Genomic DNA, 69,531 nt, shown 5'->3' on the forward strand with positions numbered 1-69,531 from the left:
CGCGAGTTGTATGGGCGGCGTCGTAAAAAGTAAGTTTGTTTTTAAACACTACTAAAGCAAGTAATTTAAGGGTCAGTTGCTGAAAAATCTGAAGGCAAATCTTTAAACTTGAGCCAAGTCCTCTTGTTTTTTCTGATACATGTCTGGCATATGCCAAAGGGTATCAAGTCAAGCTGACAAGTGGCCAGTTTAGAACAAAGGAGTAGGACTCTAAAAATACGGTGCTTCTTGTTCTGCAATGCCGTGGATTCTGAAGGCTGGTGTGGAAGGCAGGGTTCAAGGAGAAGATTCACTGAGCTACTGAGTACATTTAAATCCTGTTCAGATCTCCAAACTGTGAAGTATACAGATGGATATTATTTGGGAGAAGTTGCTTTATGCTGCTTCTGTTTTATTCTCTTCTAAATGTCTTTGCTCATGGCCTTTCTTAGATGCAGGCTGCCTGGCCAATGGGGCATTTTTGCAGCACCAGATTGGCAGCTTTCAGCATAATGTGCAGTCAAGCATATCTGTAGATTATACTCAGGAGCCAACTTTATTTGCATTCAGCTGTTAATGGTGGAATGTTGTAGCCTGTTTTCATTTCTTACTGTTTTTACCAGCCAGTCACTGTATGGGGCTCCCTTTTAGCTTCACAGTGTGTCCTTTCTTGATAGGAATTCCCAGTAGGAGGAGAAGTAATTTTGCTTAATAGTGTAAAAAAAAAAAAAATATATATATATATATATATAAATACATTTTATTATATATTAAATTATTCATTTAGTGAGGTACCTTGCAGAAAGGCTTTTGACACTGCTGTTCCTATGATGGTTCATTTAGAACTGGATTCAGTCTGCTTGCATTTAAGACCTTGCTGTTTGGGATAGGCATATAAAAATTTTGATCTTGCTTTTATATATAGTATGATTTTTGTAGATTTCTGTCAATTACAGAAGGAGCCTGGGACTGTGAATGTGTTTTTCCTATAAACATTTCTAATTGGCAATGCTTCAGAATCTGAGAATGAATTTAACTTTGAAAAACAGATTGTGTTGCTTAGCCGTATGTATTTGTGGCTAAGTAAATTTTTTCAGATACTTGAATGCTTTATGAAAAAGACCAAGTATGTTTTTTATATTAACCTTTTGGTCACTGTTACAAATCTGGAACTCTCAGATTCAGTAAAGCTGATTGATAGTAGCTGTGATAGTGGTATGTTCTGGGTGGTTTTAGCTCCCTTCCTGAATTTATCAACCTAAGAGGCAGGGAAGATGCTTTGCCAGTGCTGATGTCCTGGGGGGCTGGAAATCATGTAGAGGGAACAACAACAGAGAATTGGATTGTAATTGCTAATTAATGCAATTGATTTAATATGAGTGGACTTAGAAGCTGCTGTAATCTTTTTGATGTGTGTTGCTAAGAGCTGTTCCTGCCTGCCAAAGCAGGTGTCCCCTTCTCCTGCTTTAAATAACGGCAGTGTAGCCATGCCTTTCCTTAGGGTTTGCATATCCATTGGCACAGGTGACTGCAGGGAGCAGCCAACTCTTATACCTGGTTGTGCTGACTCCCAGTATGAAATTTAAACAGTTTATAAATACATGTAAATACATTTAAGTGCCAATTAACCAGTTCTTCTAATGACACGCTGCCTTTCTTCTCCCTCATCACTCCCATTCTCAATTATGTGTTCTGTGTGGTACTGCAAGTAAATTGCTGCCTAGGATGAAACAATAAAATGTCCAGACTTTCTCTGAAGGCATAGATCTCCTGCTTTACATAACAGCAGTGTAGCCGTGCCTTTCCTTAGGGTTTGCACATCCATTGGAACAGGTGACTGCAGGGAAGAGCCAGCTCTTGTACCTGTTTGCTCAAATTTCATATGGGGAGTCAGCACAGTTTGTAAATACATTTAAGTGCCAATTAACCAACCCTTCTAATTACAAACTGCCTTTCTTCTCCCTCATCCCTCCCATTCTCAATTACGCGTTCTGCTGTGTGGTAGAACTTTTACTTTACTGCAAGTGGTAGAAATTTACTTTACTGCCAGTAAATTTCTGCCCGGGGATGAACCAATAAGATGTCCAACGTTTGTTTTCAGGCATAGATCCCCAGGTCGCTTTTCCCTCCTCCCTCCCATTCTCAATTACGCATTCTGCTGTGTGATACTGCAAGTAAATTTCTGCCTGGGGATGAGCCAGTAAGATGTCCAACGTTTGTTTTCAGGCATAGATCCAGGTCGAGGTCCCGCGAGCGCCGGTCTAGATCCAGAGACCGTGGCCGTGGCGGAGGAGGAGGCGGCGGCCGCGAGCGCGACAGGAGGCGGTCACGGGACCGCGAACGGTCCGGTCGATTCTGAGCCATGCCATTTTTACTGTATGTCTGCTAGAAAGTGTTGTAGTTTGACCAAACAAGTTCATAATGACAATTTTTTTTAAAAAAGATGGGCTTCTGAATAAAAAATTTGTAGTGATACAGTATTCTTTGTGTAACTTGTTTCTTGTGGGGGGGGAAGTCTTTTTAACTGTCATTCCTCTATCTTGACAAATAGACGTGGGTTAAGTCTGCCTGAGGGAAAGGTGGTAAATGTATTGGAGGAGCGCCAGTTTTGGTTTGGGGTTTTTTTTTTAAAAGTTTTATTTTATTCGGGTATAATTTGAACTGTTGATGAAAAATGTGTGTGTATATAATATAAAATATTATATACATAGTAAAAATAATATACTGCTTAAGAAACAGTTACATAAGTTTCCCTTTTCTGCTATGCTGTCTGCTTATTTAGGTTAGTTTAGGCACATTTAAGAGGAAGGCTGTGCGAAATGCATTTATTTACTGAGTAGAAACGCTTAGTTACAAAAATGTATGTTTGTTTGTTACCAGAAGTCTGTGCTCTGTCTATCAATGTGACTGTGGCATTTACAATAAATCCAATTTCTTGGTGTAAAATTGAAGGCCTATTTTCTAAGCACTCCGGAGTAGTGTTGAGTTGCTACTCCTGGCTGCCTATTTTCTAAGCACTCTGGCATAGCTGAGTGGCTGCTCCTGGCTGTGCCAGAGTTCGTAGTTCAGCTTTTTATAATTCTTGACTAAATTCCTTTCTTTAGATGGAAAGAAAGTTGCCTAGTGCAGTGTGGAAAAAAACTATTTTTATTCAATGATTCACAATAGGCAGGTGAGAGTTTTGTGGAAAAAAAAACCCACCAAAATTAATGCTTCATGCAACATGATAGAGAAGTGCTTTTGCAGGAAATGCAAGGTCCTGAATGCAAGGATCAAATTTCTTAACAGATTTTTTTTTTTCTAATCTATGCTCTCACCTGCCATTTAATGAAAAGCATTTCCTTAGTGTTCAAGGTCATAGAAAACTAGTTGGATGCTAGTGGAAAATCAGTCTTTTTTCCACCTTTCTCATGGTCTGCAGTGTGATGAAAGCTAATGGACAGATGGCAGTTCCTTCACAAATATTTTTTTCCTTTATTATTTTTGAGCTTGAATTGCGCAATTGCTGAACATCATAGGTTGTGTCCCAAAGTGTTAAAGCTTCAGTGGAAATGTTGGAATTCTGAGGGACAGTTTGTACAGTGGTTGACTTGCAGTTTCACCTCATTCATGTCTTCTTTTATCCAGAGTTTAATGTAGCAAGAAGTTTTGGTCATTGATCATATTTGTGCAAAACAAAACTTGATGTGCACAAAACTACGCAATAAAACACAGCTTTCCAGTTGGGGAGAGAATTTGCTAGAGCTTCCTTAGTTCTGAGCCAGATAACTTGCTATATAAATGATAAGTCTGCTCCTTGGTGATTCTTACCAAAAAAATGGAAATAAGATATGGATGCATCACATAGTCAGATGATTAACAAACCAGCTTCTTTCTGCCTCTTAAGTATAAAACCATTTTTCTCACTGGAACTTGGAAAACAATATTGAAAATTGAGTTTTTCTAAATTAATCTGCTTTGCTTCTTAAACTAAATCCCTGCACCAGTTCAATTGGAATTTTTTTTGTTCCCACTGGATGGTTTGGCCAACCAGACTTTGGAACTTGGTGTGCCAGGACCCTTTTTGAAGAAATATCACTCAAGCAGTGAAGCCCATCTCCACATGGTGTTTTGTTGTAAGTACATAAATCAAATGATGCTTTACTGGAAGAAATTGAGCGGTGTCTGGCATTAAATGACTGAGCTGAAATGTATTTCTTCTGGGCATTAGGAATTTCACATTGATAATTAAGTTCTTAGAGTTTACAGGATATTAATCTAGTTCCATATTTCTCTTAAGTGAGATTCAGGATTATTTGTGATCTAATTTAAATCTCAAACTACAAAAGGTGAGGATAGTTTTTGTATTTTAAACGGTATCTAATACAGTGTGGATACTATTTAAAAGGTTTAAGATTTGCTCTGTAAAGCTAGTTGAAAAGTTAGTTGTTCTATAAAGTTAGTTAAAAAAAAAAGTAAAAATGTGTCCCTGTAATGGCTTTAATCTGTTTTATCTAAATCCTGTTTCACTGCAGGTATATTTTTGCATGAACAGATAGTGGACGGTTGATTTTTCTCTCTTCTCCCAGTACAATTTTACGTGAGAAAGCATTCTAAAATTCTACCAAATGTGTAATTTTATGATCTGATTGCACAGCTGCCCAAAAATTCCCCATGTAACTGGAATATTTTGGAATGGGCACTGAAAGCAGCAGATTTTACTGGATTCTCTAATGGGTGCCTAGTGACAGCATTCAGCAGATAAACTGAGTGCATGACATATCTTCTTAGGTTCACCTCCTGAGACTGTGCTACCAGTAAAATTCATCAAATTTGAAATTTAAACTGCACCAATTTGGTTAAACATTTACACCTGATAGACCCAAGTGTTGGTTCCCCAATACAAACCAAGTGGAAATCCTACCTCCCCCTTCTCTTGTTGCCCGTAATGTCTTTTAAGATTTGTTTTTTCCTCCCCAATGTTCCTACTTCTCAACCATTTCATCTTTTACTCTTCTGTCGAACAGTGGATCTTAATTTATGGAATTCCTTTACCTCAAATAAGTGACAGCATACAGGATTTTCTGAAGCCTGAGTCAATTAGGTTAAAACGGTTAATCCCCAGTGGCTTTTTCTTCTTTGTATTTGGCTCTTATTCTGTGAAAACGCTGCTTGTCCATGAATATGATGTATGTTGAGACTGTAAAACCAAATGGAGAAAACTTGTTCAAAATAAAGCCTTTTTTTATAAGAATCTGACAAAAATTATCCCTTTCCTTTAGATTGGATGCCGCTCTCTAAATACCTAATGAGGACATAGAGTAAAGCTTCAACTTCTTAGATCTTAAGCTATTGTTTGAGCAATTCTTTGCCTTCTGTTTTTCAGAGCAGGTGAAGCATGTCATCAGCTAAAATAACCTCAGACTCTCCATATTTGTGACCAAGTTGAATTTTAAGAGTGCAACTTGGTTAGGAGTTGGGGGGAGGGTTGATTTGGGTTCTTTTAATTGATAAGGCTTTTGGTTAGGCTGTTAAGGTAGGTTTGTAGGAAGAACCTGCAAATTTCTGTTGTGGGGTCTGCAGAGGACAAGAAAGCTCACTTTTACAAAAGGAATGTGTTTAATTAAAAAAAATAATCAGAAGGGGTCATGACTTTTAAAAGATGATTCCTCCTGGTTTTGCACCATCCAGGCTGCAGAATTTTGGGTGTTAATGATTGTACATCAGCACCTTAAACTGCATCTGCTGTCTTTAATACATTTGAAGTGAAACTGTTTTCATAGCATCTGGGGAGGGTGTGGGTAAATCATTTCATTCTCCAGACACTGCTGCACTGAAGATTCCCTAAAAACAGTCCTGGTCAGGAAAAGTTCTTGCTGAAAAACACAACTGAGCTGGTGTTTCTTTTTAGCTGCTAAGGAAGTAATGGCAAGGCTGACACAGGAGAGAATGTTTGCACTTACTGCAAGGCTGAAGCTGAGCTGTGTTACTGTACACTCTTACCCTGGAGCAAATGGATTTCAATTAAAAAAAACAACAACACACCAAAATTATGTACAGATGGCTGTAGAGTAAGTTAATGTATCTTCACATTGGATCAATCCATGGTGCTTTCTAAAGCCATCCACAAGTTATTTCTGAATCCATCCAATTAGCTGGTTTTTTACAAATCACTGAATAATTTGAGTTGGAAGGGGCCTTAATGGCCATCATGTCCCATCATGTGGGCAGGGACCTTTTGCACTGGACCAAGTTACTCAGAGCCCCTTCCAGCTTGTTCTTGAACACTTCCAGGGCTGGGGAGTGCACAACTTTCCTGGGCAATCCGTGTTGCACTTGTCAGTGGTGAGAGTCTCCAACTCTGTTTTTAGTGATTTTCACTGTGTTAAATGCACTTGTATGGAAAATCCAGTGTAGCTCCTCAGCTGTGTAGTCAGTCCCTCCTTGTCAGCAATGTGCTCATCAGTGAAAAACCTCTGATCCCCTGTTAACCTTTCATGTTTTATTCTTTACAAAATTAGAACCTTAGCTAGGAGAGCCACGAGCCAGAGGACAGCACAGCCTCACTCTGCAGCCCTGTGGTCCTTCAGCAGCAGAACTGCTTTAGAAGATCCCTGTTTCCCTGCTGGTGCTTTCTGCCAGGAGTGGCGTTTATTCAATTGATCTCAAGTTTCAACTGTAAATTGGATGTGTGGGATCGGGTGGAAGGGTGGTAGCCAAGAGCTCGGGGCAGGGAGCCAGCGGCTCGTTTGAGGTATCAAAGGCGGGAGGGGGCAGGGTGTGCTTATCTCTGACTGTTCAGCTGCAAGGGCCGAATTCTTGGTGCTCTGATAAGCATCGGTCCCGGCCTTTTGCATAATTTGTGTTGTTTGGGTGTTTGCTTTCCAACAGGATGGTTTTTACAAAACAACTGATGCAGTGGTGGAGATGTGAGTGAGGGGTGGGCAGCAGCCTGTGTGTGTGGCTGCCCCTTTGATCCAAGTGCCTTAACAGCGTTCTTCCAGCTGTTCTCACTAGGGAGACAATTACTGTGATCCAGGTGTTCCTTGGGAAAAACCCGTGTGTTAGTGACAATGCTCTGCAGAACACTGTTTTCCCAAGCCTCTTGCAGCTCTGCACTTCCGTGACTGCACGTGTGTAGTGCAGGAAGAAAGAAAAATAGTTTCTGCTCTGCTTGAGCAGCGAGACAAAGTGGGGAGAAAGTCAGCAGGGAGTAAAAGGAGTCTGACCCTGCCTCCTTGTTTTTCAGGGAAAAGCCTTTATTCTGCCAGGCTGAGGCCTGCTGTGCTTTTGCCAGCACTTGGCTTCATTTCAAGTCTTGCTACCTATTCAGCTGAATATTGGATGTGTTTCAGATCCTTCTCACTGTCTTCCTGGAGCTGTCTGGGATTCTGGCCAGGCAGAGGGAGGGAGGAAGCTGCTCCCACTGCAGGCTCTGCACCAGCCTGCTCCTGGGCCTGGGAGCTGTGGGAAGAGCCAAGGGGAGCCACTGCTCTTCCCTTCTCTATCACCCATTTTCCTTGAGAGCTAATACTGCTCCTGTCCCAGAGAGAAATGAGAGAAGACCTCACTGATCAAAACAGTCCTGCATCGTCCATCATCCTTTTTCCTTCTTCAATGAACGTGCAAAATGTTTGCGCTTGTGTTGTAGGAAAAAAGTCCTGGAGAGAGGAGTTGATAAAGGGACTGTAGGCAGGACATGAAGAACTGATTTCTGGACAAAGCACCAGTGGAGGGCGAGCAGCCAGTCCTTTAATTGCAACATTAATTATTGCAGTGCTGGACTGGAGATGGGCGAGTCTAACAGACCAAAATCTAACCGAGTAACAGTCTCCTTAATGTCTGAGCCATTTTTTCATTCTGCAAGGCTTTGACTCGTTATTTTTTACCCTTTCATGTGACCACAACAAAGACGCATTTCATTGCCTTCCTTGCTCAGTCTCCAAGGAGGCCAGCCTCAGCTGTTACTCCTCACCAAAAAGCACCTCCAGCAAAGGGAACCAGACCTGCAGTGCAGAGCAAACAGCAAATTATTTCTCCTTGTAGTACTTGTAGCTGATTTGAGCAAGGTTTCTGTCTGTTTTCTCTGATGACTTCACTTCTTCCAGTCTCTACTCCTGGCCTGTATTTCTCTGTACACCTCCTTGTGTTGGCCAGGCCATGTCGCACATGGGCCACGTCATTCCAGGTGGGACAAGGCACCTCCCCACAGCACACAGCTGCTGGGAGTGCCATGTGTCCTTGTTTGCTTAACCCTGTATGATGTTTGCTTCTTACACAACAGCAGGGCCTTGTTGAGTCACACTGAGCCTGCCTGGCACTCTAGTCATCCCTTCCACTGCAATTATTGTTCAGCTAATGGCCACTCAAGCAGATTATTCCTCCTTCTGCAATTTGGTTGCAAAATTTTGCACTTGCCCTTATCAGCCACCTTCCTATTTTACTTTCTCTTCTGATTTCTTCTGTCTATCAAAGACCATTTTGAAACATGATTCTGTCCAAATTGTGGGTTATCCCATGCAGTTAAAATAAGGAGTGATTCTCTTTGGGCTGTGTTTCCCTCCTTTGGTATGAAAACATTGCCATGCATTTGTGCCATAGGCTTATGCTGTCCCTTCCCAAAAGGGCTCTGGGTACCACCAAAGCTCCATTGGTCACTTTAGTTGCAGCTCACAAAAAGCCTCCTCCACTTGATCTCCTCCTTCACTGATCTCACCACAACAGCTTCACCTTTTTCTCCTCCTCTCTTTGATCACTGACTGTGCTTCTCCAAGGGGTTCTTCTCTTTGACAGTCCAGTCTTCAGCATGTCTACTCATCACTGACACAAGGAATATCACTCTCTGCTTGCCATTCCTAAACAAGCTGTTTATTTCCATGTTAATGCTCCAGCTGGTGTCACTTCACTGCTAGGCTGCTCAGACCATAATTCTGCTTTTATACCAACCCTCACTGCAGCTTCTCTTGTCCCTTGTGAGAGAAAGAAACCAAATCATTGCCAGATCTCAGGAAATGGATTAAGTGTCTCTTCTTATTAAATGGGTGCTGATGTATGGGAATTATTCTCAAGGCTGGGATGAGGAGCAATGTGTCCCACTGATTGGGCTAAACTCTAATGGAACTAATTAGTGGTGTGTATTCATTCCCAGCCACCATGATTGATTTTAATGGCTTTAATGCCAATGGCACAGTGTGGGTTGATGTTGCTGTGGAGATCTTTTAAATCAGTTTATTATTCATACCAAAACTCCCTTGGAATGGAGAGGGACTTTCCAGAAGGGCATGTAGTGACAGGACAATGGGGAATGGCCTGAAGCTGGAAGAGGGCAAGGTTAGATTGGATATTAGGAAGAAATTGTTCCCTGTCAGGGTGGTGAGGCCCTGGCACAGGCTGCCCAGAGAAGCTGTGGCTGCCCCATCCCTGGAAGTGTCCAAGGCCGTTTGGGGCTCTGAGCAGCCTGGGAGAGTGGAAGGTGTCCCTGCATGTGGAAGGGAGGTTGGAACTAAGACGTTCATTAAGGTCCCTTCCAATCCAAAACCATCCTTCACCTGGCTGCTGTCTCGGCGAAGGAAATTGAATCTTGAGTGCAGAGCTGTGCTGCAAATACAAAACCTCTCTAATTTGCCTCACACATTATGTTCAGACAGTTTCCAACACACTTGGCGCTGTCACTTGGTCTTACAAGTTTCCTCTGAGGTGTCTGTCTCACATCTCTCGGATCTGGCACATCCATCTGTGCTGACTCCACACCTCGACACCCATCTGCCTGAAGCTGCAGAGGCTGCTGCAAGGCTGGCACTTCTTCAGACAGAGCAGCTGACTCAGGGCCTCTTCCCCAATCCCTCCTGAAAGGCATGAAAGGTGTGGATATCCTCCTTGGCCACGACTGCAGTTTGTCAGTGCTTGCACTCCTGCTCTTCCAAATATTCATGGAATTGCATAGCTTTGCCTTGCCTGTGCCCTGGCATCTTGTGGATTTCTGAGACTCAAATCAAGGGCCAGGCCTTCTTCATGCTCCATTTTCACACTCTCCTGCCATCCCATAATTTAGCTGCACCAGATGCAAGCCACAATCTTATTCCACATGTTTTTCCAACTGATGTTTTTACCTTTGTGGCTAATGTTTGCTTGTGCAAATGTCACGTTATAGCATATTTCAGATGTAATTAACTAAGCAAACTATGAATTAGAGTAAATAATTTTTCTGCTTAAGAACACAATTTTCTAGTAAACTCTTTTGTAGTAAAATTAGAATATGGAGGGTAAGGAAAAAACAGTGTCATTTCAATTAGAAATTGTATTTTGATGATCCTTGTGGGTCCCTTCCAACTCAGAATTTTCTATGACTCTGTGATTCTGTGATTTGTCATTGATGTGGATGTTTCTCTGCAAGTTGTGAATTTTTAACAATGTCATGAGACAGCTGTTGAGTGTCTCTATGTATGGAAAATGTAAAATATCTGCCTCTTCTCTTGATTTGTTTTTAGTTGCTCAGTGTTTTTCCTGCATTTTCTTTTTCATATATTTCACCTCACATTCTAGTCATGGTCCATTTTCTTACCAGAGAGACAGACCTTTAACTTTTTAATGCTGAAACTGGTCCCTCAGCTTTAGACCAGTCACATCCAGTTGGAAAGTATTTTTTGTCACTTTTACAACTTGATTAAAACGTCCTATTTCTTATTTTTCGTATTTCTACAGCATGCAATACTCTCTGAATAGCTCTATAAATTATATAGCACATAATTATATACTATATGGGCAGATGGAGACATACAGCTGTCTCAACTCCTTCAATGGCCTGAAACACTTCAGGATGAATCTCATATCCTAAAATAAACTACCTTGAACTGCTTTTCTCTGTATTGGTACTTTTTATAGATGCAGAGGGAATTGCTGCTTAGACATTCCAGAGCTACAGGCTGTGTTCTTGAGGAACTTCTCTCTGGTAAGGCCTTTCATGATCTTCAGCTTTCATGCAAGGATTTCTGTTGTTTCTGGGTTTTTTTTTTTTTAACTTCCTGATAATCTAGAGCAACTTTTTAAGAATACTGTGAGATAATTTGCACGGAGTGTATTAAATGCACCTGCACCCTGTGTTCTACATCATCAAGCCATGTTCACAACAGTGAGGATGCAGCTGTTGTGACACTGAGCTGTTTCCCAGGTGCATAACTCATTGTCACATTCTCAAACACCATCAGAAGGGCCTCAGGCTGAAGGAGGGTAAGGTTTGAATACCTATCAGGAGGAAATTCTTTACTGTGAGGGTGGTGAGGATCTGGCACAGGTTTCCTGAAGGTGTGGCTGCCCCATCCCTGGAAGTGTTTAAGACCAGGTTGGATGTGTTTCTGATCAACCTGGTCTAGTGGAAGGTGTCCCTGCCCATGGAAGGGGTTGGAACATGATGGTCATTAAGGTCCCTTCCAACCCAAACCATCCCATGACTGCCAGGCTCCCTGCCCTGAGATGGGCATTTCTCGGGCTGTCTGCACCTCTCTGCCTTGTTCCTGCCATGGACAATGCCTGCACAACCCCAAGGCCCTTTTAGGAGGAGCATCTGACTGCTGCCCCTCACAGACCCCTCAGATGCAGTGGGTATTTTACCCCCAAACCAGACAATCAGCCACTACCACAGCCTGTGCTGGGAGCCACAGGCAGCCACATGTGTCCCCACTATGGCCACTGTCCTCGGGGACATGAATAAAACATCTTCAAAGGTCCTCAGCAGAGCCCTTTCTCCAGGGTCACAGGATCAATTAGGTTAGAAAACACGTCTGAGATTGAGTCCAACCTTTGACTGATCTCCACCATGTCAACTAGACTATGGCACTGAGCGACACATCCAGTCTCTTCAGGGATAGTGACTCCACCATGCCCCTTGGCAGCCCATTGCAATGTCTAATCACCTGTTCTGTGAACAGCTTCTTCCTAATGCCCAACCTAAACCTCCCCTGGTGCAGCTTGAGGCCATTTTCTCTTGTCCTGTTGCTGTTAGACTGGCTGACTCCCAGTGGCTACAATCTGCCATGGAGCTGTAGGGAATGATAAGGTCATCCCAGAGCCTCCTTTTCTCCAGGCTAAACACCCCCATCTCCTTCAGTCGCTCCTTACAGGACTGTCCTGGTTTAGGGCAAACTTGGGAGAAAAGCCACCCTAGGACAAGGACTCATGCCCCAGACTCTTCACCAGCTCCACTGGCCCTCTCTGGACACGCTCCATCACCTGAATGTCCTCTCTGAATCGAGGCCATCAGAACTGGACAGTCTCTGGAGGCCCTGTGGGCAATCCCTGGGTGTTTCCCCCCGGGTTTCCCTCAGGGATCCGGCCGGACATTCCCGAACACCGTCGGACATTCCCGAACACCGCCGGACATTCCCGAACATCGCCGAACATCCCCGGACACCGCCGAACATCCCCGGACACCGCCGAACATCTTCGGACATCCCCGGGAGCTCTGGCCCCGCGGCCGCGCACCGCGCTCCCATTGGCTGCCTCGGAGTCGCCAACGCCCCCGCGCTGACCAATCAGCGCTCGTGGCGCCGCTCCCGCCCCTCCCGGTGTGGCGGGGGCGGGGCCGGGGCGGGGCGCGCGGGGGGCGGGGCCGGCGGCTCGCGGGCTCCTCTTAAACCCCCGCGCATCCTCCGCACCTTCATCCTCCTCTTCATCATCATCGTCCTCTTCCTCCTCAGCCTCCTCACCCTCCCTCCTCACAGTCTCCATCCCCACAGCGGCCGTGTCCTGGGCAGCCTCCGGATCGCGCGGGTGAGGTGGCGACCGTAGCGGAGGGTTGGGCGGGCGCCGCCGCATCCCGGTGGCCGCAGGTTGCATCATCCGCGGCAGCGGGATGTGGTGGGGGGAGAGCTGCGGCCGTGCCGTGCCCCACATCCCAGGGGGGACGGAGGATGGAGGGCTCCGGGTTGCCCACAGAGGCTGTGGAGTTCTCCTTGGGTGAAGATATTCCAGAACCGTCGGGATGCGGTCCCGTGCCATGTGCTCCGGGATGGCTCCGCTTGCGCAGGGAGTTTGGACCAGATGCCGCGCTGCGGTCCCTTCCAACCTGAGCACATTTCCACACAGCTGGGCTTCTGCTGTGGTTTTGTGATGCCGGCAAGGGGCAGCTGCGGGTGAGGGGAGCCCCGGAGCCGCCCCCGGGCGCTGCTGCGGATGCCCAGGACAGGAGGAGGAGGATGATGCCTGGGAGCGCCTCCTCTGAGCCCGCGGCGGAGATGGGCTCTCTGCTTTTCCTACAGGTTCACAAGATGACTTTGTGCCCGTTTTGGGTTTCCCTCGGGGTTTCCCTCTCCAGCTGGTCTTGGCTCGTTGCCCATTGTTCTCCTCGTGGGTGCCATGAGGTTCTGCTGCAAGGTTTTTTTTGGCAAGTCTGGCTGATGCACCGGACCGTGAAGCTTATTTTTTTACATTTGATTTCATATATTATCCCTCCCCAGCTGAGAGGAACCTGAACTTGACTAGGACCTGAGGGAGCTGTTCAGCAGCAGCGTTAACAACTCTCCCGGTGTCTTGAGCCGACCGCAACTTGAAAGACGAGTGATTCTTCTGGTCGAGTGTCTCGCCTGCTGAGTGTGTCTCTGTAATCCTAAAGCCTTTGACCGTGGAGGTTTTGGAGTGCTGGGCCCCGTTCCAGCAGAGTTGCTCGCCCTGTTTGCCCTTGCCAGGAGTCTGTTTGCCCACTTGAGGCACGGGAGCTCCGTGTTCTGCAAACGCCTGCGCTGTGGAAAGGCGGAAAAACACAGCGCAGGGAGGCAGGGAAACGCGGGGATCTTATGTGAGGGAGAAAAGGTATTTCCTGGGAAACTGGGACGTGCCCAGAACCTTCTGTGGTTAGACCACCACTGATGAAGTGTGGTTTAGGTGGCAGTGCAGGCTCAGTACTGAGGCATTTGCGCTCAGCATCCTTTTTTCCCTGCTAGCTGGTGGCTCTTGGTATCCTGCCATAGCCTCTGCGAGTGATTTACCCGGCTTTGCTGAAGGCAGAGCGTGCTTCTAACGAGGGTGGTGACAGCCAGGGTCACGAGTGCCCCGTGTCCTGGAGGCCCAGGGACATCACTGAGCTGGCAGGGCAGGGCAGGGCAGGGCAGGCTGGCCTGCATGTGAGCACAGGAACCAGGCACACAGCTCCTGGGCATCCTGCTCAGAGCTCCACAGGTGCAGCCACACTGGTGGTGCAGCTGCTCTTTCCCACAAAACACACGTCAGGCAAAAAAGCTGCTTTCCTGCCCAGCCCTCTGGCAGCCTTCAGCACAGCTCCCTGCGCTAGCAGAAGTTGTGAAGCCTTGCAGGAGGCACCAGAATGCTGGGGAAGGGGTGATGTGCTTCTGCCTGGTCAAAAGCTGAGAGCAGCTCCCTGTTTTTGTCACGCTGGGCAACTTGTTTAATGTCTGAGCCTCTTTCACTTTACCTGGGATCCTCCTCTCCCTGTGCTGGGCGAGCTGGGCAGATCAAGAGCACTGCTGCAGTGTTGGTCCATCTCTGTGGGCTAAGGAGGAGGGGGAAAGAGAAGCAGGGAAAGAAATACTGAAAGCTTCTGACTACAGCAGGTAAAGACGCAGATGAAGCATTCTTAAGTCTTTTCTCTAATGCTGCTGTGCTCCTGGAGACATCAGTCTTCACACAGAAGACTTATCACATGAGTCCAGGCAGGGTTGGAGTGAACTCAGGGAATGGAGCAGTCACACACCTGTGTGAGGGCTGCAGGAACAGCTTCCCTTCTGCGGGGGCACAGCCAGCTGAACATTCTTCTCCCTGGCTGATCTCTAGAAGAACAACTGACTCAGCAGTGGAAGTTGCTTTGCTGCCAGGGTTTAATCTTTGCAATGTAACAGAGGTGAGGGCATGAAAGAACTGCCCCTTTCCTTTGAGAAAGTTGGGAGTGTGCCAGTCTGGCTTTTAAAGCGTGATCATCGAGAGGATGTGCATGTGCTCTCACCTGCTCTGTAGGAGAAAATGGAAATAAGCTTTTGGATTCTTGAAGGATCTCTTCCTAGAGCCAGGTGTTAATTCATTCCCCTGTTACTTCAGGTCACTCGATATCTCCTGACACAGGAGGGATGGCTGCTCCTGAGGAAGTAGCAAGGACACACACAGACTCTCACACACTCACAGAAAAACCACAGCAGCAAAACAATTCAAATGTTTCACTTTCTCCTCAATCTGTTTCAGCTGTGGTGTTTCCAAAGGCTGGATGGGAACTGCTGCATCTGGTTGTCTACAAAGATCCTACAGCCCTTTGAGACCCTGGGGTGCTCAGGCTGGGCAGAACAACTGTTCTGCAGTGCTTTATTTGTACCTGCTCAACATCATCCAGTTTCTCTCTCTCAGGCTGCAGCAAAATGGAATTCTGTGTCTCCTCCCTCCCTGAGCAGTCACCCCTGGGGCCATCTCCCTCTGATTCAACTCCTACACCTGCCTTTTACACGGCTTCATCTGTGCTCCAGGCCAGGCTCCAGTTAATTTGGTTGCTGCACACGGGGGTGTTTAAATAGTACAGTACCTTAGTGCTGATATCACAGAGAAACTGTAGCTCCTGACACATCTGTGCAGCGAGTTCAGCTCAGGCTGCTCGGGGATTAATTTCACTCACTGGCCTTCAGTCCTGCTCTCTAAGAGCTGAGGAATAATTTAGGTCTTGTGTTCCCTGTGGGGATGGATCCAGGGGTCTGAGCCTTGCCCATGAGACTTTCTGGATCTCCTACCTCTGAATCCCACTCCTCTTTGTGACTTAGGTTTAAGTGGCTTTTTAAATTGTATTTCTGATTTTTTTTTTTTTTTTTTTTTGCCTTGTGTGATCTGCAGATATAATGGCAGGAGCTAGTCAGGCTTTTCTAGTTAGACTCTACCCACACCTCCAATTAGTTTTAGGAGTGTTCCCCTTTACAAGAAAATTAAATTCAGGCTGACGGATTTTTTTTTCCCTAAAGATGGGCAGCTCTTCCTGCAGGTTATCTCCCTTGGCTTCTGCTGAGCAGTGTTCAGCTGCAGCTACAGGAGTGGAGTTGCCATCTTCCTGTCCTGCCTGCCCAGAAAAAAAGGCTATTAAAAAAAAAAGAGCTATTAAAAAAAAAAAAAAAAAAAGGCAATTTTGGGCCTGCAGGGAGGATCAGGGTGGGGATTTGGATGTCCTAGATCACCTCTGCCCCCCGTTTTGCTGAGACTGTGTCACCTAAGGGCTGTAAGTAATTAATTATGTTGCTTAAGGTCAGTATTTGGTGACAGGATTTTTGTTGGCACTGCTTGTGTTTAGCTTTTTGTCCCTCTCCTAATTTTTGTTCAGAGTTGAAGCTTTGATCAAACATCACATATTGCCATTCTAAAAATATGACAGAATCTCACAGCTTATTTGAGGGGAAAAAAATACAGCTTTTTTCTCTGTTTCTGCTGTTCAGGAAGTAAGGGGAGTTGCTGTTAGTAATTTTTTTTTTTTTTGCCTTACAGTAAAGGAAGTGAGATGCTATTGCCTTGCCCACTTCAGAGAGAATCCTCCAAAAGGCAACTTTTTGAGGGCCACATTAATCTGTTTCCTGCCATCAATACAAAGAACAAATACTGTAAACTTCTTAATTTTTTTTTTCTTTTTTTTTTTTTTACTGCAGTGATTTTCCGCCTCTTTCATCTCGGTGTTTGGACACTCTTGAAAGACACTGGGAGCTGGTGTTTTAAAGCTTTTAAAGGTTTTGTGCTCCTATTTTATGATAACTTGGAAGTAAAACAAAATTTGCAGCTTCCTGTCTCTAAACCCTTTTTGCTGCTTTTCTCCTGCATTTTGAAATTATTTGATCCTTTGGCAGCAAGGCCCCCTTTTTAGCTGGACTTTGTCAATATTGTCAGTGTTACCTGTGGCAGGGGCAGTTTTTGTCTGTGTCCAGTGTTTCATTGCAGCTCTCTGAGGGAGCCTCATAGGGAACCTTGAAACTCCTCCCCCAGTATTTACCAAAAAAACCCAAAAAAACAACCCCAAAACCCCATTGATACTCTGCGCTGTGACCCAGAGTATCCTAGAAAGAGAAATGAGGGCTGGGTTTTGCTCTGGAATTGGAAATAAGCTGATTTCTGGTAGCAAAGACAGGTTGGTGTTAGATGTAGTGTATTTATGGGATCTTTGCTTTTTTAGACTGGTGTCTCCTAACCCTGGTCAGTAGTCTGTGACAGGTTATAGTCCATCTTGGCTCTTGGGCACCTATTAACCTGATTAAATAGATTTTGGTAGCATGGAAATCCTTTTGTCTTGAAGGAGAATTATTTCAAATCTCAGGCTGGAAAGTTGACCTTTTCAGAGGGTTTTTAGTTGGGGTTTTTTGGTTGGTTTTGGTTTTTTTTTTTTCTAGAGGAGAGCAGTTTAGATGCTTTAGACATTTTCCTCAAACCAGCATGCAGGAAGGGCACTGGTGTGCCTGAGGCAGCAGCAGTGGTTAGTGACCCGTGTTAACTTGCAGGATCAAATACTAAAAGTCTAAAAGTCAAATACTAAATGCTGTGATCCAGATTTTTCCCCCCCAATTTTCTCACCAGACCATCAACTCTGTGAGATCTTAAATATGAGTTTTGTGTGCATCTGTCAGAAGAGGGCTGAGGCCAAGGATCCTTTCCTGCACAGTTCAGGAATGGAAAGAGCTGAACCTTGCTGCAAAACAATGATGAAGAAAATATTAGGGGGCAAAAAACCCCCTCATGCTTTCCAAGATTTCAGCCAGATCTTTTTTGTCTTTAATTGATAAGAAACAGCCAGGCTCTGAACAACTGGTAGGAGAAATTGACTTACTATTTTTTAGTATTTACTAATTTCTGGAGCAAAAAGCTGCTAGAAGCATGAACTATTTGCTGTGTGTGTGTTATATGCAGGATCACTGTGGCTGTGCATGCAACCCAAATTAATTTTGGGTGGGAACTTGTGAGATTTTGCTCTCCTGGAGGATGGAGAGGCCTCTGTTCCTGGATAAAGCCTTTTCCAAAGTTGTGTATAGGGTCTTTTGGGGACAGCACCGTGAACTCCTTTCACCCTTTGTGTCTCTTGACTGTATTTTCTGTGAACTGAAGGATTTCCTGTCGCTTTTTGTGGCTTTCAAGCTCCTAGAGTTGCATAAGGTCCGATAAAAGATGTTTGGTGCTTACTTTCTAGCTCTGAGCTGTGGAGGACAGGGCAGAGGAACAGGGTGAGGGGACCCTCCATCAATCTTGCGCAATACCTCTGCTGCATGATTTATTTTTAATCCTGTTTATAGAAGTCATCCTCACTTTGTTTTGCAGCTTCTTTTTTTTCTCCTGTGAATAAGATGTGCATGTTTTGCCCCATGAGAGTTTCCTGATTGTGTTTTTTTTTTTTTCCTAACTTGTATGGTCTGCAGCCTTGAAGAGGATTCCACCCTTGTGACCCACAGCAGTCGTTCTCTTGAAGAAAATCCAGTTTTCTGTGGCCCCACCCTCACCAAAAACCATGGAGAAGTTTGTATCAGAAAAGCCTGTTCCTGTGTCTAAGGTACTCACAGATCTTTAGGAAATACTGTTTGCCCATCTTCCCATCACCAGGATTTGGGAGAGCCCTGTCTGTGTCCAGGGAGATTTCTGGGTTGTTCTGCTGAAATTCTCCGGAGGCATTAAGGGATTAAGAAATAAAAATAAATTAAATAAACTGAAGGGATTAATGTTGGGAGTACTGGAGCGAAAGTGCAGGCTGAGCAGGGGGAGAAACTTCCAGCAGTATCAGCAGCTCTTTGGCTGGAGAACTTCTCAGAGAAGGGCCAAGACCAAGAGGTTTCAAGGCCAGGTTGGATGGGGCTCTGAGGAAGGTGCTGTTGAAACCTTTCTGGAGTTCTCTGTGACCACCAGCAGCAGTGCAGAATCTTCTGGCACAGTTTTCTAATTACTCACCAAGCAGTCTCGCTGTATTCCAGTCTGCTTGGAATGGGGAGGTTTTATCTCAGCTTTTTGGCGTGGGAGGAGTGTCTCCCATGAGAATAGTCCTGGGTTTTTTGTGTCTGTGGAGGCTTGCTACAGTAAGCACATGTGTGTTTAAATTATCTTGGTGTAGAGCACTGTGGTGAGCTCTTGCTCCCAAACTCGCAGGGCAAGATTCTTGTGTTGGTGATAAGGATTTGGCAAATCCAGATGATCCTGGAACACTTCCCCATCCTCACAGTACTATGGAAACATCAACTCCTATTTTTTTCTTCTCTTTGTTTTTTTTCTTCTTTTCTCTTCCTTCTCCCTCCCCCAAGAATGAAATCCCTACTCTTCCTTCCCAGAAGAAGCCAGATATGAACTCGTGCCCTCATGCTAAATATTCTGGCTCTGGTGGGGTGGACACTGAGAACTGCAAGGCTAATGAGAAGGAAAGGCAGTGGATCCGCCCTGATACACCCAGCAAATGCACCTGGAAGCTTGGGAAACCCATCTCTGCCTCCCCTCACCACCATGCTGCCCTGTAAGTGTTATTTGCTGATTTTCAGCACAAATCTAGGTCTGATTCATCCGTGGTTTTGGATCGAGGACTTGATGTCGTGAGTTTGTATCCAATGGATATTCCTTTGAACTAAAGTAGCTAAAATAACCAGCCTGGTAAAAGGAGAAGTAGGAAGCTGGTTGAAATAAAAAGCAAAAAGTGCTGTGTGGTTGTTGTGTGACCCTCCTGTGAATACTCTGACTTTGGTTGTTTGTGTTTGTCGCAGGCCAGAGCCTCAGAAGATCCTGCCAAACATCCTGAATAAAGTTGGCAACACACCTTTGGTGCGGATCAACAAGATTGGGAAGCACTTTGGGCTCAAGTGTGAACTCTGTGAGTTGCTGCAGGCAGAGAACAAATTAACAAACACTGTTCCAGAAACTTGGGTAGTTTGGGTCAGTAGTGTCATATAACCTGGCCACGGGAGTGCAGGTATTGGCAGGAGATGGTGAGGGAAAATTCCTGGTTTTCCTTGGGCAGATTTTCTGGGTTTTAGGATTTGGTCATCTAAAGCACCTTTCAGTTTGTACCTCCTGAGAACAATTCCTGCAGCTTTTCCATTTCTGTAGAAAACACAAAATTTTTTTTTCGTAGAAAATAATTTTTTTAAAAATTTAAAGAAGTTGCGTGAAGCTTTTGACTGCGCAGAGTATTTATCAGTGTGTGCAAAATGCAGCTCTGCAATTCTCACTAAAGATCCCTGAAAATGATTAGAGGGGTGAAACTGTCAGTGAATGGGCTTGGGTTTTTTTGGTGGGTTTTGTTTTGTTGGGTTTTTTGGGGGTTTTTTGGGGGGTTTTATTTTGTTGGTTGATTGGTAGGGTTTTTAAACCCAGCCATACTGTAGATATTAGGAAGTAAATGTATTTTTTTGTTTGTTTGGGTTTTTAAACTCAGCCATACTGTAGATATTAGGAAATAAATGTATTTTTTTGTTTATTTGGGTTTTTAAACCCAGCCATACTGTAGATATTAGGAAGTAAATGTATTTTTTTGTTTATTTGGGTTTTTAAACCCAGCCATACTGTAGATATTAGGAAGTAAATGTATTTTTTGTTTGGTTAGGTTTTTAAACCCAGCCACACTGTAGATACTAGGAGGCTCTGATCAGAGTCCTGGAAGGTTGTGAGGGGATTAATGCTGGGAATACTGGAGTGAAAGTGCAGGCTGAGCATGGGGAGAAACTTCACTTTGATCAGAACTTTTATTTTGGCTGGAGAACCAGGAAAAGGGCAGGACCAGCATTTTAAGGCCAGGTTGCAGGGGGCTTGGAGCAACCTGTTGTGATGGAAGGTGTCCCAGGACAGGGGGTGGAGCTGGCTGAGCTTTGCAATCCCTCTCAGCTCTGCTGGTTGTGTGTTGGCAGTGGCCAAATGTGAGTACTTCAACGCCGGGGGCAGCGTGAAGGACCGCATCAGCCTCAGGATGGTGGAGGATGCTGAGAGGGCTGGGATCCTCAAGCCTGGGGACACCATCATTGAGCCAACCTCTGGGAACACAGGTAAGGGATTCTGGGATGGGTTTGGCTTCTGTTCTTCCCTGCCAAGGTCGGGGTGGATAACATGGGAAATGAAGATGTTCGAGTTCGGACTTGGTGTGTTTATTGTATCTTATCTGTTTACAGTATTTACAGTTTAACTAGCAATTTAGAGAAATGAGGTGAAAATGGAGTGCTTCTAACTCTTTCCAAGGTGTTTTAAGCAATAAGTACCCAATACCAAAGTGACACCCATATTATTTATATTTCTGACCCAATAATGGCCAGTCAAGGCTGCAATGTGGACCTTTTCCACCCAATTACAGAAAAACACCCAAACCCATGAAGAAGAAGGGCAAAGACAACACCCAAAATCCTCCATCTTGACTCATATGTATTACTATACACTAAAACCTCAAATTCTAATTTTCTAGGATTCCAGCAGGGATGGAGAGACTGAGGGAAGCCTGGGGGAAATGCTGTGGTGGTTTCCCTGGAAAAGGCAGGTTTGAGATGGGCAGCCTGTGCAAGGAAGTAAGGGAATCTCTTCCTGGTGGTGCAGGGAGCAGTGCCTGTTCCATCTCACACAAGGAACAATTCTGCAGTGTCCTGTGCTGGCCAGAACAGATAAGGAAGGAGTTCTGCTAAATTGCAGAGCCCCTTTGCTTTAAAAGAAAAGAAGTGCTAGGCCAGACTCACAAGAGTCTTTAGGAATTCAAGTTTGACTGAAATCATTGTGGAAAAAAGCACCCATAAGACTGGTGTGGATCTGGATCTTCCCCTTCTTTCTGTTGGGGAAGTCCCATGGTCCCTCTGTCAGGTTTGAGGAACAGCCCTTTCCATGCTGATGCAGTTGAGATGGGAGATGAGCTGCATCCCTGCAGCACTGCCTGGCAGAGCCCCTGCATGCCTGGATTGCCAGGAGATCCAGCCTGAGTCCACATTTCCTCCTTGGAGGGCTGGAGGGAGGAGCAGTCCCCTTAAGTCAGGGGCCAGGGCAGAGCATCTGATGATCTGAGCAGTCTGGAGTTAACTCTGGGCTCCTGTGTCAAAGTTGTAATTGTGTTAAGCTGCTCTCCTCATGGAGAGTCAAACACACCTGGAATTATTTCTTAATATAAAACTTAACTATACTTAAAACTTAACTATATTACGTATTTTATATTTGACTCAAGTCCCCTTGAGTCAAATATAAAACACGTAATATAGTTAAATAAGAAGCAGTTAAATATCTAATGCACTGCCTCCTGTGAGGAGGTTCATGGGGTGAGCTACAAGCTGCCCCTCCTGCCTGATGTGCTCAGGAGAGGTGTCTGGTCTTGTTCCCAAACTCTTCTCAGGGCTTCCACCCACTGCTGCTCTGACAGACACAGAGCAGGCAGATCTTTATTCTGATGTTACTGGAGGGACTGGGGGATGAGCTGATCTCTGACCAGTTCCCCAGCCTGCAGCAGACAACTGGGAAGTCACATCTCTTGCTGTTTGCTCAGCAGCTGCTCTGGAGGGGATCAGGGGATTCTGGGGGGATTCAGGGGCAGCTGAAGCCTTTGTGAGTGTGGCTGTACCTTCTGCCTGAACAGTGGCATGGAGTGGAAAATATCCTTGTGTGTTGCACTCCTCCAGTATCCAAGGTCTTACCATGACATCCCTCTCTTCGGGTCAGTACCTGATGAATGATTCTCCTGGCTACAGAATCCAAAAAGGCAGAACTGAAGGAGATACAGGACAATTACTTCAGAAAGCTGGTGGTTTTTTCTTTTTTTTTTCTTTTTTTTTCTCTTTTTTTTTTTTTTTTTTTTTTTTTTTTTGTCTCATAAGAGCAAGGACCAGGGCACACAGTAACCTGAGAGAATTGGTTTTTGCTCTCTACTGCTCAAAGCTACTGAGTGTTGAATGTGAGCTAATGTGTTATAGTTTTATCCTCTCTGAATCTCACTTCTCCTTCAGCCAAAGTCCTGTTTTGATGTTTGCTGCATTTCCAGGTCAGTAGCAGAAAGTACAAAGTATAAGAGTTCAGGTCTCAAAATCCTTTCTTCATCACAGGCCATAAGGAAGATCTGGATTACTTCTCTTCAGCCTTTGGCCTTCATGGGGCTGCTGTTGTCTTATTTATTTGTGTATTTGGGCATCCATATTTATCTATAATACACTGAGAAAACTTTCCCTTCCCAATATATTAAACATTGCTTGAGTTGTTTGAGGTGTGAATTATGCATCTCTTACAGGAACAGTTCAAGGTTATTAGGGTGAGAGGTTTTTTTCTCCCCTATGCAAATCCACACAAAAACAGAACCAGCTTTGAACAAGCAAATCTCTGTGTGGGGTGAGCTGCATGTGTTGGTCCTGTGCTGGTGCCCAGAGGAGCAGGGGAGCTGCAGCCTGACCTCTCACACCTCTCAGCCAACCTGGTCAGCTCAGCCTGGCCAGCAGAGGTGATCTGATAGCAGGGGTCAGCTTCTCTTCCCCAGGGACAGCACTTCTGAGCTCAGCTCTTCAGGTGCAGGCAGTGACCAGGCAGGAGCCAGGCTGGAGGCAGAGGTTTTCAGAGTGGAAATGGGATGTCTGTCTCCAAGGTGCTTCACTGTGATAGCAAGCTGACACAGTGTATTAGAACTTCAATCTAAACAGCATCTAAATCATTTATTTTTGGACAGGACTTAGTTTCAGCACATTGCAAATAGGGATTTATGCAGAAGTGAGTCAATAGAGGCTCTATGGACCTTTTGGCAGAATCAAAGTGATTCCTCCAGTCTCCTCCAGCTTAAAGCACATTCCTTTCCCAAATTACTTCTGGAAAGGTGAAGTGGGTGAGACAGGAGGGAGGTGATGTGTGTATGGTAAAGCTAGCAGTTTGCACATGTCAAGTTTCCCCTCCTTTGGCTAAACTTTCTCCGGGCTGTGAACCTCAAACAAGTATCAGCAGCATCTGTAAACCCGATGGGCAGAAACTCCACCTTGCCACCCATCTAGAGACACTCCATCCAAGCCTCTGGTGAAAACCTGATGAAAGGCAGGGCGTGCCAGAGCTGGCAGTGTGGGTTTTGTGCTTTACTGCTGCTCACTGAGTGCTGTGCCTGCCTTTGCTTGCTTGCAGGGATCGGGCTGGCGCTGGCGGCGGCAGTGAAGGGTTACCGCTGCATCATCGTCATGCCAGAGAAAATGAGCATGGAGAAGGTCAGAGATGCCTCTCTTTTTCAAGGATTTAAAGATAAACGTGTTGGCACTCGCAGAGTTCCTGCTGCAGATGAGTGCTGGGGCTTCAGCAACAAAGGTGCAGGCTCTTGGCCAGGGAAAACCTTGCTGAGGCGTTGCTGGCAGTGCCCAGAGAAATCCAGGCTGGCGAGCCATGGATAGAAAATGTCTTTAAGACCCATCCCCACAGCACTGCCGCTTTGCAAACTCCCATAGTTGTTATAAATGCAGATGTCAGGACAACCTGAGGTTTGCCTGGCACACTGAAGTGGTTGTCTGTGCCCCAGGTTTGCTGTCCCTCGCTGAGCACAGGGTGAAGGAAGACAGTGCTGAAGCTTTGAATGTTCTGCAAATATTCTGGCCTCGGGGCTGAGTGGGAAAGGAGCCTGTTTTGGGGTGTTTTGGGGCGTTTGTGTTTTGGGGCTTTGTGACCACCTTTATTTGCTGCAGGTGGATGTCCTGAGAGCTCTGGGTGCTGAGATTGTGAGGACCCCAACTACAGCCAGATTTGATTCTCCTGAATCTCACGTGGGAGTGGCCTGGAGACTGAAGAATGAAATCCCCAATGCACACATCCTGGACCAGGTGAGAGCCAAGGTGTCAGAGCTGCAGGTGTCGCATGGAGGAGGCTCTGAAGTGTTCTGGGGTTGTCTGTTCAACACTCTCCATGTGTCTCTGGAGGAGAAGCCCTGGAGCTGGAGCTGAGCAGTCACCACATTGTAGGAAAGGAAGTTTTTACAGTCACTAGAGAGCAGCAATGAGCTGGGGTTTGCCAGAACTACAGCAGTTAATGCTGTCTATTTCCACTGAGTTGGCAATCCTGTGAGGAAGAATGGACGCAGGGATCATGTTTCTAAGAGTGCTGTCCCACAGACAGGACTGATTTTGGCATGGGAGGGTGCTGGCACCTTCGAACTGCCCTAAAATTAGGTCACTTAGGAGGCCTAGTTCCAGATAATACACAATGAAACATTCTGCAGATAGTATCTTTAGGCGTTGTGGGGCTTGGAGATTGTTTGAAATGTTTTTTGAACTCCCTCCAAATGTCATTTTTGTATATCTGATCTGTCTTTCCCTTTAGTACCGCAATGCCAGCAACCCCCTGACACACTACGACACCACGGCTGAGGAGATCCTGCAGCAGTGTGATGGTAGGTCTGCCCTGCTGCCAAACCCCTTTAAGAGCCCCTGGCAGTGCCCTGTTGTTATCTCCTTGGAGAATGACACCTCAGATGAGAAAAGCATGGATTTTGATAAAGCAAACCCCATTCGTGTGCTGTGTGTCGTTGGAGAGTTACCTTATTTCAGCAGTCAGAGCAATGATTTCTTTTTTTCCACATTAAAGAAGAATTCTTTGTTTTTTTAGACTTCTCTGCCTGTGAGCAGGTGGAGAAAGCAGTGGTGTTTAAATAACTTCAAAAAAAAAAAAAAAAAAAAAAACAACAACTATAGGTAGACTGGTATGGAATAGGGTCACAAATTCAGATCACAAAACACAAATAGACACTTGGATCACCAATACAGAAACAGGTGTTGTAACATTCCCAGAACAAATACTCCAATACACTGGAAGCAGTTTCAGTTAGGAGTCCTCAGGAGCACAAACTGCTCTGTGCCACAGCTGTCACCAGCAGGAGCCCCTGGCTCTCTGCAGTGTTGGCTTTGGGCAGCTGAGCAGCAGAAAGGGCTGAGCTGTGGCAGCAGAGCTTCAGCTGGGCTCATTCCTCAGCTTAGGGGTTGGTTTGGGAGCTGTTGGAGGCATTCCCTGTGATGCTGCAGCCACGTGGACATTTCCACAGGGGACAGAAGGGAGTCACAAGGTTCCAGACCTGCCTTATTAACCAGTGCAGCTTCTGATTGGACTCTCTGACAAGGAAATCAGCAATTAAATCCATTCACATTAAGGTGAAGACCAGGTGAAAGGTTCTCCTCCTTCCTAAAACTCTAGCTGTTCAGAGGATTTGGCTTGTCTTTCTGTGACAAACTTTGAGTTAAAGTGAGTACACTTTACAAGCTGCCATCCCCCAAACTTAAGAGTCCAGATGAGTTCCAGATTTAGGATTCTTGTTTCTATTTACTTCCCCTTGCCCCAGACACTGTTCAGATACTGCTGCTTGGTGGGGTGTTATTCTTTCGGCTGGTAAAAAGTTGATTTTGTGTGTGAATTGGTGACCTTGTGAAAATCCATTTATTTTTTTAATTAGCAAAGCTGTCTTGTGGATGCACCAGAGAAGCTGTAGGTGGTGGCACAGGGATGAACTGTCATATCCACACCCACTCTTACTGCTAGTGGCCAAAACAGTCTTTTTCACATGAAAATGGGGGAGTAGTTGTGTTAACATTTCTCTCCAGGGATTCTATCCCATGCTCTTGGCACTCACTCAGTTAATTAACAAACATAATGGGCTGCTCAGTTTAACCTAGAGAATGAATTATCTGTATCAGCAAATGCAGTAAGGGGAAAACTGCAGCTGTCAGCTCTGTGGGTCACCTCCAGCTGTGTCCAAAGTGCCACAGATGGGTGCCTGGCCAGGCCTCTGGTGGACATTTCAAAACCCTTGTTGGAGAAAATTATGGTTAAGCAGTGCAGTTTCAAGGCAGGTCTCAAAGCAGCTTCTGGGAAGCCAAGAGCCCTACCCTGCCCTTTTCAGCCACTTTGTGCATTTTGGTTGAAAAAAGTCCAGCTTTAGGTGTCAGTGAGCTTTCAATCCATCATTCTTTTGGAGATTTCACACTTCTCTCCCACACCCTTAAACAGGAAAGGTGGACATGGTGGTGGCCACGGCTGGCACAGGAGGTACCATCACTGGCATCTCCAGGAAGCTGAAGGAGAAGTGCCCAGGGTGCAAAGTAAGTGACAAACCCACTGCTTTTCTCTTTAGTGTCTCCTCAAACTGCTCCCCTTGGCACATCCACTCCCTGTTAGCCTGCCCTGGGTCTCTGTGAGCAGCTCTTGGGTGTTCTCAGTTAAAAGGTAGTTCTGGCTGCAGAGAGAGTTTCAGAGTGTCTGAAATCATCGTGCTCTGGTCCCACTGGTGACCAGAGTTGAGCTTTGGCTCAGCAGATGAACACTGACCCTCAGATCCCTCCGTGGAGTGCCTGGGATTCTCTGGTGTGTGCTCTGCAGCCTTGAGTTTCCTCTCTGGCTGTGCCTTCCCCAGCTGCTCTGGAGCTGCTGAGGTTTTCCCCAGTGGAATTGTCTCTGCACACACCAGCCTGTGTGTTTTCCTGTGTGATGTGTTAGTTTTCCTCACAGAACTCAGGATCCTGCTTCAAGCACGAGAATTTTCCTACACAGGCAGGAGGAGTGGTACAGAAAATAAAAGTGATCTGCTTGCACTTGGCACATAATGAATTGTCTGTGATGATGCCTGGCATGTGAACGAGGACAAGCTTTTCTCAGGGACTTGTCTTGGCTGTGTGACACCAGCAGCTGTGACAAGGCCAGTGCTCACAGGGGCTGTGCTCCCCAAAGCTGTGTGCCTCAGTGGCCTGAGAGGGAACTGTTCTCCAGATTATAGGTGTGGATCCTGAAGGCTCCATCCTTGCTGAACCAGAAGAGCTGAACAAGACTGACAAGACAATGTATGAAGTGGAAGGAATTGGATATGATTTTGTCCCCACAGTGTTGGATAGATCTGTAAGTCACACTGCTTGCTTTACTGTCCTTTGTCCTCTGCTGGGATGCAGGACTGAGGTTAAAGACAGAGGAAAACTTAGGGAAGTATTTATTTGAGCTGAAATAGAAAGGCTAACAGGCAGAACAATTCCTGTTCTTTCCATCAGCATGAACAGCCCTTGAAAGGCTTCTGAACTGGCCACATTAATTTTACAATGCCAGGTCAAAATGCTGTGAGTAGCTAACATCTTCCTACAACACACACTTGGGTTTTTTTATGCTTAAAAAAACTGCAAAACACATGCATAAAAACCAATCATGAAACATACACAACAAAAATAAAACAGACTCACAACGAAGAACACCAACTTACCAATTTAAAAAAACCCAACCAAACAAAAATCAACAAAATCAAAACCTTCCAGCAGATCATCCCAACCCCTCCTGGACAAAGTGGTGTGACTGTGTCCTGAGCAGAGCCTGTGTCCCTGGGAAACCCTCCAAGAGGGGAGGAAGCTGGTGCTGTTTGAGGTTAACACACAGAAAGGTTCCAATAAGGAGCCTTTTGTGCTGATGTGATCATCTTGCCTTGTGAAAAAAAACCCCACTTGGCATTTGGAGGAGGATGGAAACCCCGGGCTCAGTAGGGCGGCTGTTCCCTCAAAGAGCTGGGGCTGAGTTCACACTGTTTGTGCATTCCCCTGTCCCTCCTCGTTTAAACAGAGCCTTGTTTCTGTCTCCTGCCCCTCCCCAGGCAGTGGACCAGTGGTACAAGAGCAATGATGAGGAGTCATTTGCCTTGGCACGGATGATGATCCGCGAGGAGGGGCTGCTGTGTGGTAAGAGCTGCGAGATCCTCTGCCTTTCCCTGCGTGGGGCTGGAGCCTTGTGCAGATCACAGACACCTCCTTCCACTTCAGAGCTTGTCTTCCTCGCTCTGGGCTCCTCTCTCCTTTCTCCTCCTCTCTTTTGATGGCCTTCATCTCGTGGTTTGATGGTTGTGCCCCTGCTGTGTGTCGTGGCAGGTGGCAGCTCGGGCAGTGCCATGTCTGTGGCTGTGAAGGCAGCCAAGGAGCTGAAGGAGGGTCAACGCTGTGTTGTCATCTGCCCTGACTCCATCAGGAACTACATGTAAGGAGCCTGCTGGTTTTCTCTCTGGGAGAGGGGTGAGGGAGTCCCTCAGACCTTGTAACACCCAGTTATCCCAGCAAGGAATGTCTTTGGGGCACAAGTTCTGAGCTGTCTAAAGGGCATGGAGCAGGGAGGATCTTTTCCCCTTGAAAGCTGAGCTGTGATTTCAGTAGATAATCATCACTGGTTAGCATTTTTCACAACAAAGGCCTTGCATTCACTGTACTATTTGTTGGGGATCACTGGTTATCCCATTCCTGGGAGGGTTCCTGTGCCCACAGCAGGATCCAGCAGTCCTGGAGCAGCAGCAGCCACACTCAGGGTGGGTTTGCAGGTGGAAATGTCAGGGCTTTGAGCTGTGCTGAGAAGTTTTTCTCCAATTACATTCAAACATACCCCAAAGGATGCTATTTTTAGCTGAGTTTCCTGACCCATGTTGCATCCAGCTCAATATTAGACAAACAGAAGCTGCAGACAAGGCACCTCTCCATTCCAGGCTGTGTCTCCATGATATTGCAAGGGGCTGATGCCATTGGAGCTTTGTTTCCTGTGGGATTCCTTTCTCTCCCCATGAGTATTTCTTCTCCATGTCCCTGGCTGCTAAGCTTGGATGGCAAATGAGGGTCTATCTCTAATTACACTGTAGCTGTCGGTGACAGTGAGCTGTGAACACTTGCCTCTGTTTGCTGTCAGATGTTCAACCCCTGCTAATGAGCTTTTCTCTTCCTGGGGCTCTGCAGGTCCAAGTTCTTGAGTGACAAATGGATGATTCAGAAAGGGTTCATGAAAGAAGAAGACCTTGGCAACAAACCTTGGTAAGCCTGTCAGATCCATTTGGATTTCCATCAGTCTATTCAATCGAGTTTATGGCAGTTGCTAATTTAAAGCTCGTTTCAATTTACACTTCTCCTTTGATTTAGCTGATCTTCCATGTTATTGTCTTGATGTGTAATTGCAGCTATTAATCAAATCTGCTTTTATTAGTTGACATCCTTCCTTGAGTTGTATGGCAGCAGAAGAAAATTTGGTAGTTAATTATTGTTTTTTTAACTGAAAAGCGTTATATCTGGTGTTAAAAAAAAGGGAATATGCAAAGAATTGTTCCAAAATCAGAGTTCTTAAGTGCAAAGCACTGCAAGTCTACATAAGTAGAAGGAAATCTTCCCTAAATTGTTGCCTATAATGGCTGTAAATGCAGATAGGTCTTTGAGAAAGAGCACAGAATTTTCTGTGTGGGAGACAAATAATGAAATTGGGGAGATTAGTGCTCTCTACTGACTACCTGCAACCACAGAAAGCGGATGAAATGAGAAAAAGGGGTTTGATTTTCAAACCTTCTCACATTTCAGTGACTTTCTGATGTTAGGAATAACACCTGGGAGCCCTGAAGCTTTATTGACTCTGGCTGCATCCTGACTCTTCCTTGCAACCTTTTGTCATTCCGGGGGTGCTGGAGGCCACTGTGCATGAAGGACTGGTTCTGTGTTCTCCTTGCATGGGTTTGTTTTTCATTCCATCCCCAGGTGGTGGAACATCAGTATTCAGGAGCTGAGCCTCTCTGCCCCTCTGACTGTGCTTCCAACTGTTACCTGTGCAAAGACTGTGGAAATTCTCCGGGAGAAGGGATTCGACCAGGTACCAGTTGTTGATGAATCTGGGTATGTCCACGTATATCACTCGTCATCCATATGTATCACTTCCCTCACCAGCTCCTCAGGGATGGCTTTTTAAATGCTTGCTGGAAATACAGTGTCTTCTCACTCATCCTTTTTCATTTGTTAACGCAGTTCAGAAATGTTGCCTTGAACACATCAGTGCTGAACTTTGTGTTTTCGTGCCAGGATTGTCCTGCCCTTCACGTGATTCTAATCATTATTATGACATACTTACTCACTCTGTCTCTGCAGGATAATTTGATTTATTTTAATAATACCAGTTTAACTTTAGAAAAAGCAAAAATTCGTATTTAAAACAATCAACCCCAAATGTGCCCACCTTTTATCAGAGTTTTCAGAGTTTCTTCAGCACACTGTGTTACAGTGCAGTGCTGCAGTGACCCCTATAAACCAGGGTGTCCCCAGCAAACTGGAATATCACCCTGCAGGTCTCCTGCAGACAGGCTGAGCATTGAAGAGTTGCTCAGCTGTGCTGATCTGTGAGATGAATTGTTGTAGGTCCTCACAGGAAGAAAGGAAATGAGCCAAGCTGGGGTGAGCTTGTCTCTGGCTGTCACACTTTTCAAAAGGACAGATGAGATTGTGAAAAAAATGAAGTAGTTTCTGCTTTGCAAAAGCTCTCTGAGATTGCAGGTAACTCTCTCCAGTTGCAAGGAGCAGAGATGAAAAAGTCCTGGTGCTCAGAAGGACCCCCAGCACCAGCTGCCTTGTGTGTGAGCCTCCAGAACCTCTGAGAACTGCACTCTGTCTCCTGCAGACACACAGAATCCAAGTATACCATTGACAATGCTGCATTATTACCATGAAGTAGCTGAACTGACTCCTCCAGGCTGGCTGAGAGTGGATGCTTTTTTTTACAGGAGCACCTGAGGCTTTTTTGTGTTGTTTATCCCTGTCTTGTCTCTCCTTCCCCAGGGTGATTCTGGGCATGGTTACCCTGGGTAACATGCTTTCCTCCCTGCTTGCTGGAAAAGTCAAGCCTTCTGATGAAGTCAGAAAAGTAATCTACAAGCAATTTCAACAGGTAGGCAGGTATATTCTGCAGCTCCTGGTTCTCTGATTGCAAGTACTAGAGTAGGTGTGCTAACACTACCCAGGCAGGGTGAGGTTTACCTGGGACCATGCCAGCAGCTGTTATTGAGCACAGAATTTTCTCTTAGAAACATGGAAAGCTTGCCTTGGTTTTCACCAGGATTTAAGTTCCAACTCTTTCCCAAAGTGGATGAAGTGCTGTGTTCTGGAAGTGTGTTTAATGCCTCTGTTTCAACCCGTGAGCCACAACAAGGGTGCTGGTTCTTTATGGACAAATGTAAATGTATTTTTTCTTCCCCAGACAGATAATCCAGCATCATGGGGAAATGTGGTGCGTAACAAAACTGTTCAGTTCATGTTCTCCCTCACTGGGACACCTCAAGAGGTTCTGGGGCTGGTGGTGTGTGATGGTTTCTGTGGCTGCTCTGGTGTTGGCTGCATCAGCCAGTTCTCTGCACTTCTGAGGTTGTGGCTCTTTTCCATGGACAGCTTGAAGGCTTCTATAGTAAAGAACAGCTTAACCATTTATTTTCCCTTTATTTCTGATGTTTTCTTGGTGGAGGCTGGAAGGGGAGTGACACATGCTGTGGGACTGCTGACTGTTAACTAAAAATGGTTATTTTCCATTTGAATTGATGGGTGAATGGAGAAATGTGGTGGAATGCACATAACCTCAGAAGTATTGTGGATTTTGCTTCTGTTACCACTTTAGTCAAGCTGATTTGGCTTGTCTATGAGTGAAATTGGTAAAATGAATCATCTGTGTCACCAAAATCACTTCTGATATCCTACATGGGATCTCACAGCCTGCATCAAATAAGAGACTTAGCCTGTAAATCAGGGCAAAGGTACATTTTGGAAAGATGGATCTTTTTTAGGTTGTTCAGAGAGGTGGTGGATTTCCCATTCCTGGAAGTGTTCAAGGTCAGGTCAGATGGGGCTCTGAACAGCCTGAGATGGTGGAACTGGCAAAGGGGTTGGAACTAGGTGATCCTTGAGGTCCCTTCCACCCAACTCATTCTGTGATTTTAGAACATGGGCAGCTTGCTTTGGTAGGACCACCACAATTATTTTATGATAATCTCTTAAAATGGAAGGAGAATGGTTAGAGTTTTTTTGAGAGAGTCCCTGGTACAGTTGTGCCCTGGGGATTTCAAACACCAGTCACAGGATAATTTGCCAACCCAAACAAGTGCTTGTGGAGGGAAGAGCCATCCTTGTGGAGTCAGATGTTAGTTCCAGTGGTTTGGGTTCCCAGTCATGTGTAGTGCAGTACTCACTGCCTAGAGACCTGGTAAACTTAAAAACAAATTCTGCATGTGGGAAAACCCATGGGCAAAACGTTTAAGAAGCTTGAAGGAGCAATAGTGAGACAGGTGAAAACTCCCTGGGGGCTCTGTTAAATTCCCAATGAGATCTCTAGTACTGTTTATGTCTTCATGGTTGTCCCAGTGCTGCCAAGGGGCTGCTTGTCCTGATTATCTGTAGCCTGCCCAGTTCCCTGCAGACACAGTTGGGATTGATGGGTGACCCCATGTGGCAACAGATCCAGATTTCCCACCTCCTTCCTTTCCTGGACTCAAGTTTAAGGATTGGTTCTTCAGTCTGGACCAAAGCTGGTCCCTTAAACACAGGCAGCTGGGAATCCTCTGACTCCCAGGATGGAGACAGAGCTCCATGTTCCAGTGCAGCCCAACTGTTCATGGTGTGGCATTTATTTCTCACTGAGGGGCTTTTTGGGTCTGCAGTGCAAGACTCTTCTTTGCTGTGAGTCCCTTTAATAAAAGTATGTCAGATGGTGGGTGCTGGGGAGAGTCACCTGGTTAATGGAGTTGTGACTGCTGCTTCATCTGTTAACTCATGTTTGAAGAGTTTTAGGCATTTTTTAAAATTACTGCCACAGGTGATTGCTGAAGTGTTTTGGAAATATCTGTATTTTTTTCAGAGTTAACATGGGCTGCTTTCTTGTTCAGTCTTAGCAAAGTTGAACTTCACCAAAAAAAAAAAGAATTATTAAATTTCAGTTCCTTGATTTGCACCCAAATCTAGTGTTAGCTGAGCAATCCTTCACCCTTGGTTTTGTTTTTGGCTTGTTTGTTTGGGCTTTTCTGCCTTTGCAGATCCTGTTCACTTCCACAGTGATTTGCAGCCTGATTCGTTCATTTTTCAGTCTTTTTGGAATAAAATCACCAAATATAAAGACTTCTATGGTAACTTCTTTTGTTGAGACACAGAACACTTGACTTTCCTTGATTATTACCATTCTTCAGCTCTTCATTATATCCATTCTGTTTATAGAACCAGGAGGAATAACTTCATGTGGTGCTTCATTTTCTTGGAAATTAGAACAAAGAAAGAAAACTAGTCTTTTAAGTTGGCCTTGATTTTTTGGTGTTTTCTAGTGCTTCAGGTGGGAGCAGTACACAAATGCTGATGTATTTATTGATTTTAGTTCTGTATGAAGTGTACAGGGATTATTGACTACTAAACACAGAAAGGACAGTTCTGCTCAAGTTTTGTAACTCTCTCCTCAGATTAACCTGAAAGACAACCTGGGGAAACTGTCTCACATCCTGGAAATAGACCACTTTGCTCTGGTGGTTCATGAACAAATTCAATGTGAGTACAAAGTACTGAATATTGTATTTTGAGAGTAAATCTTTCAGTGGTAACAAGAAGGGAGTGTGAATGTGTAAAGTGAGCTCTGAAGAAGGAAAATCCTCATTCTGTGTCTAACTTTGTGCTACTAAGCCTAATTTTGTCCCTGGAAGGGTTCAAGGCCAGGCTGGACAGGGCTTGGAGCAAACTGGTCTAGTGGAAGGTGTGGCAGGGGTGGAACAAGATGAATTTAAGGTCCCTACCAACCCAAACCATTCTAGGATTGGTAAGACTAAATCAATCTTCAGATCTGGGCTGTATTACTCTATATGTGAATAATATTTTGTCCTGTTTAATCTTCCTAATAGCAGACAACTTTGCAAAGTTACAAACACTGAGAAATGAGAGTCAAAACAATATTAAGTCGTGCCAGATAAATTTAACTTTAGCTTCTCAATTACAACTGGAAGAAGAAGGGCCATCAAATGGGGGGTTGTTCCTGATAATCTCCATAAGGATGTGCTCTTGGCTCTGAGCTGTCCGTTTATAAACCTGGAATGTCACTGGAAGATTGCATTGAAACAGAGATAGAGTAAACAAAAGTCCAGCTGAGTGAAAAAAACCTGAGTATAAAAGTAGACTAAACATCTCAGTACAGGCAGACTTTAGGAACTGGAATTTAGAAAATTGATAAGGGGCCATGAGAGGTCATGTGGCCACTTGGTTCCCAGGTCAAGGCTTAGGCTCACAATGAGAAAATCACTTGAACCTGTCCTCTCAATGCAGCAAAGATTAAATTAAATTAAATTTTTGGATATAAATGGGGTATTGTGGGTTTTACACTGATTCTGTATTGGATAGGGATGCAGGAAGATGGTTGTGTCACATTTCCTCCTCCAAATGTGGTTCCATTGGGCCATTCAAGTGGCCCCTGCTTCCAGTGGGGTAATTCCACTTGCAGCCGTTTCAAGTAATTAATATTTGAGGAAAACACACTTTATAACAAGAGGGCCTGGCTTGAATTTTTGTGTCAAGAAAAACCAAATCCAGTGCATCCTTATCATTCCTTCCACAAAGTTACAGTTTCTTTTTTGACGAGGAGCTTTTCTGAGCTGAAAATCCCTGTCACCTGCTCCGTGACTCTTGGCCAAGGTGCCTTTTGTGTTTCCCCTCGCTGTGGATCACCAAACAGCTCCAGGCTCGGGAAGGGCTGGGATTGCTCAGCTCCTGGTTTTACAAAAACCAAGCAGGAAGAGGGTGTGTGTGTTGTGCCTCCTGGAGCCAGAACTCCTTTTTTTTTCCATGCAGATCACACGGATGGCTCCTCCAGCAAGAGGCAGATGGTGTTTGGCATCGTGACAGCCATCGACCTCCTCAACTTTGTGACGGCACGGGAGCGGGAGAGGAAATCCATCTAAAGCCAGGCAGCAACGAGGAGCCTCTTCAGCATTTTGCAAAGAATCAGGTTTATGTCTTAAATAAAATGTGGGTTTTTTTCTCTTTTTTCGTTTTCCCCCCCCCCCTTTTTTTTTTTTTTTTTAATTCTGAAAATAAGCAGTCATCTGTCCTGGTGTCAGCTGTCCAGCCAATGTGTCTTTGCCCAGCTTCTGGGATGTGTTTCTTAATCAGCTTAAGCAATATTTCATATCAAGACAATTTATTTTTTTACCTATATATATATATATATATATATGTATGTGTATGTGTGTGTGTAAAAAATATTGCCTAAATTAACTGGTTTGTTCCTTACTTGTTATGGCTAAAGGCTGGCTTTCCAAAATGGTTGTTTCAGAATTATAAAATGTGTTGAAATAAAGAGTTGCTGAAGCAGAGGCCCAAGAGAACTCTGGAAAGTTCTGAGGTTTTTTTTTTACCTTCATTTAAGGGTGTTAGGTTAGCTATTACCTGTGTGGAGACAAAATTGGGACTGGGGTATGGGGAGAGGAGAGGAGAGTTCCCCTTTTGGTGGTATCATTGTAAAACAAGAGAAAATCCTCAGGGCCGAAGCTGAGGCTTGCTCCAACCATCTGCTCTGAGGAAAAGCTGGTTGGAGTAGAAGCATGGCAGTGAAGTGGCAAACATAAACCAGTGACACTGTTTTACACAGTGCACCAGCTTTCCCTGCCATGACAGACCTGGGTTTTTTTTTTTTTTTTTCCAATGGTATCCTGATAAGTAAGCACAAGTGGAAGGATTTAAAAGGTAAAATCAAGCATCTTGCCTGAAGGTTTTTTAAAATCATGCTGCTTCATCTGTTATCTTCCTCTTCCCTCCCCACCCTGTTAATTATCTCAGAGTGCCTGTTACAGAAGAGCCAAAGATAATCTGTCAAGAGCTGTGAACATTTCCAAGCCCTGTTCAGTTACTCCTACCCTGTAAGTGCCTTATTCCAGGAGAAAAGCCCTGCATTGGCTGCCCCTTCAGATCAGGGCTATTGCAGAAGGAAAGTGACCCATCCTTACCTTAAACTGTGCTCTTCCATTAAATTCACACACTTCTTTAAGATTTAGGACAGCTTTTCCCAAGGCTCTGGAAAAAAAAAAAAACCCTACTCTAAATCTAAAAAATGTACAACTTCAATAGTAATTGAAAGGTTCTAAAGGGTGATTAATGTTAAGGGTAGATGTTACTGCTGCTAGATTTTGGCATTACTTTGAATATTTACTTTACTGGCTTTTATCTGATGGTTTTTTCCCCATTTTCCATCTGACCTTTGCTGACAGCAGCAGGGAGGGAGGTGCTTGAGTAGCTGAGGTTTGTCCTTTTCCCTTGTAAAAGCTCCATGTCCAGACCTGACTGAATTCAGGCAAGAAATACGAAAATGGTAGAAGGAGGTTCCCAAAGCTGCTTTTCAGAGCAGCACAAGAGAGGAGTCAAAGGTGGGCCAGCAAATTAGTCACTTATAGAGAAGTGTAAAGAGTTGAATGTGTTTTTCTAGTTCACTGTTCATGCATTAATCCCTATAGTGCCATGAAAACTGGCAGTATTGTGGACTGAGACATAGGGGGTGGTTGGAAATGGTGGGGAACATGAGATGGGAGTCTAAAGCATTCCAGGCAAACCAAAGGATCCAAAGAAACTCACCTGCTCCCCTGGGGTTTGCTAAGAGCAGGAGCTGTCTCCTGTTCTGCACTGGCACAGGGAGGAAAAGGCCTTTCTTATTCACAGCAGCAATTTGGTGAGGCCAGAGGAATTGGGTAAATAAATGGAGTCGCTGCACAACTGAAAAACTTTCCAGAGCTCTTTTCCATGGTACGGATGAGGGCAGCAAAGAGAAGGAATCCAGCAGGGCTGAAGTTCCTCTGCAAAAACTTGTAAATGTGATGCTTTTTTTTTGTATGTCTGAGAACCTCATTGCTGGCCTGGCCCTGGTTAGTTGTGGTAGGGCTGATTAAAACTGGGCTTACCTTTGTTTCAAATGCTCTGAAGACCAAGAAAGTTTGTTCAGTCTTCTGTCTGAAGTTGAAGGCCAGAGCCTGAACAGAACTGTGTATTTTTTTTTTATAAAGTGAGTGCCTGCATCTTCTGTTTACCTTTGCTGCTTATGCAAGCGCTGACTAAACCTGAAAAGTATTTTGCACATGGATATTTTTATCAACAATTAATGCTGTATTTGTTTATCACTGTAAGAGATTATCAGTCCTAATGTTGGCTCTGCAAAAAAGACGTTTTATTTTCTCACCTGAAGACAGCTATTCAGTAAAATCTGTACAGTATTTTGCAAGCAGTTACCAGGCACTGACTTAAGGTTCATTTTCACGTTGTCATGTCCAATATTGTTTCCCATTTCTTGTACAAGCTGTAGCCAGAACTCTGGCTAGCAGGGGCTCCTCTAAGCAGCCAGACCAATTTCATCTGCCCACCGAGCTCATTTCTGAAAATTTCTGCTTGCTGTTATAAATCTCACACAAAGCTCAACTGTCAGAAGTTTCCTGACATTGTCCCCATTATCCAACAGCTTTTCTTACTGTGTAGTGTCAACTAAGGGAAAGGAAAGACTTCTTAAGCTTCAAGGAGCTGGGAAAAATCAGCACTGTGAGCTGTATTTATTGCACAGATGTTCACAAATGTACAATGCAGAGTTCAATAAAAGCTGTTTGATTGCAGAACGGCTCTGGGTTGTTTTTTTAAATGCCATTTCAAGCTTGTAAGTGTGTTATACTGTAAGAAATTCGTGCAGAAGACCCCTGGCTGTCAGTGGGAGGCTCTGCAGTTCTTTCCATGTCTCCAGAGCAAGGCCAGTCCTGCCAGCATGAGCTCCTTGCTGGGTGTTCAGGAGCCTCCCCACACACACAGTGCTCTGTGCTCAGCTTCATCTCCTCACCCCTGATCTAGCAGCGTGGGGCGACTTCATCTTTGCACATCCTTCTCTTGTGATACCTGAAACGCAGCTGGCAGCAGGTGCAGATCCTCACCTTCCCCTTCCCTTTTGGCAGCCCCCTGTGAGGAGGGAAAGGGATCCTGGTGTCACAGCATCCCGTGCACCGAGGGACCATTCCAGCAAAAGGCCAAAGGCTGCCCAAGCACAGAGAGCTGCAGGAGGTGTGAGGGATCAAGTTCCACCTTCCAGCAGGCTGAGCACGGAGCTGGACAGGTTAAGAAATGCCCTGGTGAGGGGATCTCTAAACCAGCCCGTGCTTTAGGTCAGGGCTCCTCAGCCCCTTGTTAGCAGCAGACTGGGGGCTGGAGCTGGGAGCGGGGCACTGCCCAAACCCCAATTTTTGTAAGACCTTCTGAGTCACAGCTCTTTGGGACCGAGCTGTCCCCAGCTGTGGAGCTGCCCCTCCTTGTCACCAGCAGGAAAAGTACTGGGTACAATCAGTTGTGCTGGCTCTGCAGATAAAGGGAGGACTTCAGTCCAGGAAGCTGCCTTATGAAAGCAATAAATTCCCTTTGGGGGACAAAAAAAAAAAAAAAGTACAACCACCAACCCACACTCGTGTTGCCGATGGAAGTGCTGCTCTCTTCTGTCACGTGCTGCAGGGTGACATGGTGGGTGAGGGCAGAGCCCACAGGACCTGACTCGTGGAAGGCACTAAGAGCAGCCAGCTCACCTGCCACCACCCTGTCTATGGAAAAATCCACCTCTAGTTAGAGTAAAAGCCAAGTGCTGTTGGCACTGCAGGTTTTCGCTGCTCTCTCAGGAGCTAAGAACACCCCATGGCTTCTCTCACACTGCTGAATGCCAGGCTTGGGGAGGTCACTGCCTGCTCCAGTGGCAACCCAAGCTGGGCTTGTGTGCCCAAACCAACAGGGCAAGGGGCTTGTGGGCACCACCTGGCCCTGTGCTCCCTGTCACTGCATGTCCCTGGAGAGCAGGCAAAGTCCTGATTCACAGCCAGACCCTTCTGGAGGCAGCAGGACACGGGAGGGAGCTGATGTGCCCCAGGGGACAGGCAGAGCAGGTCTGGCTGTGAAGGGTGGGAAACACGCTGTTTGGAGCTGCTGATGCCTTGTGCTCCTTCCAGGAGAAGCCAGCAGCTCTGCTATTCCTTGGAGGGTCTGGAGCATCACTCTCCCCACTGCCTCCAGCGGCAGATGCAGCATCCAAGGAAGCTCCTCAAATGTGCTGAGTGCTCCGTGGGTTGTACTTATGCCTTTTTAGAGCTACCTAAAAACAGAGGCCAGACAAAATTAAGGTACAAAGCAGTTATATTTACTGAAGGGCCTTCAGGTACACACTTAGGGCAGATGAAGCTCCCCAGGGGCTACACCCAGAATGGACAATGTGTCACAGATTTTCACGCTTTTATTTTCACGCTGTTTGCACATTGGGGGTTATCTTCCAATTACAGCTTCAGGTAATGAAGTCATTTGCCCCAAGTTTGCTCCTCCCCAACTCACCTTTGTTTGCATTTGTCAAGGCCTGGGACAGTGAGGTGTGCTTGATTCCCAGGCCTGGAGAGGAATTGTGTTGTCTGACCAAAATGGGAACGGAGTATGGAATTTAGAGCTATACACTAAAGAATTACAGGATTTCAAATATATGAAAAATATAAAAGCTAAAATCTTAAGGCATCAGTACAAGCACACTGTGACCTCTCCTGGAACAGGTGGGTGTGAAGGTGTGTGGCAGTGACAAAAATGTAACTTTTCTGACCTATTCCTGCCTTGGCCTGTGGCAGCTGGAATCGTGTTTCAGCTGCCATCATTTTGCGCTACTGTAAGACTTCTACGCCAAGTGTGTTGAACAGGGAAAAAAAGTATTTTTAACAGCAAGTGACAGCCTCCTTTTTCCCCAGTTTACTCACATAATTCAGATAGCAGGCACCATCACCAGTACTCCAACTCACAGGCCAATTCAGCTCAACCAGAAGCAGTTTCAACCTTGCCCTCACAGCAAAATGTTTTTTTCTCTGCTGGCCAAAAATAAGCCAAGGAAAGCCTGTTATGCCCTGCATTATTTGGTAGGCCCTCCAAAAACATTGCTAACCCTCCTCCTGGCATCTTCTCAAGTCCTGATGTGGAGCTTCAACTGCTTTGATAAAGCCACTTGGAATATTAAATTTCAAGGGAGGGAAAACATGGATTCCTTCCCACTTGGTACAGCAGAATCAGGAACATTTTAAAACCAGGTTGTTTCTTCTAGGGAAAAAAACCAAAATCATTGGTGAAGGGTGACTGTGGTCATGAGAGGTCTTTCCTCCCAAGTGCCCAAAAGTAAAACCTGAGTGCTGCATCCCCACAGGGGTCACAGAATCACAGGTTGGTTTGGGTTGGAAGGGACATTAAAGATGATCTCATTCCAAACCCCTGCCATGGGCAGGGACACATTCCACTAGCCCAGCTTTACCAAAGCCCCATCCAGCCTGGCCTTGGACACTTCCAGGGATCCAGGGCAGCCACAGCTGCTCTGGGCTGTGCCAGGGCCTCCCCACCCTCACAGTAAAGATGAGGTGAGAACCATAAAACTCCCTCTGCCAGGAGTCTTTTTGATGATGCTTTAAAAGCAGAGTCCCTCTCCCTGGCATGGACATTTGTGTCACACCTTCTGGGGAAAGCCCAGAGTCATCCCAGTGCTCTCAGCCACCTCCTCCTCCTTTTCTTTTTTTTTTTTTTTTTTTTTTTTTTGGCTGGATGGTTGCTCTCTCCAGTTGTTGCTTTCCAGTCTGGGGATGCTGATGTTTAGCCAGTGGAATTGTGCAGCTTAAATGCTGCCAAGCAACTGTTCAGGTAGAGGATGGGACAGTGCAAAAGCCTGCTAAGGAATGAGCACCTGTGCCCTGTGCTGTCTTCTGTTTTGTCTGTTTTAAACTTAGTAACACCAGCAGTGCAGAGCAGCAAGGTAAAATTAGATTTTATGATGTGTACAGGCTGTGAAATACTTGACATTGCTGCGTGGGTGGAAGCAAGGAGAAGATTCCAGTGCAGACCCCAGCTCAGCTCCTCCTCTGCTCCTGACCCAGGCACAGGCAAAGTAGGGAAACCCATGTCAAAACATCTGCTGTCCTCAAAAAACCCAATTGTGTGTGTGACCGTGGGACTGTGATGCTGAAGAGGGATCAGCAGATCAGAGGGACAGCAGCTCTGGGGATGGTGGTGGTGGGAAAATACCATGGTTTAAACCCAGCCAGCAACTAAGCCTGAGCAGTCTGGACAGATGCAATGAACAGCTTTAACCTTGTCCCTCCCAAAGAGGGGACTTTTTTCTTTCAAAGTCCTCAAAGTTGCCATTTAGCCTTTTTTTTTTTTTTTTAAGAAAGTATTTAATTAAACAATTTGTTTCTCTAAAGGAAGCATTTTATTTCAAAATCGTCTTCTGTCCCTCCAATACATATTTAAATTCTGTTTCCTTTCAGATTGAAAAGATCCTCTTTTCTTGCAGTTTGGTCACTGAAGGGGAGAATCTTATTTTTAAAAAGGAGACAGCCAGGAAGGGGTGGCTGGGTTATTCTGTAACTGCAGTGCCCAGAAAACACAATTCTTGTTGGGGTTGGGTTTATTTGCAGCCTCTTCATAGGAGAGCTGCATGTTCTCTGTCACATCAGATAGCCCACAGGAGTTTTCTGTGATGGATTACCTCTGGCAATGTTTTCCAGAGAGTCCATTTATTGCAAGAAGACCAAAGGTAAAGTCATCCCTGTGCTGACACCTACACCAGCCTTGTCTTCAAAAGTTTAGTTCCAAAATAAGCATTCTGACAAACCTTACTATGGCCTGATCATGTCGCAGTGTTGAAATTTCCTTCACTGCTTTGTTTTGGAGGAGCATGGCCCCAGCAGGGACCAGGCAGCTCTGTGTGCTGCCCTGGCTCTGGGGAGGAGTGAGGAAAACAGGACTGAAATTCTCATGGGCTATCCCTCTTCGAGCAAAGTCTACATCCATGTGAATTCCTGATCCCTGGCTGGTGGTTGGGAATCACCGTGGAGCAGAAGCTGTTCAGCGCTCGCAGCTGATTTAATGGTAAAGCAGTTGCATGAGGAGACAGAGGTTTATGGCTGCAGGTGGTGCAAAGACTAACCCATGGATCCCAGAGGACACAGAGAGTCCCCACCAGACAGCACCTAACACAATATGTCATTTCTGTCACCACTTTATGCCTGATTCAGCAAGGCTGATGCGGGTGAGCTGGGTTTAACTTCCAGCGCAGGACACGAAACCAAAACAGCAACGAAATCCTACAAACCGTGGGGGAAGGGTTCAGAGCACTCCTGAAGATAAGGACGTATTAAAACAAACAATAAATTGCTTATCTTTTATACACCCCAGTGACCTCCCCTCGCAGAGCAATCAGGTGCTGGGCACAGCGAGGTGTGGGGCAGGACCCAATCGTGTCCCTCCCGCAGCTCGTGGCTGTCCCCTGCCACCAGCACATATTAACTGGGGCTGAGGCTCAGCTCACACACTTGGCTGACAGGCTGCAGGGGTGAGTACTGCCTCATCTCCTATCTCCCCGGGGAACTGGGGGCCCTCAGTGTCGTGGGGAGGCTCGGAATTTGTGCAAAGGCTGGTTCTCACCTGGGAAGTGGCTGCGCTTTCAGTAAGTCCTGAATAAATCAGGCAAGCAAGGGAGGATTTGGCTTCACACCACGAGGTCAGTGGAAGGGGTCTTCTGGAGAGCTTGCACAACTCCATCCCAGGAGGTTTTCAAGATCTAAGGAGGGCAAAGCCCTGAGCAGCTTGGGCTGAATTTAGTGGTGCCCCAGCTTTGAGCAGGAGGCTGGACTGGGACCTCCTGAGGTCCCTCCAACCTGGGTCACCCCATCATCCTGTTAAACTGATGTTACATTTGTCTGGCTCGATGGCAGCGCTGCTGTTTCTTTGGAATAAGGCAGGGAAAAAGCATTTTGCTTCTCATGGAGCAAGCTTGCACGGAGCTCTCTCTGCCTTGCTGAGTTCATCTAATTTTTCCCTCACTTTACTTAACGAGCCTCTGATTTTGTTCCCCTTGAAGTTATCAGAGCAGCCTGATAACCTGATACCTGCAATCTCCTATCTGCAGAGTGCTCTGCAAACATTAGCCTGTGCTCCTTGTCATATATTTTCATTAAGTGGCAGCAGCTGGATGTTATCATTCCTGGTCTCTTGGCTGCTTCCCAGCTCCAGTGGAGATTTCCATTCATCCTTTGCCCAGTCTTGTGCCCTCTCAAGATCCTCCATTCAGCAGCAAGTAACGGCGCTGTGGAAGGACACCTGCAGTGGCTCAGGTGTGTGGCTGGCCAGCTCATACCTGAGGGTTCAGCCAGGGATTGGGAGCAGTATTGGGACACAGGTAAAAGTCTTGGTAATCCAGAGAGGATGTATCTTGGCTTTGTGATCCAAAACTGCACTGGAGGCAGCGTGGGGAGATGTTTGCACAGGACATTGCTGCTCTCAGCCACCCTTGGCTCTCTGTCCATGGCTGTCCTTTCTCCTCACACCCACCCAGCCCCTGCTGATGGATGTGACTGAGGCTGGCAGCAAGGGAGCAGCAAAACCAGTGTCAAGACCTCCAGAAGTTCCAGATTTTTTCCCATCTGTGGGAAATGGATCTGTAGATCATTCTCAAAGCCTGACAGAAGGCTCACATGTATCTGTATACAAACTTTGAGATAAGAAATGCTGACTTAGAAATTCCATAGAATAGGACAGGCATTGTGGAGAGAGAAATAGAACCAGAAACAAGTTTTCAAAGGATGGGTATAGTCCAACACCATCCTTTGGTACCATTTCAGGACATCTGCTGTCTCACTTTGGGGGTTCTACACTTCAGGCAGTTTTTGGAGTTACCTTCAGAGCCACTGTGGGGTTTTTTTGACATATATTAATATAAATATGAATCCAGACTCTGGGCACAGAAATGCAGTGATTGGAGAGTGATTTTTAAGTGGAAGGAGGACATCCATGACATTCTTGCAGCACCAGCCCTTGAGGAGACACTTGAGGAATTCTCCAGCAGAAAGGAACGTAGATGTTGACCTAGTCAAGGGCTAGCTCTTGTCTCTTTGTTCCCTGGGTGTCTAGAAAATATGTCTGCATTCAGCTTGGATGAGAGAACAGATGGAAATCCCACTCTTGACTTATTTTTGTATCAGAAAAGAAATGTCAGGGAAATGGAACACAGCAAGGAAAATGCAACCTTATTTTAGAAGGTTAAGAAGCCTTGTCCCTTTCCACCCCACCACGATTATACTAGAGACAGGCATCACCAGAAAAAGGAAGAAAAAAATAATAAAATCTATTTTGCCAGCGTTTTGGGTGATAACTGGTGAGTTCAGTTGTGAAAGCGTGCTGACCACCTCTGATCCACAGAGGATTATCTCTTCTTTACCCATGGGTGACTTTTGCTCCTTCCCAGCCAATTAGTCAGGTAAACACAGATTTGGTTTGGGAGATACACTCAAGGCCAACATAAATCCTGGCTTGCAAAGGAAATGAACCATTTTCCCCCTTTAATCCCTCCCAATGGGCAGCAGGTCTGTCAGTGGTGGGGAAGAGCACCGGGAAGAGCAAAGTTTGGTGGGAAAGCTTGTGTGGGCTGCGGGGTCCAAGGCATTCTGGAGTGACTGCCCTGCACCTTCAGGGTTTCCTGCTGCTTTCTGGGGCTGGGGGTAGTGTCTCTGGAGAAGAAAAGGTGGTTGAGGGTCTGGTGGGAGTGTGGACTAGAGATCTCTGTCTGCTTTAGCTGTGGGGCCAGGTTGCAACACAAGCTTGTTGACGTCCATCTTCAGGGATGCTCTGGGGCCTCTGGATAAGGAGAAGGTTCAGCCACACACCATGGGCTGTTCCATCCCCCTGGGGTTGCTGGAGTAATGATGTGGTGTGTTTCTGTGTTCCAGAGACAGTCCCAGCCCTCAGGGACCCAACCCTAGCCCCATCCTCCTGGGCAGTGTGGAAACCACGGCACAGACCTCGCCAAGCTGCTGCAAAGAAACTCCCACCAGGAGGGTGAAACGAGCAGGCCAGCAGGAGCAGGATGGCAGAAATGGTAATGAAGGCTGCCCTCGGGCTCATATGTCAAGCCACAAATAATTCAGATAACCATGTGGACTTAGCCACAGCAGCATGCTGCCCACTGTGAGTCACAGCTCCTGCAGGGAGCCCGGGGAGTGAGGAGGAGCAGGGCTGTGGCTGTGTGACCTGGGGGGACGGTGATGCTCCCCAACTAAACTGGATTTCTCATTGCCCCTCCATGTGGCAGCAGATCTGGGCCTTCTGCTGCAGTTCTCTGTGGTTAGGAATGGGAGGTTTCTTCTTTCAGTCACCAATTTGGTTCTGTCAGATGGCCAAATGACGTCTCTGTTCTCAGTCTGAAAGTTTAATGCAGAAGGAATGTCCAGCACCATGTCCTTGACCATTTCTGCTGCAGCAAAGGTGGTGAAAGCCTTACACTTGCTCTAAGGTCAAAATGCACCACCACAGAGGTGTAAGGAGACAAGGCAGCAAAAGCAGCTTCACATCAGCTTTCACCATCAGCTGAAGTGAGACACGAGTCTCCATCCATGACCTTGTGGAGTTTCAAGGTCCCTTTATTCACTAATGGTTGAATCAAGGTAAAATCATTCAGTGAACCAGCCAGAAAAGGAACTTACAGATACCAACATTCATGTGGCTTTTCTCCATGTGGTTTATTTCCTCAGCACAGACAGGTGGTGGATGGATTGCAGAGGTCACACCAAACCTGCACACAACTCTTGCTTCTGCTCTTGCTCAGTAGCAGATGCTGAAAATAAACTTCAAGCCCAGCCTTTTCTTTTGTCTGTACATGCACCAGCAATACAGAGAGAACAGCAGAGAAATTGCCTTCCTACAGAGCACTGATGCCATCAAGGCTTGTGTGCTTAAAATCTACTACTGAACTCAACCTTTTCAAACTTGTTTAACCATTTTCTCATTCCATTTTTTTTAATCTGCTCTGCCCCTGTAGTTGTTCCTGATAATTTCATTCTGCATTATTATTTATTGCTCATTATTTGATGCACCTCCTCCAACTCCCCCAGGATTTACAGCCTGCTCTCAGCACCAGCCTCTTGTCTCATTTCCAGCCTGATGAATCCTCCTCTCTTTAAGCTGCTCCACTGTGGTAGTTGCTCAGTAGCCCTGAGCACCTTGGCTGCCCTTTGCTGTTTTATTTTTGTTGGTTCTTTTTTCTCAGTTTTAATACACTTGGATGTCAGAGCACCTCTAAGTCCCACCATCACCACAAAAGCATTCTCCAGTTATTGCTGGATGGATTTACCTGCAGGTTCTTCACTGCTAAAGTGATAAAAGCTGTTCTTGACGAAATCATTAAATTAGGAGCAAATAATTTTCCAATGGAGGTGATGGTTTTGAGGTGGGGAAGAAGATGGAGTGGAGAGGATGCTCAGGTGATGTATGGGGTCTAGCACACACCCCAAAAGAGCAATTTTGTCATGGAATCATGCAATTTCTAAAGATGGAAAAGACTGTTATGGTCATCAGGTGCAATTATAAACCCACCAGCACCATGTTCACCATTAGTCTGTGTCCTCCAGTGCCACGTCCACGTGAGTTTTGGACACTTCCAGGGATGGTGACTACACCACCTCACTGGGAATTCTATTCAAATGCTTTACAACCTGTTCCACTTTTTTTTCCCTAAAAATGTATAAACTAATTTTTTTTTCCTAATGTATAATCTCCCCTGGGGCAACTTGAGTCCATTTCCTCTTGTCACACCACTTGATCCCTGGGAGAAAGGACTGACACTCACCTCACTACAACATCCTCTCATCTGTTCATCTCCTTCCAACCCCCTCTCATCACTACAACCTCCTTATCCACCTAGATCCATGTGGCTGAAATGCCAGCAGAATGCTCCAAGCAGCCTGGCCACCCTTCCCTCATACCCAAATGCCATTTTTTTCCCCCTTCTGCAGCTATTTTTCTCCCAGGTGTCTATGTGACCTCTATTTCCACCACGCAGGAGCTGAGTAAGGTGTGTCCTTTCATGAATGGCACTGCTGCAGGAGGTCAGGACAGCACATGGACCCTTCCCAACTTGCCCAGTAAGTGCACATGGACAGCCACGACACCTGCCAGCAAGTCTCCACACTCCTGTGTTCCCTTGTAAGTAATTCCTCCCTGCTGCTTGTCTCAGGGTGCAGCTCAGCACCTTCTCCTGGGGCTGAAACTCTGTTGTTACACCAGGATGGTCATGGCCAGAAGCCAGTTGTCGTGTTAGTGATGGTTTATTTTCCAGATGGCAAAACCAGCTTGGTAGTTCCTCTCCAAGAAGAGCTTTTCCACTCCCTTTTTATTTTGCAGAAAGATGTGGCTGGCTGGAGTCTCAGCTCTGTGTTTTCCAGAGCATCTGCTTGTTTGGGGCATCTTATTTTAGATGGCTGAGAAACCTTCACAAAAATGGATTTACCAGGGCCTGGGCATTTAGATCAGTAGCAAATGGCCACAGTGCAGAGAGAAGTTGTTGCCCTGAGCTGTTCTTGCCCTCACAGCAGCAGGTTCCCTTCCCAGGTGACGTGAGGGCCCAGACTAGACTTGACAAGAGGTGCTTTAATGACCCTGCAAACCAGACACAGACAAGCTACTAAAGATAAGGCTGTCCCATAAATGTCAGGGGAGCTGCAGGCACTGCAGTGCAGGGATGTAGAACAGGATTCCAGCTCCAGTGAGGAAACTGGAGCCCATGGGAGGTGCAGCACTGCTCTGCTTGGTCATCCCTGACCACCTGCCAGGCAGGACAAGGCCAGGGCACAGCCACCAGCATGTGGGTAGCCCAGAGCAGCCTCTGGGTCAGGCCCATGAGGGAGGGAGGAGTGGAATGCAGAGCCCTGGAGCTGATCCAGCAAGCTGTGCATCCAGGCACTCGCTCAGTGCAACCCCTGCAGCTGGTGCCTGAGGATAGAATCAGCTCTTTCCAGTCAAAATGAATGCTTTTCTCCCCTCAGTTATCATTCTGAGCAGGATAGAATTCTTGTTTTTTAACAATTTAGCATCCTGATGGTGCCAGTGGCACCATCCCACCCCCAGACAGGAGATGGAGAGACATTCCCCAACCCCTGGCATCAAACACTGCGCTGGGGATGGAGTCTGGCTGAGGGGGCCCACACAGCACTGCTGGGGCAGGAGCTGAAACATAACCCTAATAATTAAATTAGGAGCAAAAAATTTTCTAATGGAGGTGATGGTTTTGAGATGGGGAAGAAGATGGACTGGAGAGGATGCCCAGGTGATGTATGGGGTCTAGCACAGCACTCCAAAAGAGCAATTTTGTCACAGAATCATGGAATCATGCAATGGAATCGTGTAGCAAGGAAGAAAACACCCTGGGACACGCCACACCTTCTCAGCAGTGCGTGGAGGGAGATGTGATTTGGTTTCCCTGCTCTGAGTAAACCACAGATGGCAGCCAAGGTAGCAAAAAAATCTCTGGGCTTCTTGAGATTTCCAGGGGAATCTGATTGAGTTTTGGGGGTACAAGGAGAAGGAGGAGACAAGATGTAATTTTAATTTAGAATATTAAATATTTAATTTTTTTTTTTGAGAGGTAGCCTAGTTCTAATATTCCTCTAGCTGGTTCTGACCCAACTATAACCTCAGCAGGATTCCTTTGCTTTGCCAGGACTGGTTTTCCCCTGGACATCTTAAGGAACAGCAAGCCATGGCTAAGAGCTGGAATCTTAGGGGAAAACCATCCTTGTCCACCGTCCTGAGCTGATGTCAGCACCAGATGTACCAGATTGTATCTGGATGCAATCCAGATGTAATGCAGTAACACAGGTCACTCTCAAGAGAGCCAGGCTCGAGTTAAACATTACCTGAAGGAGCTCCTTGTGCCATGGCTCAGCCCCATTGAGCATTTCCGTGGCTTTTGGAGCAGATGGGCAATGGCTGCAGCTGTGGGGGAAGTTCATTTATTGTGTTATTGCCTCACATTTGCCAGCACTCAGCAGATCCTGCTGCAAACACTTCCCACAGAGGGAGAGCTAACAGCACATCCCATTCCCTGTAGCTCAGGAATTTCTAGGCTTGAAATGCAAGGAGGCTGGGTCCTCTTGGTAGTAAAGACCTTCACCAAACCCCCGTACTCCTGAAGGGCAGGAGGTGTTTTTGTCACACTCGCAGAACCTGGAGAGAGGGGTGTGAGGTCTCTGAGTGACCCAGGGTGTCACCCTCACACCACACGGGCTCCCTGCCAGCACACAGCCACCTGCCTGGCCTGACAGGGGCAGGACAGCTCCAGCTCAAGGGTCAAAGGATGATAAGAAGTGAGGGCTGTGCAAAGCAGAGCTGAGCAGCGAGGGAACGGGGTTTTGTCACCCCACTGGCAGAGAGGAGTGCTTGGCTTGTGACCAGGGACAATGGGATGTGGCCCAAACAAACACAGCCCTCATTGAGCTATTCCTTCTGTCTGTGAAAGAGCTCAAAGGTGTGAGTTCCCTGGCCAGGTGTGTCGGGCAAACAGGTCTTTTTCAGGCTGCAGTTGCTGTGGTTCTTGGCCTCTGCTGGAGTCTGACAGCGACTGGCAAATCCAGGCAGCTGGATTTCACTGATCACAGAGCTGGATATAATTGTTTGCAAAACACCCCCTAAACCCTCTGTGGTTTGGGCTTCTCTGATGGCTCGGAGCCATCCTTGCAAGTTTGGGAGTCCTGGTCAGCAGCACTTGGCCCAGAGGCAGCTGGAAATGTGGGGAGCAGAGATGGGGCTGGGTAGGATGGGGAAAAGAGGAGGAGCCTTGTGCTGTGTCTCCTGGTTTTCTCACCCACAGCATAAAATCCTGCCAGCACCTTCTCATTTACTCTAGACCTGGCCTAGGGCCTTGAAGAACAAGGCATTTCAGAACAACCCTGAAAATTAATTTGCTTATTTTTTTTATGTAAAAGAGCTAATGACACACGATGGAGAACTGTAACCAACTCCTGGTGCCACTTATCGTCCATGGGGACTTTTTCTTTAGGAGCTGGGGTGTCTTTTGGTGGCCTTGATGAAGTTGCTAAAACCTCACTCACTCAGATTTTCTCTTGGTTCATGTTGCACAATGATAGCTTTGATATAACTTTTTGTTTTCCCCCTTGTATTATTTCAGGACAGAAGAAAAGAAGATCTTGCCCAACATCCTCAAGAAAATTGGCTGCACCCCAATGGTCCAAATCAACAAGATTGGGAAGTCCTATGGGCTCAAGTGTGAGCTCTGTGAGTGTCCCCATCCCACCAGGTTTTTGCATGCCACGAGGTGAGGGTGAGAGGGGTGGGCTTCAGAAGAGGCTCAGAGAGGAAGCACAGATGGGGAGGGCAGATGTGGCTCATGCTGGGCTCTCCTGCTTATCAGGCAGTAATTTCTTGGGTCAAACGGGAGGTTTCAGGCAGCAATGAGCAGGGGGGTAATGGTAGGGAGGCATCTCTCCTCCCACAAAACAGCAGCATAAGCTCAGAGCAGAGCTGGCCTAAATTTGGGGATGGATCTAAGCCCTCTCCCTAAGGAGATGTTAACACAGCTCTGGTGCAGTCTCATGTGAGGGTTGGCTTTAGGCTGGCCTCCTACAATCACAAGGATGATAAAATCAGATCTGTGCATGTGGACTTTTCAGTCTCCCTTCCTGTAACTCCTAACCCTAATAATTAATTTCGTCCAAATTGGGCAGGAAGACAGATTCTCAGAGGCAGAAAGTGCCACGAGTGTCACACAGCTGAGGAAGGAGAGGCTTGCTGAGCACTCCTGCTCAATGAAATGGCACAGCAGAACCCTGCAGTGCTGTGGGGCAGCTGGGAGCACATGGACACGTGGGGCTTTCCCACCTGATCCCTTCTCAGGATCTGGGAACTTTGGGCCACCAACCCCACGACCTCCACAGTGCACTGCCTCCCCCTGCCCACAATGAGAGCTGAGGGGACTTTAGGAGACCATGGGAGGGAGCTGCTGGAGGTGGGAGGACAGATGTGCACCTCTGGAGCAGCCTGTCCCTTGGAGGATAGCTGAAATCTGCTTTAGGTGCTTGGAAAGCTCGTTTTTTGGGATGCTGTCTCCCTCCCCTGGCACAGCAGGGGAAGGAGAGCAGGACAGGCAGAGCAGCTGCACGGTCCTGCCTGAGCCATGTGTCAGCACAGAGCCCCTTCCCAAGCAAACACGGGAATTCCTGTAGCTCAGCTGCTCCAGAGAAGAGCTGCAGCTGGATGGGGATTGCCTGGTGTTTTCTGTGCCCTCAGGGATCCTTGTGGAGCTGGAGTTGTGGCACTTGCTGTGATAAAACGTAATGATGAGCGCAAGATTTCTTTTCCTGTTCAGGCTGCTCAGGTCCGGGGCTGATTTCTCAGCCTCAGGTAGATGTCTCTGCTAGGATGAACTGAGTGAGCCCTGGAATTCCCCATCCCTCCCTGTTGTCCATAAAACAGAGCTCAGCAGCACCAGTTTAGATGCAGATTTTCATCAAAGCCTTGGTAAGAAGAATCCTGTGGTGTGGAGGCCCCAGTGAGGACTGGGGTGTGCCTTGCCATTTGAAGTTACTTAGTTTGGGAAGTTACTTAGTTTGTTGCTACCTCAGTGAAAAAAAAAACCCTGTAATTTTGTCTAACACTTGAAAAAGTTCTTTCTATTGTTTGGGATTTTTTATGGCTCCCCAGCCAGGACTATAAATCACCACTGATAAAGGGGACCTTTTAAAAGATCTGTTAAAAACCTCAACGGATGGACACGGAGACCTTGCTGCTAACTTTAGCCCACAGAAGAGTCCTCAAGGCACAGCAACAAGGAGTGTTGTGCCTGTGTGGGACTTCCCACCTTTCAGTGACCATGTCCAGCTGATTTCAAACCCATCTCAGCCAGTCCAGGCTGACTTCAAACCCATCCAGGGTGGAGGAAACATGGGGGAAAGAAGGACTCTGCTGGAGTTATGGTTATGCTGATGGATAATCCTGGAAAAGCAGATTCCCCTGAGCAAAGGACGGTCCTGCAGAGCAGGAATAGGTGTCCTAAAATTGCAGTGAGGCCTGGGGGGAACAAGGAGCTGGTCCCTGATGGAGTGTCCCCTTTCTTTCCCTTTCCAGTGGCCAAATGTGAGTACTTCAACGCCGGGGGCAGCGTGAAGGACCGCATCAGCCTCAGGATGGTGGAGGATGCTGAGAGGGCTGGGATTGTCAAACCAGGAGACACCCTGATCGAACCCACTTCAGGAAACACAGGTGGGAAGGGCAGGGATGCTCCCTCTGCCTGGGTTCTGGGCAGGGTGGAATTTGTGAGGAGCAGGGATTTGAGGAGCTCTTGCACTTGGAGTTGGCTCCATCCTCCCCTCAGCTCTCCTCCTGGAGGCCATGGGTTTCCTGGGATGCTGAGGTGCCTCCTTGCTGAAATTCCTGAGGGTCCTGTGAGGGTTCCACACCTGCACAGGTGTGCCTGGAAGGTCTCCTTTTGGCAAAGCAGCATCAGCAGCTTGGGCAAACCTGGGTCTTTTCAGGCTGGGAAGCTTTTGAATTCTCAGAGGTTCCCAGAGACCATTCCCCTGATGGGTTGGAAGAGAATTCCTGTGATTTTTTTGCCCTTGTCACTGTCACTTGTCAGCCCACCTTATTGTGTCATCCCAGCCACCAGCAGACGTGGAGCCAAGGGGTGTGTGCTCCCACAGAGCTGTGTCCCACGTGGATCCTGCTGGCTCCCAGCCTGCCTGGGGCAGCTGGAATGGCACCAGGCTCTCTGCAGCCCCTGGCAGGGACATGCTGCTCCTTCCTGCTGCCTCACCTTCCCGTTCTAGCTGGGAGCAGCTGGCTCCATCCATCAGCCCAGTGAAACTGGAGCAGAGGTGCCCTTCGCCTGCCGGCCACAGGGTGACAGGCAGTGTCCTCTGTGTCTGTCCCCCCACGACTGACAGTGCTTTAGGGGCAGGGGAAGGCACCCCTGAACCAAAATCACCTGTCTCCTGTGTTTCCAAAACCACAGGAAGCTGCCTGAGCCTCGGTGAGGGGAGAAAACTCTCCCCAGCCCTGCCATTCTCTCAGTGCCACACTTGGTAGACCCCTGGGAGCAGGAGCGATGCTGCAGCTCCTCTTGGCTGCCAGCACATCCTCCACACTTCCCGGTGCTCCCAACACGTCCCAGGATGCCCTCCCTTGTGGCCACTGTCAGTGACCATTCCATGGTCCCATTCAGGAGAGAGGAACGCAGGAAGCAGCCAAATGCTGCTGTCAAACAATTCCCTTTGCTCCCCACCACGCAGGGATCGGGCTGGCACTGGTGGCTGCACTGAAGGGTTACCGCTGCATCATCGTCTTGCCAGAGAAAATGAGCATGGAGAAGGTCAGAGCTCTGCATGGTTTTACCCCACAGCCAGGGGACATCTCCTTCCTCCCTCTCTCTGCCTCTCCCTTCCTGGAGCCCTCTCCTTTAAAGGCTACGAACCCTCACACCCACTGTCACAGCTGCTATTCAGAAAGTTGCCTCTTGGGGAAAAAAAAAGAAAAAAAAAGAAAAGAAAGCAGCCTGTGATGGGCTGGTGGCTGTCTGATGTCAGAAGTGCAGCTGGGGTGGTGGGATAGCCAAAGAGGACCTGCTGCAGGTGAAAGCAGGGCAGGAGAGGTGTCAGGGCTATCCTGCCAGCCCTGCTCACTTCCCCTCTGACATCTGACAGCTCACTTGGCCTCACGGTGTGTTTATGGCTTTCTTTGACCTGGACACACTTAGAGCTGCCTGAGCTGCTTTCTCAAGCTGGTGTCTCAAGTCACTTGCAGGAGAGCTGATGCTCAGGTGAACACACTGTCCTGGAGAGGGCAGAAATCCCTCCTTGGTGAGCCAAGAGCCTCACAGACCCCTCAGCTGAACTCATGCCAGTGAAGCCACGCCTGGCCTGGCTCCAGAATGAGCCCTTCTCCAAAGTGTCACCCGCATTTCAACCTGAATCTTGCATAAGCTCATTCTGGACCAGATGCCACCTCCAGCTGCCATGGGCTTCATCTCCAACACTCCCCCTCTCCCACTGGCAGCCACATCTCCCAGAGGGGACACCCTAGGGCTGATTTGCTCCTTCCCTGTCTTTGAAGGGAGGAGAGAAGGGGCTTAGAGCAAAACCAGTTTTTTGCTCTCCGCTTTGCATGCTGGTGCTCCAGCCCCAGCACACGGGAGACACTGTTCCTTCTCCAGCTCCCTCTGCCCTTTTCCTCTGGCACCAAAGAGCAGCAGCACACTGTCACCTCCTTCCACCCTGTCCCCAGCCTGCCCTCCAAGTAGGACAGGGCAAGAGGCCAGGCTTGAATCCATGTGCCAGCTTGAGGCAGGAGGCCCTGGAGCGTGTCAGAGATAGCACAGTCCAGAATTGGGCATTGTATCTCCAGATGATAAATGTCTCCCGCATGCAGAGCTGCTCTGGCATCTGGAGCTGCCCTGAGCCCACGGAGGTTCAGGTTACCATCCCTCCGTGGGCTCAGCTGGGTTGCATCTCCTCCTTTCCCTCCCAAAGGTCGATATTTTGAAGGCACTGGGGGCTGAAATCGTGAGGACCCCGTGCACCCGCTTTGATGCCCCCGAGTCCAACATCCGTGTCGCCTGGAAGCTGAAAAGTGAAATCCCAAACTCTCACATCCTGGACCAGGTAAAGGCCGTCCCTGCACTGACTCTCTTTCCCAAGAGAGTTTATAGAGTGTTCTCCAAGTGTGTTTGGGGGCTTCATTCAAACTGGCAGATCTCATCAGTGTTTTACGGCATTTGAGATTTAATTGCTTCTCTGCAAAGCACAGGGGGACAGAAATAAAATAAAATAAGGGACACTTCCAAACCTGTGACACTTCTGCCAAAGCCTGCACGTGGGCGAGGCTGGGTTTTCTTGCACAATTCAAAGACTCCTCAAATTGCTCCAGGTTTAACTTTGACCTGGAAAAAACGCCACTTTTTAAGCCTAGCTAGCAGCCTCTGTTCTGCCTCAAAAATAAACCTCGTGCTGTAAAGGGCAAAAACCCCTGGTGACTCATGCCAGAGGTTCCTGCAGTGCTGGGTCTTGGACAGGAGGGCATTTGGTCTGATCCCTGACTAAAGAGCCCCTGGAGTGCCAGAAGGTCAGGCAAGCTCCTTCCTTCTAAGAAAAAAGTAGGTCAAAGACTGAATGAGCTTCTCAGGAGCAGCCTGGTCCATGGGTGTGAACGTGGGGTAAACAAATGTCAGCGCTGCCAAATCCCTCTGTGCACGAGAGCTGATGATCAGGAGAGTTTCTCCAGCCCACAGCTCCCAGCCTCTGAACCATCCCCACACCTAATGGGCACCAAGCACTGAAGAGTGAGTGTTTGTGGGCACATTCAACCTTCCAGTGTGGGAAAAAAACCCCAAGTGGGCTTGGAAATCTGTCCCGAAGGGACAAACAGGAGGAATACCTGTGACCTGTTGTGGTGGGCTGGTTGTTTCCCCCTCGGCAGGGAGAGCAGGGGGCAGCTGCATGCTTTGGGTGCAGCTCTGTCAGGAGCTATTGCTGGTTTGGTATTTGACCTGCTCTTCACACGGTAACTCCTGCTGTTCTCTGTTGGAATAAACAGTACCGAAATCCGAGCAACCCGCTGGCTCATTACGACACCACGGCTGAGGAGATCCTGGAGCAATGTGAAGGTCTGTGCTGTTGCCTCTACGTGCAGAGGGCTGAAACCCTCTCTGAGAGGCTTAATTTACATCATTTATTGACCTGAATGTCTAGAAACAGCTCAAAGGGCCTCTGTAGGGGCAGGCAGTATTATCTTAATAACACCCGACACGCAGGGTGTAGCAACCTCTCCTAATCCACTGCAGATACACCTCAGCCTGCAGGGCTTCCCAGCTGTGCCCTCCCACTGCAAAAACCTGGGGGAGGAGACCAGAGGCTTAAGAAATTCAGGCTGTACCTCCAGGAGAAAGAACATGTCCCTTGGTAGGCACAACAACTCTGTGACCTGCCAGCTGGGAACACAAGACGTCCCACAAAGCCTTACGGGGGAATAAAAATCCACCAGGCTGCATCTGATCCAGCACTCTCTTTTGCAAATCATAACAAAACCCCTGACAGTTTGTGAGGTTTCAGTCTGTTTTCATTCGCAAAAGTGACATTGGAAGTGTGGGCTGGGGGAGGATAAAGGGCTGTCCCAGTCTATGTTCGTGCAGATAGAAGTGAAATTTATTGCCACTTCTGGGAGCACTGTACAACGTGAACAGGACTTGGGGATTTTAACTGGAGAGCAGTTATCAGAGCAGTAAAGCAGTCAGGTATCAATAGGAACGAGAGAGTCCCAGCCTTCCCTCCACCACAATGTTAGGATTTGCTCCAGCTGGCTACCAGCCGTGGATTGCAGGTCTCCCTTTCCCCATGCAGCATCAGGTTTTGAAGGCCCGACTCCAATTCTGCTCCTGCCAGTCCTAAATCTGTATAATTTCAAAATCTGCAATCTCTGAATCAGTCCTAAATCTGTATAATAGTGATGCCAGTGGTACTGCATCTCACAGAGGCAGGTGCCAGGTCAGAGCTCAGCCCTCCCACCACTGTGGATGCCAACACAGGCTGAAAAGTTGTGCCTGTTAGTGATGTGGGATGTGCTTTGATATGCTGTGGTTTGAAAGGGATGGATGTGCTGCTTCTGCATTGGATCAGGCTTTGGGCACCAGCGTGGCCTCTGCCTGACCTTTCCTCACCTGGGATTCTGGTGGACACAGGCTCTGCATCTGCACTGGGATCTGAATCAAGGGGAGGTTGTGCTGGGGGCTGTGCTGAGTCCTTGCAAGCCTCTCTCCCCCCTGATCTGCAGGCAAGGTGCACATGGTGGTGATTGGGTCTGGCACAGGAGGCACCATCACTGGTGTGGCCAGGAAGCTGAAGGAGAAGTGCCCAGAGTGCAAGGTAAGGTGAGAGGCAGGGCTGCTGGGGTTTTCATGGAATCACAGGAGAGTTTGGGTTGGAAGGGACATTAAGGGTCATCCCATTCCACCTTCCTGCTGTCAGTAGGGACACCTTCCACTAGACCAAGGTGCTCAGAGCTGGCCTTGAACATTTCCAGGGATGGGGCACCCATAACTTCTCAGGGCAACCTGTGCCAGGGCCTCACCACCCTTACAGTTAGGAATTTCTTCCTAATATCCAATGTTAATCTACCATCCTTCAGCTCAAAGCCATTCCCCCTTGTCCTGTCACTGCATGTCATTTCCTGCCTAACCCCATGGCTCACTTGAGAGAGTGGTTGTTGTCTGCACCTATTTGTTTGACCACAGCAATCGTGGCTTTTGTTGGAGGCAATTTGGTGATGTTTAGGTTGATCCAGACCCATCCGAGTGCCTTAGAGGCCAAAGTTTCCACAGCCCCACTAAAATCTCCCTGTACCTGGTGCCTTGCCCTGTGCAGGACACTCTGGGAAGCACAGACTGCAAGTGCTTCTCCTCTGCCACTGCAAAGCCCTCTGTGCTTTAGGGTGAACATCACTCACGACGCTCATCCTGCAGAGCTCATGCTCCAAGGCAGACTGGAAGCATGACAGTCACTGCCTCTCTGCTCTGGTCAGTGTGTGAGTGATCCCTGATCCACCAGAGGGATGTGGAGCCACCTCTGGAGGACTGGGATGTGAGGTTGCCTCCCTGGCAGTGTGCAGCTGCGTGTGGAGCAGTGTCACCATCCCTTCCTAAGCTGTGTGCCGAGGGAGGCACCTCAGCCCAGACACAGAGCTGTAAATACCCAGGGAGGTGTCACCATCAGCCAGCACAGCTAGGTCCAGGAAGGATGTTTTCCATGGGTTTCCACAGGTTGGAGCTCGCTGGCTGGCTCCACCTAGAGCAGATTAAGGAGCTCTGCCACTGTCCTAAGTGGCAGGCAGTGGCAGGCTCTGCCAAAGGGGTGATGACAAACACCTTGAGAGTGATAACATTTTAAGCCACCAGTCACTTCTGCAACAGCTGAAGACTACTCAGGATCTATTTAAAAAGACAGTGAGAAACAGCACCCCTTTATCCTGGAAGCTCTCCATGCTGCCAGTGATTAGGGATATTAATGAATATCAGGGGAAGGAAACATTGCTGATAAGGGTGGGGGTGACTTTTCCTTTGAGTTTCGTGTTTGGCCAGTCCTGAATTCCCATTTTGGTTTGATAAAAATGCCTTTCCCTCACAGATCGTTGGCGTGGACCCCGAGGGCTCCATCGTGGCTCTGCCCAGTGAGATGAACAAGACCAACACCACAACCATCGAGGTGGAGGGCATTGGGCACGACTTCATCCCCACTGTCCTCGACAGATCAGTGAGTAATCAGTGAAGAGGGACCTCTGGCTTTGCATCCAGCCTGCTCCCAGGCCAGAGGTGTGGCAGCCCTGACATACCTGCCCGGTGCAGAACAAGTTGTTGTGGGGGGATTGGGACTCCCAGCTGCTTTCTGAGTAACTCTAAGTGACCCACAAAGAGAAGGTAAATAGATGTGAAAAGCAGGTAAATAACACAGTGTGAGTCTCCTCTGCTCAGCCTCACCGTTGTTCAGAGTGTGCCCCTTTTGCTGTGATCACACAGGTGTCTGTGCTGAGGCTGCTCCTCATCACACTGCTGTTTCTTGAGCATTCTCTGCCTCAGGCATCACACACAGGGAGCAGAAATCCTGCATCATGCACAGGCTGGACAACAGGATCCAAGCCCTGTAAGAGAGCAGATCATGAACCTCAGAGCTTCTGCTGTCAAGTTCCCTCTCAGTGCATCATCTGCCACAGAGCTTTAAGTCCCTAACACAGGCTGCCTCTGTTCCCTTGGCCTCATTCTAGAAAGGTCCCTCACAGCCTCAGACCCCAGATTCTTTCTGCTTCCAGGTGTTAACTACATCCCTGCTGTCAGCACATGGCTGTAGAGCTGTCACTTTCATAACGCAGGCTGATTCTTGTAGCTGGATCTCACTTTGGCAAAATCTCAACCGTTAATGTACTCTGGCCTGGGACATCATAAATACTCTTCCACATCCCAACTCTGGACCTGTCAGGCATCCCTAACTCTCCAAGGAAAGGGTGCTGGCTGGAAAGGTGTCTGCAAGCAAGAACACACCCTCCAGACCATGGATGTTCTCACAAAAGCTTTCAACAAGTGTGGAAGGCAGCTCAGAGCTGCCAGATGTTGTGGGAATCAGCACCATGGTCTACCACAGAGGGTCAGGGCAGCCTGAAACGACACTGCCAAGACTCATCCTCCTTGCTTTCCTTCCAGGTGGTTGATCAATGGTACAAAAGCAACGACAGAGACTCGTTCCTCATGTCCCGGAGGCTGATCAGAGAGGAGGGGTTATTGTGTGGTAAGCACAATGCAGCCACGACAGCCTTGTTCTCCTAACAAACCTTCTGAACCTCATCCTTTTGGGACAAAAAAATGCTCCAGGGTGGGTCTGGAGGGGTCAGCAGGGCTGAAAGGCTGAGCTGTGCAGAGGTCACTGCAGGCTTCAGAGGTGTGTCCCCTCCGTCTGGTCTGGGGTCTGACTCATGGGCCACAGTAATTATAGAAGCCATAATTCTCTCCTTACTGGAGCACTTTTGCAGGGGAACTGGATCTTCAGGCAGTGTAGAGTTACACAGGCTGAAGGGAGGATTAGTGGGGCTCGGGGCAGGACAGGTGGGCTCTGCCAACAGCTCTGTGACGCCGTGCTCGGTGTCACTGCCACGCCAGAAGTGCCAGCTTTGGACCAGCGAGGTTTGAAAGTAAAGAAAGTGTGAGATGTTCTTACCGAGTATTTCTCCCCGTGCCAACAAGCTGTAAGTGATCCCACCGGCTTCCCAAAATGAACAGGTGCCTTTAGACAGACCCTGCCTGTACCCTAAGAGCCTTTACAGAGCATCAGTGTTGTTTTTAGCCTTCCCTGACACCAAGCAAACAGACACAGGTTTGCATCCAGCACCAGACACTACGTAGGCTTGTAGTTACAGCTGATAAAAGCCCTGAGCGCTCATATCCAGGCAGTTTTGGAAAAGATCAGGCTCTATATATGTAATGAAACACTTAAATGTTGATTTAACCTAGCAGGCACGGAGTCACTGCGTTTCAACAGAAACCACTTGTTTGAACTCAACCATAATTTGTGAACAGCTTCGTGTTCCCCGAGCTGCATTTTTCAGGGCCGTTCCTCGCTCGTTTGAAAAATGTGACCCAGGGATAATTAACCTGCTGTAAAATACGTGCTGCCTTGAATGCAGTGTGTAATTGGCACACAGATAGTGGAATGTGTCTGACTTCCAGTACTCAGACTGGTGGTGGAGGAATTGCCTCTGTGAAGCAGGGAGCTGCTTTTCCCTACGTGCAGTGAACCACATGCGTGCACACAGACACGGGGAGCCTTCGAGTCTTCCCATCACGTTGGCCTGGCATTCCAAGCATGAATGTAATGTTTATGCCTTTTTTTTTTCAGTCTTTACAGTGCATTTAAAGCCAATCTTTGGCTGCCAAGTATGTCAGCCAGAAGCTCTAGAACTGGCATGGTCTTCTGTTCATGCAAAGGGAGGGTGTGGTGTGGGCAGTGTGTTATGAATGTCCCTGCGTGGGACCTTAGTCTGCCCACAGGGTCACCACAAGAAATGGTTCGTGAAGTTCATCAGGTGGCTTTTATGCTGCCTCAAAAGCCCAAGAGCCACCATATGAACACATCCCATCAGTCTCTACACCTCTGCCTGGCCCTAAAGCCTACAAGGCTTTGGGATTGATTGTCCTCCAGCATCCCAACGAGGTGCCACCTCTGCACCTGTAGCCTGTGCTTCCCACACCAGGGGAGCAGCCCTGTGCCCTGGGCAGCCCTGACACTTGTCTCCCTCCCCTTCTTGCCCATCCAGGTGGCAGCTCAGGCAGTGCCATGTCCGTGGCTGTGAGAGCTGCCAAGGACTTGAAGGAAGGTCAGCGCTGCGTTGTCATCCTGCCCGACTCCGTAAGGAACTACATGTGAGTGTCCTGCTTCCTCCCCTGCTTTCCTGCACCAGGATGGGAGCTCCTGTGGCTTTCTGTGACAGGAGATGAGCCCAGGGGTTCTGGAGAACCACCCCAATAAATCTGATAGCAAGGCACAGGGACTGAGCCCAGAGCTGGGAGTCTCCCTTGGGTAGATCAGAGGAAAAAAGCAAAATAAAACAAGAGGGAGAAACAGCACATCACAGCGGCAATCACCAGGGGATGGGTGTTGGGACACTTGGGGTTTATTTCCTCTTGTCACTGACTCACTGCACAGAGCAGGACTCAGCCAAGCTCCACTTTCTGAGCCTGCATGACTAAAGTTAGGGAGGCAAATAGCTGGCGTGCTTCGAAGAGTTACTGAGCACCCGATGCTCCTGTTGACCTTAAAAGGGGCTGAGAACAGCCAGCTGCAAAAATCATGAGAGCCCCGGGGGCAGAGCTGTGGTCTGGTGCATGAAACAAAGCACGACTTCTTCTGGAAGCCTCACAGACTTGCTCTTTGTTGGTGATTTCTAGGTCCAAATTTGTGAATGATAAGTGGATGATAAAAAATGGGTTCCTAAATGACGTCCAGGAGCACAAGCCTTGGTAAGACAACTTCTGCTGGGATAAACTGTGCTAAGGGAATCAGCTTTCTGAGTCTGGAAATCGTTATCTTCAAAGGAAAATGTTCCCTTTTAGTGTCTAGAAAAAAAACCACAGTAAAGTCCAGACCCCTCTGGGGAGGCTGTAATGTCAGCTCCTCTCTTTTGAGTGGTTATCCCTCAGCTCTCCAATCAAAGTGTGTAAAGGAGCCATTTCTGTCCCAAAGTAGCTGATCCACTCCCACGTGGCAGCCCAGGCCACCTAAACCCTCTGAAAACCTCTCTCTACTCCACATCTGGTGTTCAAAGGACCATCAGGCTGCTCAGGAGGTGGGTCCCTGTTGTAGCAAACCCCCTTTCAAACAGCTCTGCAGCTCTTTTCAGGCAGGGGACAGGAAATTTTCACCTTCCAGAGCTGCTGGCCAGAAGATGGCCAACTCTACTGTCCCTTGGACACCTTGGGGAAGAGTCCCCTCAAGGCAGGGAGTCACAGGCAAACTGCTGATGCCAGTGGATGGGCAAATGCCAGTTGTTTAGAAAAGCTCTTGTTCTCACCCCAAAGACAGCAGGTATTACTGATGTCACCTTCTCCTCTTCCAAAGGTTGTTGTAAAGTATTTCCTAAAAACTATGCATTTCCAAGGCCTCTTGTGCCTGGTTGTAGTTGCTCTTGGCCCTTCCAGGCTCTAGCATTGCCCTGCCTTTTCTGCAAGGACTCAGGGCTGAGATGTTTGGGAGCTGCTTGCGTTCCCCTGTTGGGAAAATCCACTCCTACATTCCCCCACAAAAAAGCTCAGCTTGTCCCTCATAAGTCACACGAGCATCTCTGCCAGGCTCTCTCCTGCAGGAGCTGCAAATGCTGCCTTGTGAGGACCAAGGATACAGAACAAAGGAGTAAAACTGGTAGGTCACCCATTTATAAGCTTGAAGTGAAGCCTTCAATAGCCTCCCTGGATTCAGGACACCTCAGCACCTTGCCAGCTGCTGGTCTCATCCCCGCCTCTGGAGCTGCATGAACACTGGGCAAAGCTTGGCTTCAACAAGACCCGGCCGTGGTGGCATTTCTGCTTTGGGTGTAGGAGTGGGGCTGGCTTTTCAGGCACACAGACTATCCCTCATGTCCTCTGGCCTTGCCCCCCTGCTCAAGGCCACAGCTGTGCAGCAGCCACAGCTCGGCGCTGCCATTTGTCTTTCGACAGGTGGTGGAACATCAAGGTGCAGAAACTGAATCTCTCGGCCCCTCTCATCCTCCTCCCAGAAGTCAGCTGTCAAAAGGCAATTGAGATCCTCCAGGAGAAGGGATATGACCAAGCTCCTGTTGTTGCTGAGTCAGGGTAACTATTTCTGCTCACTACAGAGACGGGCATTCACACAGAAAAATCAGCCACGGTGAAGCTGAAGTCCCATTTGCTCATTCAGAGTTGGGGCTCTTGTGTTGGATTCTGATGCATTAAAGATCATCTGCCTCCTTATGAAGATTAATCAATAAGACCCCTGTAAAAGATCCAGTTAAAGCCCAATCCAGTGCCCACCAAACTCAGAAGATGCTGGATTGTGCACAGACAAGGGGAGCCCAGGGGAGGGAGAGCAGAGGGGAAACCCACACAAATAAGCAGCTGGAGTGCCCACGGGTTTCCCTTCTCCCAGCTGCTAAGTCCTGGACTGCAACAGCAGATTTTAACTACTGTGAAACCAACAGCTTGGTGAGGACAAAGGCTTCCTTGTTCTGCTCAAGTGAGGAGAAACCTGGTGCCTCCCACTGACTGCAGCAACAATTTAGTCACTAACTTCAACCAGACCAGTTCAGTCCCTACATAAAATGCATGTTCTACCTCAGGTCTGACATTCTAGAAAACTCCCTGTTCCCTTACAGGCTTATTTTGGGAATGGTGACCCTCAGCAACACCCTCAGCTCCGTGCTGGCTGGAAACGCAGAGTTCTCAGACCCTGTCACCAAGGTCACCTACGACCAGTTCTCAAAGGTACCACTGAGGCTGGGGCTGGTGGCAGCCTCTGTCTGGGGACAGAGAGAGAGGGAGAGGTGCACCTCCAGCAGCCTGGGGTGTGACAGGAGCTGGGAGAAGCGGTGAGAAGGCAGAGAGGAGAGGGGAGGGCAATGGTGGCATCCTGGAGATGAGAGTAAGAACAAGCACCTGTAAAAACGCTGCTGAGCCAGCAGGGTTCAGCTATAGGAGCTTTTCACACCAGGAGCCAAGAACTGACCGGGCATTTCATCCAGCTGGGGAATCATCACCCCCCAAAATCAGAGCTCAGCCATTGCCAGGTGAAGTGAAACATCAAATGTTGCATTTTTGTCCTGTTTAGATCGGCCTGGAGGACAGCCTGGGGAAGCTTTCCTGCATCCTGGAGAACGACCACTTCGCTATCGTTGTACACGAGCAAATGCAGTGTAGGTATCTGCAAAAACTCCCCACGGGCTTTGGCACAAGTGTTTGAGAGGGGAAAGGGAAATTCTCGAGCTGGTTTTGGCAGGTGTCAGTGCAGCTGCTGCACCTGTGCAGCCCCTGAGCCTCTGCACCAGGGGATTCTGCTCTGCAAACCCCTGGAACTGCCCACTCTTCACCCACCTCCCTTCCTGACACCACAGAGGTCAGGGGAGAGGGGCAAAGCAAGCCAGGAGGAGATGAGGGACCTCTGTAGAGTTCTGTAGCCCAGGGGCAAGGTCTGGAGGAGCATTTGGCCACATCAGGTATAAAGCCTGGGTGGAATTCAGGCACCTGAGTTGAGAAAGCTGAGAAAAATTCAGGCTGGGCCATAGGCAAGCCCTGTGGCATGGATCGTCAGGGGCACTGATGTGTAGCTGTGTGTGAGGCTGACCTGGAGACCAGAGCTGGGTGTAAGGATGCTGTGCCAGTCTGGGAGCACCATTAGAGCAGGCTTGGTTTATCCTCAATCCATTGCACTGCCACCTTCCCCTTGGTATGGCAAACCAAGCCAGCAGAGTCACCTGCAGCATCAGGATTCCTGACACATCAGTGGCTGCAGGGATCACCCCCTGTGCCTCCTCTGACCCAAAAAAGGTGTGGTGATGCTCAGCACCTCTGACATGACACACCTTTCCAGGACAATCACACCAAAAGACTGCTAGAAGTACAGATTTGACCTTGGCTGGGAAAAGTGAGCAACACAAAAAAGCCACAAGAGGTGTGTTTAGGTCTTGTGGGTTAGAGCTGAAGGGTGTAATTCTGCTGATTTGATGGAATCACACAGTGAGCATGCAAAGCCTCCCTCAGGTGAGCAGTGGGTGACACTGCCAGCAAGGGGCCTCCAAAACCCACCATGCCCAAACATCCCAAACTTTCCATCTCCAGGCCCTGCTCCCCCAGAGCCCCATCAGCTCCAAGGCCATCCATGTTCCCACACCAGGCTGCAAACAAAAATCTGTCACTCAAAACTGCCTTTGATGCACATTTCTAATTCAGTCACCTAAATTAATGCCAGGCAGTATTTCCTTCCTTCATCATAAAATAAGGAGTATCTCTTTTGTACCATGTATTGACATCAATTAAATGGTATTAGCAAATTAAATGACACCCAACCAAAAAATATCAACCAGCTGCAGCACCTCTTGCTCTGATTTTCAAACAACACCCCCTTGCTTTCCCAGGGCTGCTGTTTTAATGCTGTCATAGTTACTCCCTTATTTATTAATTTCTTCCTACACCTTTGGAGCTTGCGTTTTATCTTGTGTTTGGACTCTGGTGGCTAGTTTTATTTTTATTTAAGAAAACATTTATCGGACAGTTAAAACAATTATTGAAGTGCTGTTTCATTAACAGTGGTGTAGGATGTTATGAGAACAGAACAGAAAAGTGCCTGACTGCTGCTTTTAGAGAGTCTCATTAGTCTGCTCTGAAAAGCTCTGCCGTGATAGGAGCAGGAGTGGAACAGAGGTTGGTTAAAAACAACTGGGAAATTAAGTTTCCTGCACTGGGAAAAGTGCCTTATTTGCAGCAAAAACCTCTCTGGTGTGATCACAGTAACCTGACTGAGGCTCCATCAGTCATGTCTGTGGAGGTAGAGCTCAGACAGATGCTGCCCCTGTAAAGTTCCCTTTTAATAAATGAACTGGAGTGTCTGCACAGCTGGAAGGTGGTGAGGGGGGCTGGTGGTGTTCTTTTTAATTTTTTTCCCACTGAGCTGGAATTTTCTGTGCTTCCAGTCAACGCAAATGGCAGCTCCTTCATGAAGCAGATGGTGTTTGGCGTGGTCACAGCCATGGACCTCCTCACCTTTGTCAGCAGGAACAAGAAGAAGCAGCAGAGCAGCAGAGCTGCTCCCTCTCCTCCTGCAGCTCCAGCTGTGGCCCTCAGCCCAAAACACCTGGTCAAGGCAGCCTCTGGCCCAGTGCAGGCAGTGGTTCCTCAGAATGCCTAGGGGTGAGAATGGTGATGGATTGTATTTGTCTGCCAAACTCCACCCACAGTATTCACTAAAGAGGAGATGAGTAAAGAAATTGTGTTTCATGTGTGGTCACTTGGAGTTTCCCGGGGCTGGGCAGGGAATGTGGGAAGGTGAGGATGGGAAAGGGCTGGTTGTTACTGCCCAGATTTGAGCAGGAGGAGGTTTGGTGTGTTTGCCAGCTGCAGGTACCTGTGCACTGCCCGTGTTGCAGCTGCTGAGAGTTATCCTGATCCCTCTGGGCCAGACCCTGTTGGTTTCTTATCTTTTCTTTGTGTTAGAGCTGGGATCAATACATGGGAGTCACAGTTTTCATGTTTGGACTCAGTGTTTATTAATTCTTATCTCTATTATAGTCTAATGAGTTATGAGCTCTAACAAGACAGAAAATGGAGCATTTCCTAACTCCTTCCAAGGGCCACCAAGCACTAATTATCCAATAATGAAATGACACCTATATTATTTATACTTTTGACCCAATAATTGATCACCCAAGGTCCACAATGCAGACCTTTTTCATCCAATTAGAAAAACCACCCAAAACCATGAAGAAGGTGAAGGAGAAGGACTTAGCCAACACCCTAAATCCTCCATATTGCACTCTATATATTACTACACAATAAAACCTTAAATCCTAAGTTTTTCACCCTGAGATCACACAATACTATTCAAACTACACACCCACAACCACAGTGCTATCACTCAATTTTGGAAGCCTGTTTCACTGCCTCAGGTCAAATGTAGTGCTTGCTTGAGGGTCAGTGCCTGCTAGAACAGAAAGCCTAGAATTCTCAGCTTCCAGATGTTCCAACAAGACCCCATTTCTGCCACAAGAGCAGCAGGGTTGTGGGCAGGTCACATTACTGCTGCACCCTCCTGCCCCTCTCTGCAGGGCTACAGGCACCCCCAGGAGCCATCCCTCCTCATCCCTGGCTATGTTTGGCTCTAAGAAGGCAGCAGGAGAGGTCTCACAAGGAGAGAGGAATGGGTGGGAGATACAGATGCTCCAGAATGTGAAAGGTGCCAGCAGGAAGGGTGAGAGGGAAAAGCCGAGGGCTGTGATGAGCAGTGGGGGTGAGGTGCTGGGCTGGTGGTGAATGGTCACCCCTGTGGTGGCAGCTGGGCTTTGGAAAGCACCTTCCTCACCCCCCTCTGGGCGAGTTGGTGGCACTGGGTGCCTTGTGCAGGGTCCTACATGAGGGGACAGTGAAGGGAACCCAAACGAGAAGCAAAGACTCATTCACAGAAGAGTAACTGGAAGAGGGGCTGTGGATTATCCCTGAACATGCATCCTGAGAGCTCCTTATCAGGGGGTGGAGGGAAGGCAAGGTTTGGTCCTGATATTGCTGTCAGGCCATTGTGTTCTGATAATAAAGGTCAGAAGAGCCATTTGCTATGGCTGCCAAAAACATACATGAAAGCAAATGTCAAAAATGGGCTCTGGGACCAAACTGAAGGGCCATTGAAACCCACTTTGGGGGAGCTGCTCTCAAAAGATCCAGAGAGGTTTAAAATCTTTCTATAAGATTAGAAAGAGAGGAGCTGGTACAAGATGGCAACGACCAATTTCAATTTCAGCTCGCTGCTTAGTGGCTACTCCACATTCCCAGTCTAATCTAGTTTGTACCAGACTTTTACTACGTTACAGAATGCTGAAGTATTTACATTTAGGAAAAGTGCCTCTGCTGTCTGTTGTTTCCTGAGTGACACAAGCTATTATCAGATTTTCTGAGAGTTTTTGCTTGAGCAATAACCATATTTGTCCAGAAAAAACAAACACTGGTTAGCTCAACGCTCATAGTATCATATTTATTTTAGCAATTACATTGCAAAGTGAAGCATGTTAGTCCATGCAAGTATTCCAGACTCACATGGGTAAGTCTGGAAGTGCCCCATAACTCCATGAACTGAATCTGAATCCAGACCAGCCTGGCTGCTATGGATTAACCCAAAGCCCAGCAGGAGAGCTGCAGGGCTGCAGGGCAGTGGCTGAGCTGCAGACAGGCTCCAGGACAGGCAGATACACTCCAGCAAAGGTGAAGTAACCGCTGAGTATTAACCTCGAATATTTACAACTTCTTCTGTATGTCAACTATGACTGTGGGAGCATAATAAAGTTGGGTGTGAGCTCCAGATATTTCAGGATTGCTCCGCCTGGGCTGGAGCCAGGCTCACTAAGGTGCTCCCCTTGCCCTGTCCCTGGGGTCTGCTCTTTGCAGGCACATCTGACAGCAGCATTGCTCTGCCCAGGGATGTTGGTGTTTTGTCTCCTGGCGTTTGCCAGGCTGTGACCCTGAGGATGTCCCACAGGACACAGCCCCACCACCCCAGAGTGCTGGGTCAGGAGAGAGAGGCACTGTCTGGTGGCATCCTGCCCACCCTGTCTCTGGCATGGAAAAGGCCACAGGAAGCAAGGGAGGAGTTTTATTTGACATGTCTGCAGAAATCCCTGCAAGACCTATGAACACGTGCCTGTACACAGCATTGGTGGCAGGAGCAGCGTGTCCAAGTGTCCCTCCCACCACCTTCTGTCCCTTCTGCACACATCCCTGGGGCTGTCCTCTGACAGTGATGACCCCCTCTCTATAAATGCTCTTTTGAGTTCCTTCTCCTTCCCTCGCCACTGAGACTGTCACTATTCCATGTCTCCAGTGAGAGGCAGCTGCCCAGCTTGGCACAGCTCAGTGCTCTGGAGCTCCGTGGGGCATGGGGGGTCTGGACCAGAGGGATGGGGGATTCCAGGCTTCAGGAGCCATGAGAAGGGAGCAGGAGGTGGATGAAGGCCAGGCAGCATCCCAGTCCCAGTGTCCTGAGTGCAGTGCCCAGCTCCAGAGCTCCCTCCACCTGCAGCTCCAGCCTGGGCTCTTCTCCCAACACCTCCTGCTCCAGAGGGTGAACGGGTGTGTGATCCCAAACCCCTCACTGCTTTCCAGCCCTGTCTGCCCCAAGATGCCTCTGCTCCTCATCTCTCTCCTGCAAGGCTTGAATAGGGGGCGACACATTTCCAGTGAGCTCATGAGAACATCAGGACAAGACATTTCCACACCGGGGACCAAATGGCCCAGGGGGGAGGAAGCTCGGGCTGCCCCTGCTGGTGAGGGCACCTGAAA

At 47.6% G+C, this 69,531-nt stretch overlaps 3 protein-coding genes across 9 annotated transcripts in view; all 3 read left to right on the plus strand.

Moving 5' to 3' along the window:
* The window catches only part of U2AF1 (U2 small nuclear RNA auxiliary factor 1), a 14,499-nt gene extending 12,040 nt beyond the window's left edge, over positions 1-2,459 (plus strand). For all 7 annotated transcript variants that reach the window (XM_066314133.1, XM_066314132.1, XM_066314139.1 and 4 more), the window contains 2 exons: positions 1-29; positions 2,206-2,459. The exon at positions 1-29 is cut by the window's left edge and continues 64 nt beyond it. In XM_066314133.1, coding sequence (XP_066170230.1) covers positions 1-29; positions 2,206-2,338 — 162 coding nt within the window. In that variant the 3' untranslated portion in view covers positions 2,339-2,459. The remainder of the gene's footprint in view (positions 30-2,205) is intronic.
* Positions 2,460-12,585: 10,126 nt separating this feature from the next.
* Positions 12,586-38,248, plus strand: LOC136358188 (cystathionine beta-synthase-like protein). Its single transcript, XM_066314121.1, has 17 exons — positions 12,586-12,723; positions 18,321-18,451; positions 19,191-19,396; positions 19,641-19,747; positions 20,781-20,915; positions 23,986-24,065; positions 24,534-24,668; positions 25,165-25,234; positions 26,842-26,933; positions 27,598-27,723; positions 28,457-28,541; positions 28,728-28,833; positions 29,574-29,648; positions 30,357-30,491; positions 31,425-31,533; positions 34,076-34,160; positions 35,448-38,248. The coding sequence occupies exons 2-17, from the start codon at positions 18,410-18,412 to the stop codon at positions 35,555-35,557; spliced, it is 1,698 nt and encodes a 565-aa protein (XP_066170218.1). The 5' UTR covers positions 12,586-12,723; positions 18,321-18,409; the 3' UTR covers positions 35,558-38,248.
* An 8,747-nt stretch (positions 38,249-46,995) lies between these two features.
* Positions 46,996-66,457, plus strand: LOC136375188 (cystathionine beta-synthase-like). The gene is made up of 16 exons (XM_066340553.1): positions 46,996-47,086; positions 47,474-47,648; positions 50,629-50,735; positions 52,584-52,718; positions 53,747-53,826; positions 54,983-55,114; positions 56,046-56,115; positions 57,279-57,370; positions 58,628-58,753; positions 59,695-59,779; positions 61,302-61,407; positions 61,933-62,004; positions 63,199-63,333; positions 63,873-63,981; positions 64,325-64,409; positions 66,183-66,457. The coding sequence occupies exons 1-16, from the start codon at positions 46,996-46,998 to the stop codon at positions 66,395-66,397; spliced, it is 1,815 nt and encodes a 604-aa protein (XP_066196650.1). The 3' UTR covers positions 66,398-66,457.
* Positions 66,458-69,531: the final 3,074 nt, after the last annotated feature.

Source organism: Sylvia atricapilla, chromosome 2, assembly GCF_009819655.1.
Source record: "Sylvia atricapilla isolate bSylAtr1 chromosome 2, bSylAtr1.pri, whole genome shotgun sequence".
Taxonomy (NCBI): Eukaryota; Metazoa; Chordata; class Aves; order Passeriformes; family Sylviidae; genus Sylvia; species Sylvia atricapilla.

Excerpts from the sequence above, each read along its gene's own strand:
- LOC136358188 (XM_066314121.1), top strand. The coding sequence starts at position 18,410 with ATGGAGAAGTTTGTATCAGAAAAGCCTGTTCCTGTGTCTAAG. Across the intron at positions 28,834-29,573 it reads GACTCCATCAGGAACTACAT|GTCCAAGTTCTTGAGTGACA; the intron begins GTAAGGAGCCTG and ends GGGGCTCTGCAG. Across the intron at positions 30,492-31,424 it reads CCAGTTGTTGATGAATCTGG|GGTGATTCTGGGCATGGTTA; the intron begins GTATGTCCACGT and ends CTCCTTCCCCAG.
- LOC136375188 (XM_066340553.1), top strand. The coding sequence starts at position 46,996 with ATGGAAAAGACTGTTATGGTCATCAGGTGCAATTATAAACCCACCAGC. Across the intron at positions 55,115-56,045 it reads ACTCTCACATCCTGGACCAG|TACCGAAATCCGAGCAACCC; the intron begins GTAAAGGCCGTC and ends TGGAATAAACAG. Across the intron at positions 63,982-64,324 it reads CCTACGACCAGTTCTCAAAG|ATCGGCCTGGAGGACAGCCT; the intron begins GTACCACTGAGG and ends TGTCCTGTTTAG.